Raw genomic sequence first — 54,252 nt, forward strand, 5'->3', positions numbered from 1 at the left:
AAGATGAAACACAAAAACATAAAACTTATGGGAGTAAAGAAGGAGTAAAGAAGGGAAAGTGGGGAAACGGACTTGGCCCAGTGGTTAGGGAGTCCGTTACCACAAGGGAGGTCCACGGTTCAAACCCGGGGCCTCCTTGACCCATGTGGAGCTGGCCCATGCACAGTGCTGATGTGCGCAAGGAGTGCCCTGCCACGCAGGGGTGTCCCCCGCATAGGGGAGCCCCATGCACAAGGAGTGCGCCCTGTAAGAAGAGCCGCCCAGCACGAAAGTGCAGCCTGCCCAGGAATGGCGCCGCCCACACTTCCTTGCTGCCGACAACAACAGAAGCGGACAAAGAAACAAGCTGCAGCAAATAGACAAAGAGAACAGACAACCGGGGGAGGGGGGGAATTAAATAAATAAATAAATCTTAAAAAAAAAAAAAGAAGGGAAAGGGGGCAGAAAGAGTATTTGAGGAAGTAATAGCTTTAAATTTCCCAACTTACATGTTCATTTGTGTACCACACCCCAATCAGAATAAGTCTGAATAGGCCTATTCCAAGACACATGCTACTCAGAATGTTAAATGTGAAAGATAAAGAGAAAATTCTAAGAGCATCAAGGGAGAAGCAAACCATAACATACAAGGGACGTCCAGGAAGACTTAGTGCAGATTTCTCTTCAGAAACCATGGAGGCAAGAAGGATACAATTAGGATACTGAAAGAGAAAAAGTGCCAGCCAAGAATTCTTTATTCAGCAAAATTGTCCTTCAAATATGAAGGTGAGTTTAAAAAATTCACAAACAGAAACTAAGAGAGTTTGCAAAAAAGAATCCACCTTTGCAGGAAATACTTAGAACCTGAAATAAAAAGACAGGAGAGAGAGGCCTGGAGGAGAGTATAGAAGAAAGAATAGAGAAAGCATAACCAAAAGAGTAAGAAGACAGACAAAAATATGATATGACATATGAAAATCAACTATAAAATGATGGAAGTAAATAATGCAATTATGGTAATATCATTGAATGGATTAAACTTCCCAATTAAAAGATACAGGCTAACAGAACAGATTTAAAAAATGAGCCATTCATATGCTACTTACATGTAACTCACCTTAGACTCAGGGATACAAATTGGCTGAAAATGAAAGGTTGAAAAAAGATACTCCATGTAAACAGTAGCCAAAAAAGAGCAGGGATAGCTATACTAATATTGGACAAAACAGACTTTAAATGCAAAAAAGTTATAAGAGGTATAGAAGGCCATTATATATTAATAAAAGGGACAATCCACCAGGAAGATAAAACATGCTGGAAACTGAGGCACTGTGGTCTCGCAGAGAGAGATTTGCTGTTTCCATGGCTATGCTTGCAACCTAAGGAATGAGGTAATTAAGAGTTCTGGGCAAACAGGATGAAGCTGTGAAAGGATGAAAGGAAAGATGAGCAGATAACATTTGTGTAGTAAATAAAACACTTAAACTTTGTACCTTGAGATAAGATTTTTTGAATTCCTTAGACTATGAGTAATATTGATGGTTAACAGCATGTTGCTGCTTCTACCCACATGAACTGGGGTATATAGAGAGCCCCTAGTGAACAATAAAGTTGTCTAATGCGTCTCTACTCCCAGACCCCCTGATCCCAGCTCTCTCATTCTTTTTCTTTCTTTCTTTTCTTTCATTCTCCTTTTTCTCTTTCTTTCATTCCCAATACTCTTCGGGTCCAACTCTCCAACAAAAACAGTCATAAATACCTGTGCACCTAACCAGAGTGCCCCAAAATACATGAAACAAACTCTGTCAAAACTGAAGGGAGAAAAAAAAAAAAAAAAAAAAAACTGAAGGGAGAAACAGACATCTCTACCATAATTGGAGACTTCAACACCCCACGCACATCATTAGATAGAACAACTAGACAGAAGATCAACAAGGAAACAGAGAACTTGAACAATATGATAAACAAGTTAGACCTAACAGACATATACAGAACCCTTCGTCCAAACTCAGCAGGTTATACATTCTTCTCAAGTGCCATGGATCTTTCCACAGGATAGACCACGTATTAGAGCACAATACAGCTCTCAATGAATATAAAAAGATTGAGGGAAACAGATGTGGCTCAAGTGATTGGGCTCCTGCCTACCACATGGGAGGTCTGTGGTTTGGTTCCCAATGCTTCCTAAAGAAGACAGTAAGCTGGCACAATGGGCAGGCATGGCCAGCTGACACAAGATAATGCAACAAGAGATGCAAGAAGAAAAAACATAATGAGAGACACAACAAAGCAGGGTGCAGAGGTTCCTGATGCCTCCTTTTTTTTTTTTTTAAGATTTATTTATTTATTTATTTCTCTCCCCTTCCCCACCACCCCGGTTGTCTGTTCTCTGTGTCTCTTTGCTGCATCTTCTTTGTCCGCTTCTGTTGTTGTCAGCGACACGGGAATCTGTTTCTTTTTGTTGTGTCATCTTGTTGTGTCAGCTCTCCATGTGTGCGGCACCATTCCTGGGCAGGCTGCACTTTCTTTCGCGCTGGGTGGCTCTCCTTACGGGGCACACTCCTTGCACATGGGGCTCCCCTACGCGGGGGACAACAATCTCCTTGCGCGCATCAGCACTGCACATGGGCCAGCTCCTCATGGATCAAGGAGGCCCGGGGTTTGAACTGCGGAACTCCCATGTGGTAGACGGACACCCTAACCACTAGGCCAAGTCTGCCGCCCCTCGTGCCTCCTAAAGAGGATAAGCAGGCTGATGAGCTGGCACAATGGGCAGGTACCAAGCTGACATGACAAGATGACATAACAAGAGACACAAGAGGAAAAACATAATGAAAGACACAACAAAGCAGGGAACAGAGCTCAAGTGATTAGGCACCTCCTTCCCACATCAGAGGTCTCCGGTCTAGTTTCCAGTACCTCTGAAAGAAACAAAGAAGACAAACAGACAAAGCAAGTACAAACAATGAGGGGGTGGAGAAAGGTAAATAAATAAAATAAATCTTTTTTAAAAATTGAAATTATACAAAGCACCTTCTCTGATCATAATGGAATGAAACTGGGAGTCAATAATAGACAGAAAAAAAGTAAATTTGCAAATGTGCGGAGGCTGAGCAACATTCTCCTAAATAATCAGTGGGTCAAAGAAGAAATTGCATTGAAATCAGTAAATATATTGAGACAAATGAAAATGAGAATACAACTGATCAAAACTTATGGGGATACAACAAAGGAAGTCTTCAGAGGGAAATGTAGAACCTAAATGCCTCTATTAAAAAAGAAGAAAGAGCTAAACTCAAAGATTTAACTGAACAACTAGAGAAACTAGAAAAAGAACAGCAAACCAAACCCAAAGCAAGCAGAAGGAAAGAAATAATAAAGATTAGAGCAGAAATAAATGCAGTTGAGGACAAAAATACAGTAGAGAAAATCAACAAAATCAAAAGTTGGTTCTTTGAGATGATCAATAAAATTGACAAACCCCTAGCTAGACTAAACAGAGAAAAAAAAAAGAGAGAGAAGATACAAATAAGTACAGCCAGAAATGAAAGGGGGAAAGTTATGACTGACCCCACAGAAATGAAAAGGATCATAAAAGTATATCATGAGAAACTGTGTGCCAAAAACATAGACAACCTAGACAACCTAGGTGAAATGGACAAATTCCTAGAAACACACAAACAACCTATACTGAGCTGCAAGAAATACAAGAACTTAACAAACCAATCACATTTAAAGAGATTAAATCCATCATCAAAAATGTCCCAACAGGGAAAACGGACTTTGGCCCAGTGGTTAGGGCGTCCGTCTACCACATGGGAGGTCCACGGTTCAAGCCCCGGGCCTCCTTGACCCATGTGGAGCTGGCCCATGTGCAGTGCTGATGCGCGCAAGGAGTGCCGTGCCACACAGGGGTGTCCCCCGCGTAGGGGAGCCCCACGCGCAAGGAGTGCACCCATAAGGAGAGCCGCCCAGGGCGAAGGAGGGAGCAGCCTGCCGAGGAATGGCGCCGCCCACACTTCCCGTGCCACTGACGACAGCAGAAGCGGACAAAGAAACAAGACGCAGCAAAAAGACACAGAAAAAACAGACAACCGGGGGAGGGGAGGGGAATTAAATAAATAAAAATAAATCTTAAAAAAAAAAAAAATGTCCCAACAAAGAAAAGTCCAGGACCAGATGATTCACAGGTGAATTCTACCAAGCATTTCAAAAAGAATTAATACCAATCCTGTTTAAACTATTCCAGAAAATTGAAGAGGAGGGAAAATTAACCAACACATTTTATGAAACCAACATCACCCTATTACCAAAGCTAGATAAAGAACCACAAGAAAAGAAAATTACAGAGTAATCTCTCTAATGAACATAGATACAAAAATTATCAACAAAATATTTGCAAATAAAATCCAACATCATATCTAAAGACTTATATCTCACAACCAAGTGATACTTATTCCTCTTATGCAAGACTGGTTCAACATAAGAAAACCAATCAATGTAATATACCACATTAACAAATTGAAGGAAAAAAAACACAGGATCATCTCAATCAATGCAGAGAAAGCATTTGGCAATATACAGCATCCTTTTCTTGATAAAAAAAAAAAACACACTTCAAAACATCAGAATAGAAGGAAAATTCTTCAAACTGAAAAAAAGGCATATGTGAAAAAACCACAGCCAACATCATACTCAATTTGGAAATGTGGAAAGCTTTCCTTCTAAGATTGGGAACAAGACAAGGATGCCCACTGTCAACATTGTTATTCCATATTGTACTAGAAGTTCTAGCTAGAGCAATTAGACAAGAAAAAAAAATTAAAGGCATCCAAATAGGATGACATGATCCTGTATTTAGAAAATTCTTAAGTATCCATGACAAAGCTACTTGTGCTAATAAATGAGTTCAGCAAAGTAGCAGGATACAAGATCAACACATACAAATCAGAAATATTTTTGACACTAATATTGAACAATTTGAGGAGGAAATAGGGGTAAATTTTCATTTACAATAGCAACAAAAATACTCAAATACCTAGGAATTAATTTAAGTAAGAAGTGCAGGGCCTATATGCAGAAAACTACAAAACAATGCTAAAAGAAATTTTACAAGACCTAAACAAATGGAGAGACATTCCATGTTCATGGATTGGAAGAATAAATATCCTGAAGATGTCAATCTTACCCAGACTGATTTATAGATTCAATGCAATACCAATTCCAATCAAAATTCCAAAAGCCTACTTTACAGAATTAGAAAGGAAATTACCAAATTCATTTGGAAGAGGGAAAATGTATCCACATATCCAAAAAGCGTTCTAAAAAGGAAGAGCAGGGAAGCGGATTTGGCTCAATGGATAGAGCACCCAGCTACCACATGGGAGATCCAGGGTTCAAACCCAGGGCCTCCTGACCCATATGATGAGCTGGCCCAATGCTGTGCAGATGTGCACAAGGAGTGCCGTGCCATGCAGGGGTGTCCCCCATGTAGGAGAGCCCTACACTCAAGGAGTGCAACCCATAAGGAGAGCCACCTAGGGCAAAAAAAAAGTGCAGCCTGCCCAGGGTGGCGCCACACACGGAGAGCTGACACAGCAAGATGACACAACAAAAAGAGACACAGATTCCCAGTGCCACTGACAAGAATTCAAGCGGACACAAAAGAACATACAGCAAATGGACACAGCAGACAACTGGGGGGGGGGGGAAGGGGAGAGAAATAAATTTAAAAATAAATTTTAAAAAAATTTTAAAAATTAAAAAATAAAATGGAAGAGAAACATGGGAGAAAATGCACTGCCTGATTTTGAAACATATTATAAAGCTACAGTAATCAAAACAGCATGGGAAAACCAGCAAGATGGCAATGGAGAAAGGCGCTCCTAAAGTCAGTTCCTGCTACAAGGCAGTTAGTAAACACCCAGAGCTCTCTGGAGTTAGCTGAAGCACCTGCTTGGGGGCTCCTGAGGCCAGAAGAGCATCCTGCAACATCCTTGAAGGAATGGAAGGAGGAGACTGCCCACCTGCAGAGAAGACTCATAAGTAGAGCACTCCATGCCACGGAGACCGGTGCCCATCCTCCACTGGAGGCACAAGCCACCTTGGGAGCTATTCTGCAGCTGGAATTGAAAGCTCCACTTCCCAAAATGAGGGAGGAAGAGGCGGTTGGGCACCAATTTCAGCTACTAATGAGTAAATTCAGCGGGCTAAAGTATAATCCTGAGAACAGCTAAAGTTTGAACCTGTCCAAGTAAGTAATAGGCCGGGAAGCTGCCATCTTAACTCTGCACCTGGCATGAGGGGAAGCAGGGCAAACTAAAAATCCCAATGTTCTTGGGGACTGGCTTCTTTCCATCCAGATCATATTGCAGCTCCAGCCTAGGCACAAGTGCCACCTCCAGTAGGGAAGAAGCTGCAGGGACCTGCGCCAGCCTCTCTGGGAAATTACTGGCCAAGCCATGGAGGCCAGTGATTATCCTACTCTGGCAGCACAAGCTGCCCCAGGAACTTTTCTGCGGCTGGAACTGGAAGCTCCATTTCCCAAAAACAGAGGAGGAAGAGACAGTTGGTCATTGATTTTGGCTACTAATTGGTAGACTCAGCTGGCTAAGATATAACTCTGGGAAGAGCTGGGATGTGAATCAGTCCAAGTCAGAAAGAGGCCAGTGGCCGCCATTTTGACTCCTCCCCCAGCCTGAGGGGGAGCCAGGTTGAGCAAAAATCACAGTGACTGTAGGAACCAGTTTCTTTCATCTAGATTGGCCTGCAGCCCTAGCCTAGACTTCAGCCCCTCCTCTGGCAGGGAGGAGGCTGGTGGGCCCTGCACCAGCCTATCCAGGTAACTACAGTCAACTTTGGCTAGCACAGATTGAAAAGTGGAAGTCTACCACGGCAACTGCAGTCATCTTGGACCCACACTGCATATATTGCTGCCCACACCTGCAGCTCCATCCCTGCCCCAGGCATGGAAGAAAGTGGTGTGAAGCTTCATCAGTCTCTCTGGGCACCTACAATCTAGGTCTGCACGATTTGGATTATATCACATAGCTGTGACTCTCTCCCTATCCATGGCAAAGGAGAAAGTTGGAAGAAGCTTCACTGGTCCCTGGCTCAATGAGGGAAGCTTGAGCCTCCACAGCTTACAGCACCAACTACATGCTTGGCTCCTACTGCACAACAAGCAAGGGAGAAAGGGCAAGAAGCGCTGAACTAAAGAGGGAAACTGCACCCAGTATAAATACTCTAGTAAGCCAGATGCGAACACACCAACAAAAAATTACAATCCACATCAAGAAACAGGAAGCTATGGCCCAGTTAAAGGAAAGAGATAAGCCTCCAGATCACATAAAGGAGTTGAGACGACTAATCATAGATGTTCAAACAAATCTCTTTAATGAATTCAATGAGATGGCTAAAGAGATTAAGGATATTAAGAAGACACTGGATGAGCACAAAGAAGAATTTGAAAGCATACATAGAAAAATAGCAGATCTTATGGGCATGGAAGGTGCAATAAATTAAATTAAATCAACATTGGAATTATATAATAGCAGATTTGAGAAGGCAGAAGAAAGGACTGGTGAACTTGAAGAAATGGCCTCTGAAAGTGAACATACAAAAGAACAGAAGAAGGGAATTGGATTTGGCCCAATGGATAGGGCATCCACCTACCACAAGGGAGGTCTAAGGTTCAAACCCAGGGTCTCCTGACCCATGTGATGAGCTGGCCCACATGCAGTGCTGATGCATGCAAGGAGTGCTGTGCCTCTCAAGGGTGTCCCCCACACAGGGGAGCCCCATGTGCAAGGAGTGTGACCTGTAAAGAGATTCACCTCACGCAAAAAAAGTGCAGTCTTCCCAGGAATGGTGCTGCACACACGGAGAGTTGATGCAGCAAGATGACGCAAATGAAAAGAGACACAGATGCTGGGTGCCACTGACAAGAATGCAAGTGGACACAGAAGAAAACACAGTGAATGGACACAGAGAGCAGACAACTGGGGGTGGGGAAGGGGAGAGAAATTAAGAAAATAAATCTTTAAAAAAAAGAACAGATAAAGGAAAGAATGGAAAAAATTGAACAAGGTCTCAGGGAACTAAATGACAGCAAAAGGCTTGCAAACATACATGTCATGGGTGTCCCAGAAGGAGAAAAGAAGGGGAAAAGGGCAGAAGGAATATTTGAAAAAATAATAGTAGAAAAGTTCCCAACCCTATTGAAGGACATAGATATCCATGTCCAAGAAGCACAACGTATTCTCATCAGAAAAAAATCTGAATAGACCAACTCCAAGACATATACTCATCAGAATGTCAAATGCCAAAGCAAAGAGAGAATTCTGAGAACAGCAAGAGAAAAGCAATGCATAACATATAAGGGATATCCAATAAGATTAAATGCTGATTTCTCACCAGAAACCATGGAGGCAAGGAGACAGTGGTCTGATATATTTAATTACTACAAGAGAAAATCTTCCAGCCAAGAGTCTTATATCCAGCAAGACTGTCTTTCAAAAATGAGGGGGAGATTAGAATATTCACAGAAAAACAGAAACTGAGAGAATTTCTAACCAAGAGACCAGATTTTCAGGAAATACTAAAGGATATGCTAGAGCCTGAAAAGAGAAGACAGGAGAGAGAGACCTGGGAGAGAGTCTAGAAATGAAGATTATATTAATAAAAGTAACTAAAATTGTCAAAAGTGGTATAAATAAAATAAGACAGATAAAACTCAACCAATGATGTAAAGCACTTGTATTCAGAAACCTGCAACTCAATGTTAAAAGAAATCATAAAAGGCCTAAATAACTGGAAGAATATTCCATGCTTATGGATTGGAAGACTAAATATCATTAAGATGTAAATTCTACTCAAATTGATATATAGATTCAATGCAATCCAGATAAAAATTCCACCAGCATTAAAGAAAAAGTTGAAAACAATGATCATCAAATTTATTTGGAAGGCTAAGTTGTCCTGAATAGCCAGAAACATCATAAAAAGGAAAAGCGAACCCTCATTTCCAGACTTTAAATCTTATTAACTAGCTATAGTGGTAAAAACAGCATGGTACTGGCCTAAATACAGACACAATAGACCATGGAACCAAACCGATGGTTCAGAAACAGACCCTCAAGTGATTTTTGACTAGCCTGTTAAACTCACACAGCTCGGGCAGAATAAACCATTCAACAAATGGTGCTGAAAGAATTGGATATCCATAGCCAAAAGAAGGAAAGAGGACCCCTATCTCACACCTTATCCAAAAATTAATTCAAAATGGATCAAAAACCTAAAAATAAAAGCAAGAACCATAAAACTTCTAGGAGAAATTTTAGGAAAATATCTTCAAGATCTGGTGGTAGGTGGTGGATTCTTAAAGGAGATAAGAGGAGGACTGAGTGGACTACTGATGTTTAATGTACGTAGAAGTTTTAATTAGCTTTACTGTAAAAGTGTGGAAATGTATAGAGTGGATGGTAACACACAGTGAGTAACAGCTAATTTATAAATGGGGATGTGACTGAAAATGGTAGTCTAGGTATGTAAATGCCAATTGACAGAATGCTAGAGAATAATCTAGGAACTGAATAGCACAGTAAACCAAGAGATGGATGAAAATTATGGTTGATGGTACAGATGCAAGGGTGTCCTTTGTGAGCTAGAGCAAATGTACATCACTACTGCAGGTGTTGGGAATGTGGAGAAGCATAGGAAAAATACAGCTGTAGTGACCTATGGACTGTGGTTAGTAGTAATAATATAATATTTTTGTATCTATGTGAAAGATGTACTGTGTTGGTAATGAGGCAGTATGGAAAATGTGAGTCAAGTGTACACTATGGACATGGTACAATCAGATTATATTATCTGTATCAACTGTTTCACTATAGTGTGGTGTGTTGGAGGGGTGTTGTTTGGGAATTCTGCATATGTGCATGATTGTTTTATAAGTTTACAACTTCTGTAATAAAAAATATATTTAAAAAATAATAATAGGGTGGGTTGGGGGGAAAACACACCAAATGTATGATGAGGACTATGATTAGTGTTAAGAATTTGACAATATTCTTTCATAATTTCTAACAAACGTCTCACGACAATGCAAGGTGTTGGTGGAGGGTTGATGTATGGGACCCCTGTATGATGTTATGCATGTTTGCTTTGTAAGTTCACAACTTTTACTGTACACTTAATTGTTTATGTATGTTCATATATAAATGATATAAAGATATAATAGGATTGGTTGGGGGAAAATACTTTGGTTAGTAGTAATATTTTGGCAATGCTCTTTAATCATTAGTTAAAAAGGTTTAACAACAATGCAAGTTATTGGTGGTAGGGTGAGTCATGAGAGTCCTGTATGATGTTATATATGTTTGTTTTGTAAGTTCACAACTATTATTATACACTTATTGTTTATGTATATTTATGTATGAGTGATATATTTCAGTAAACTAATTAAAAACAAAAAACACACAGCATGGTACTGGTATAAAGATAGACACACCGATCAGTCGAATAGAATTGAGAATCCAGAAATAAACCCTCACCTACATGGTCAACTGGTTTTTGACAAACCTACCAAAGTCCATGTTAATGGGACAAAACAGTCTCTTCAGCAATTGGTGCTGGGAGAACTGGATATCTATAACCAAAAAATTGTAAGAGGACCCCTATCTCACTCCCTATACATAAATCAACTCAAAGTGGATCAACAACCTAAATATAAAAGCCAGGACCATAAAACTACTAGAAGAAAATGTAGGGAAACATCTTAAAGACCTTGTGGTAGGTGGTGGTTTCTTGGACCTAACACCCAAAGCACACACAACAAAAGAAAAAATAGATAAATGGGATCTCCTCAAAATTAAACACCCTTATCAAAAGGGTGAGAAGGTAGCTGAATCAATGGGACAAAATATTTGGAAATCACATGTCAGATAAGAGTTTAATATCTAGGATATATAAAGAAATGTTACAACTTAACAATAAAAAGACAAATGACCCAATTAAAAATTGGCCAAAGACCTGAATAGATATTTGTCCAAAGAAGAAATAGAAATGGCAAAAAAAAACACATGAAAAAATGCTCAATATTACTAATAATTAGGGAAATGGAGATCAAAAGGACAACAAGATATCATTTCACGCCTATCAAATGGCCACTATTAAAAAGAGCGCTACAAGTGTTAGGATGTGGAGAGATAGGAACACTTATTCACTGTTGGTAGGAATGCAGAATGGTACAGCCACTGTGGAGGACTGTTCGGCAGATCCTAAAGAAGCTGAATTTGCCACATGACCCTGCAATATCCCTCCGGGGTATATACCCAGAAGAACTGAGAGCAGTGACATGAACAGACTTCTGCACACTGATGTTCATAGCGGCATTATTCATGATCGCAAAGTTGGAAACAACTCAGGTGTCCATCAATCGATGAATGGATAAGCAAACTGGGGTATATTCATATGATGGAAATGGAATATTATGCAGCTGTAAGAAGAAATGAAGTCATAAATTATATGACAACATGGATGAACCTGGAGGACATTATGTTGAGCAAAGCAAGCCAGACACAAAAGGACAAATACTGTATGATTTTGTTACCATGAACCAAATGTATTGTGTAACATATTGTGTGATTTTTAAAAAATTATATGTATCCAGTACATTTAATTGAGAAATATATGTTTTTATTATTTTTTAAATGAAAGTGAGTTCAAAGTCTTCACAGACAAACAAAAACTGATAGAATATATTACCAAAAGACCAGATTTGCAAGAGATACTAAAGGGGGTGCTGCAGCCAGAAAGGGATAAACAAGGGCAAGAGAAAATGGAGAAGAGTTTAGAAATGAAGATTATTAGGAAAGGTAAACTAAAGGTAAGAAGACAGACAATGGAACAATATGACAACAGAGAGTCAAAGGACAAAAAGGATGAAGCAATATGAAGTTTTCAAGTAGCCCTTCACATTTATCCAATGAACCTGAAATAAGGAAAGAAGACCTTTATTGGGCAAGAATACTCCAGGAACAGCAGAAAGTGGCACAGAGGATTAAAAGGAGTGAATCAGCAGCAGAAGTAACAGATTTCTCACCAAAGTCAATTCCTATGACTTTGAAAGTAATGAGATTGTTGCTGTTGGTGCAGCTATTGCTGAGAAACAGAAAACATCTTCAACAACAATCAAAAAATTGTTATTGTGTCTGCTTCTGGGACTGTAGAGACTGTAAGTGAGAAGGAAGATGGTGCTCCAACATCAGATGGACCTGTTTTTTATCAAAGCCCAATGAAGGAAAATGCATAGCATGAATTATTTGAATCTTTCTTGATTATCATTTAAAGTTTTAGACATAGGGACATTTATTCTGGAGAAACAGGGCAAAATTCCTGTTTGTAAGAGAAGTTTTTCAGATGAAGCATATAAATTTAAATGGTAGCACTATTGTATAGTGCTTGGAGCATGCTTTGATAAGTTATCGTTTATACTTAAGATTAGAATTCTGAGCACAATGCTTTGGATATATAAATTTAATTTAATCTAATTATGTAGATGGATACATTTTAAAGACACAACTTGAAAAGAAAATTCTTGAATAGTAAGTAACTTGATCAGTGTTATTAAAATGTCGACTCATGGATTTTTCTTTCATGATAAAGGAAATAAGTGATTGCTTTCTCTCCTAGACATATATTGCTGTTACTATTCACTGTTTTCCTTGCTTCTGTGGAGTAAGTTTGTCACAAGTCTTAAATGTTGTTGTTTTTTAACACAATGCACATCGCTAAATAACATATTTATTTATTTATTTCTCCCCACTCCCTTGTTGTTTGCATTTGCTGTGTCTGCTTGCTGTGTACTGGTTTTCTTTTCATGAGGCACTCAGGAACCGAACCCAGGACCACCATTGTGGGAGGGAGGCGCCTAATCACCTGACCCACCACCACTCCCTGCTTTGTTATGTCTCTCATTGTGTTTTCCTTATATCACTTGTTGCATCAGCTCACCGTCCCTGCCCATCATGTCAGCTCTTTGTCTTGTTCATCTTTTTTAGGAGGTACCTGGCACCGAACCTGGGACCTCCTGTGTGGTAGGCAGGAGCTCAATCACTTGAGCCACAACTGCTTCCCAAATGTTTTTTTTTAATATTTTATTTTTAAAAAGATTTATTTATTTATTATCTCCCCTTCCCCTCCCCGCCCCAGTTGTCTGTTCTCTGTGTCTATTTTGCTGCGTGTTCTTCTTTGTCCACTTCTGTTATTGTCAGCGGCATGGGAATCTGTGTTTCTTTTTGTTGCGTCATCTTGTGTCAGCTCTCTGTGTGTGCAGCGCCATTCCTGGGCAGGCTGCACTTTCTTTCACGCTAGGTGGCTCTCCTTACGGGATGCACTCCTTACACATGGGGCTCCCCTAGGGAGGGGACACCCCTGCATGGCAGGGCACTCATTGTGTGCATTGTCACTGCGCATGGGCCAGCTGCACATGGGTCAAGAAGGCCCAGGTTTTGAACCGCGGACCTCCCATGTGGTAGACAGATGCCCTAACCACTGAGCCAAGTCCGCTTCCCCCAAGTGTTTTTATATTCATTGTGATTCAAAGTTGTGCTTTTGTTATATGTGGAATGTTTGAAAATTCAGTAAAAAATGCATGCAAATGTGAACATTCTGAAGTTTCTTTTAATTCTGATTTGTGCTTAAGTTTTTGGCTTTAAAGAAGTTATAACAATTTTAGTTGCCTTCTTCAGTATTTGTTAGATGTACTGATAAATGTCACAATGATGGCTTTATTTTTTAGATTATTACTCTAAGTAGGTTAATCCTTACCACAAGTGAGTCATTTTTTAAATGCCTGGCTTTTACAGATACATCATAATAAATTGTACTGCTACATTTAAAAAAATAGGGGATGATGTGGGAGAGAGAGTGGGGTACATGGGAATCCCTCATACTTTCTATGTAACTTTTCTGTAATCTAAAACCTTTTTAAAAATGAAGTTTATTATATTAAAAAAACAACAGGGAAACGGACTTTGGCCCAGTGGTTAGGGCGTCCGTCTACCATATGGGAGGTCCGCGGTTCAAACCCCGGGCCTCCTTGACCCGTGTGGAGCTGGCCATGCGCAGTGCTGATGCGCGCAAGGAGTGCCGTGCCACGCAAGGGTGTCCCCCGCATGGGGGAGCCCCACGCGCAAGGAGTGCGCCCGTGAGGAAAGCCGCCCAGCGTGAAAAGAAAGAGCAGCCTGCCCAGGAATGGCGCCGCCCACACTTCCCGTGCCGCTGACGACCACAACAGAAGCGGACAAAGAAACAAGACGCAGCAAATAGACACCAAGAACAGACAACCAGGGGAGGGGGGGAAATTAAATAAATAAATAAATCTTAAAAACAAAAAAAACAAAAGAAAGCAAGTATATTACAGATGAACTCACATTAATATTTTATTTTGCTTAGGTCTTCCCAGAATACAAAGTTAGAGATAAGTGTAAGAGATAAGATACTTAGATATTTTCAGAATAAATTACTTAGTCATAAGAAATTATACATACTGCCTTTTTTTCCAATTGTCACAAAAACAATTTGACAATGGGACTATTTAAATGAAACATTCAACTCTAAAAAGGGTGGTGGTGTCAGTATTTTCCACTACAGAGTAACTACCTACTTCCCTATACAATTAACACTGCTATTCTTCCATGATTCAATTCAAGTAGAAAAACTTGTCAGGAGCTTTTGCCAGGGCCATGAGATGAAAACTAAAGCATGCTCTAGTTAACTAACTATAAGTTCAGTTAACGTTTTTGGGATGGACACATAAAATCTGGCCATAGTTTTGTTAAACATCTGCATGCTGCAGAATTCCTTAGCCCTTAGCCATAGTTTCTGCCCAATGCCTTAAAGCTGGGCTCAGTTCCATCTTTCACTCTCCTCTAGGCTGAGGTGGGTACTAATCATCAAAGTCAGGAATGTCATTGTAGGAGTAACCCCGGTAGCCTTTGGGTACATAGTAGACAATGTGCAGATGGTACAAACCTGGCAGGAACACCAGGATGCCAATAATGAATACTAGAACGGCCAGTCTGAGTCCCCTTTGCTGATGTAGCCTGCCAGCAAGAGGGAGCCTATGGTAATGAGAAAGGTGCCTATCAGAAGCAGCATGGTGACAAGCACAGTAGTCTTATAAGGAAACTTAGGAGGGTTTTTCTTACACTGAAGGTCAGTGTAGCCATTGTCAGTGCTGTAGAGCCTTGAGTATTTCACTTTAATACTGGGGATTCCAGTAGTCAGGTTGGTATGAGGCAACATCATAAGCTAACACAGCTACAGTGGGAATGCCGCAGCAGGCCACAGCGCGTGGAAAGCTCTCCCACAGTTGGCAAACTGTGTGGCATGCCCCACCTAATTCTCCCAATATCTATTTTTCATTTCTTTTATAGTTGTAATAGAACCCTGATTTTATTTATTTACTTATTTTAGGGCATAGCTACCAGAATAAAAACCAAAATTGTCAATATTCCTTAAAACTACAAGTGCCCACATGGGAACGTTCTGGTCAATGGAGAGTGAACAGAAGTAATATGCTTAACTCCATGTAAGACATCAAAGAGAATGGGCTTTTCTTTCAGAAGACATGGTGGTGAACCATCTTGGACCATGTCAATGCAATGTCCCGGGAATGACAAAAGAGTAAGGCAGAAGAAGCTGAACACCATGGAGTGACCATACCAGCTCCAAAAATATTATATGAGAGAGAAATAAACTTAGTATTTCCTTGAAAAACATATATATACATATGTGTGTGTATCCTAACAGTAAAGACTCAAAATAAGCAGCAACTAAAAGAATTGCAAAAGAAATAGAGATTAATCAGTAATTGCTGAAATTTTTAACACATGCCACTCAGAAATCATTAGATCAAGCAGACAAAAATATAATCAGGCTACTGAAGACATGATTCATAGTAGTAATATGGTCAAGGGATTATACTTATATAGAAATCTTATAGAAACCTATACCGAACAAACAGTAAATACACATATTCAAGTTCCATAGAACATTTATAAATTTGGACTACGTAATAGGCCACAAAGGAACTCTTAATAAATTCCGAAGAATCATTATCATCTAGACTCTGTTCTCCAAACATAAAACTTACTGCATTGCAAATTAGCTTTTATATGACGTATAATACAACAGACTTTGAGCTCAAAAATCTTGAGCAGCGTTATTCACATTTGCCAAAATGTGGAAGCACCCCAGCATCCATCAACAGATGAATGGCTAAACAAAATGTGGTATGTATTAAAATGGAATACTATTGGGTCACGAAAAGGAATGAAGTTCTGATACATGCTATTACATCATGTTGAATGAAATAAGCCAGACACAAAAGGACAGTTACAGTATGATTTCACTTACATGAAAGACTAGATTACAGTAGATTACAGGTTTCTACGGTCAGAGGGTAGGAAATGGGGAGGAATAGTTAATGGATATAGAATTTCTGTTTGGATCATAGAAAAGTTTTGGTAATGAGTGGTGGTGATAGTAGCACAACATTGTGAATGTAATTAATGTCACTGAATTGTATTTAGAGTGGTTAAAATGGGAAATTTAATGTATATATTTTACTATAATAAAAAATAATGGGGAAGTGGACTTGGCTCAATGGATAGGGCATCCACCTACGACATGAGAGGTCCGCAGCTCAAATTTTGACCCTTGTGGAGCTGGCCCATGTGCAGTGCTGATGCACGCAAGGAGTGCCCTGCCACACAGGGGTGTCCCCTGCGTAGGGGAGCCCCATGCACAAGGAGTGTGCTCCGTAAGGAGAGACACCCAGCACGAAAGAAAGTGCAGCCTGCCCAAGAATGGCACTGCATACATAGAGAGCTGACACAACAAGATGATGCAAGAAAAAGAAACACAAATTCCTGGTACCTCTGATAAGGACAGAAGTGGTCACAGAAGAACACACGGTGAATGGACACAGACAGCAGACAACTGGGCGGGGGGAGGGGAGAAATAAATAAAAAGTAAATCTTAAAAAAAAAATAATGGGGAAGCAGATTTGGCTCAATTGATAGAGCGTCCGCCTACCACATGGTAGATCCAGGGTTCAAACCCAGGGCCTCCTGACCCATGTGGTGAGCTCAGTACTGATGTGCGCAAGGAGTGCTGTGCCATGGAGGGGTGTTTCCCGCATAGGGGAGCCCCACATGCAAGGAGTGTGCCCTGTAAGGAGAGCCGCCCTGCACAATAAAAGTGCAGCCTGCCTAGGAATGGCGCCACACGCACAGAAAGCTGAAGCAGCAAGATAACACAACAAAAAGAGACACAGATTCCCAGTGCCACTGACAAGAATACAAGTGGACACAGAAGAACACACAGTGAATGGACACAGAGAGCAGACAACTGGGTGGGGGGAGAGGGGAGAGAAATAAATAAAAAATAAATCTTTTTTAAAAATGAAGGAAGTTAAATAATTAGAAGTGAATAATAATGAAAATACTGTATGTCAAAATTCATAGGGGGAAACGGACTTGGCCCAGTGGTTAGGGCATCCGTCTACCACATGGGAGGTCCATGGTTCAAACCCTGGGCCTCCTTGACCCATGTGGAGCTGGCCCAAGCACAGTGCTGATGTGCGCAAGGAGTGCCGTGCCACTCAGGTGTGTCCCCCGCGTAGGGGAGCCCCACACACAAGGAGTGCGCTCCATAAGGAGAGCTGCCCAGCACAAAAGAAAGTGCAGTCTGCCTAAGAATGGCACCGCCCACACGGAGAACTGACACAACAAGATGACACAACAAAAAAAAGAAACACAGATTCCCTTGCCACTGACAACAACAGAAGCAGACAAAGAAGAAAGATACAGCAAAAAGACACAGAGAACAGACAACTGGGGCGGGGGGAGACAAATAAATAAATAAATAAATAAATCTTTAAAAAGTCATAGGATAGATAAAGCTGCCTTTAGAGGACGATTTATAGCTTAAAATAAATTTACCAGGAATCAAGAAAGTTAAAAAAAAAAAACAAGCCTGACTTAAGAATTCAATTCATAAAGTTAGAAAAAGAGCACTAGAGACATGTCAGAGAACCAGGAGGGAAAGAAATAAGAAAGATATGGGCAAAAATAAAAGAGGGGTAAATCAAAACTAGAAACTGGTTCTTTGAAAAGAAAAAAATATAGATTAAAAATAGATGTAGATATTAATGAAAAAAAGAAAATACAATTTAAATAACTATAGACAATTGTGTTAGTCAAAGGGGTGCTGATGCAAAATATCAGAAATTAGTTGTTTTTTATGAAGGGTATTTGAGGTGGGAGCTTACAGATACCAGGCCATAAAGAATAAATTACTTCCCTCACAAAAGTCTATTTGGAGCAAGATGGCTGCTGACGTCTGTGAGGATTCAGGCCTCCTGGGTTCCTATGTTCCTGCAGCTTGCCCTTCTCTGGGTTCAAGGTTCCTTCCTTCCTGGTGCTGGCTTCTCTTTCCTCTGGGTGCTGATTTCCCGGGTCTTCAGCATCAAACTCTAATCCCCAACTCTGTTCTTCACCATGCCTTTTATCTGTGAGTACCCACCCACCAAGTGGTGGGAATGCAAAGCCCTAATCATAACTCAATCATGCCCAGGTACAGATCAGATTATAAACATAATCCAATATTTCTTTTTTGCCTTCATCAATTATATCAAACTTTACAACAATTCTTTTGGGGAAGTGGACTTGGCCCAATGGATAGGGCATCTGCCTACCACATGGGAGGTCTGCAACTCAAACCCCAGGCCTACTTGACCCGTGTGGAGCTGGCCCATGTGCAGTGCTGATGCACGCAAGGAGTGCCGTGCCACACAGGGGTGTCCACCACATAAGGGAGCCCCATGCACAAGGAGTGCACCCCGTAAGGAGAGCTGCCCAGCACAAAAGAAAGTGCAGCCTGCCCAAGAATGGCACCGCACACACAGAGAGCTGACGCAACAGGATGATGCAACAAAAAGAAACACAGATTCCCGGTGCCAGTGATAAGGATAGAAGCAGTCACAGAAGAACACACAGTGAATGGACACAGAGAGCAGATAACTGGGTGGGGGGCGGGGGAGGTGGAGAAGGGGAGAAAAAATAAATAAATTCTTTTGAATTTTTATTTTGAAATACTTTCAAATGTACACAACACTTAGAAAAATAATACATACCCATACAGAGAAACACAAGAAATTTTCATTAAGGAAAGATGGGTTAACTGTATTTGATCTTTTACAAAAAATTATTGCAAATGATTGGTAACAGAATTTCTTTTTTACTTTCTTAAGTCTAATTCTCTTGAAAACTAAACCAAGGAGTTTCCACTCTCTCAAGCTAAAGTTCAACCATGGTCACCTTAGGAAATACCCCTGTTTATTTGTTAATCAGAAATACAAATCGAGTGGTGCATATTTCCATTTTCTTCTTAAGTCGAAGGTTTAAGCTTCATTATATTTTACAAGAAAACAGAAGACTTGCAGTAGACCTGTAAAGTCTTTCACGTCACAGCTAAGGTTTAATGACGGCAGTGGAGGAAAGCAGTGGTGATACAAAGTAAGACCAGCTGGATTGCCTGTATCTGACATGGAATCTTTCTCCTGCTGGGCTTGTAGCTCAGAAATATTTCTGGTCAGAATGCCTCCACCAAACCTGAATGAAGCAGAAGGGTGACATGCTTTGGTAAATTCTGTTTAAGGGTGATTCCATTCAGGCAAATAGTTTTGATCTTTCAACCTTTTGGTTGTGGGATGATACTAAAATGAAGAAAACTACCTGGGTAGCTCAGGTGTTCACTCAGCCACTGCAAAGGTGTCTCCATCATTGGCTCAATTCCATGAATCATTACTTGATTCTTTTTTCCCCCACCTTCAGGAGCAATTGCTGAAGGACAAGCTTCTCTGAGGAGATTTCCTGATGTATGCAACTGTCCATCTGCAGCCACAGGATGAAACAGCTTCTGAATGAAAGGTCATTCAATTGTTGTTTTATATATTCTAAAAGGGATGTAATAAAATCCACTTTCCTCCGCAGAATATTTCATGCATTTCTGATTGATAGCCCAAAACTGGTCAAACCTGTCATTTTATAATCCCATCCAGAGCTGCTTATGATCTTTTTTCCACATTTCATTGATTACTTGACTTATGCTTTAAAGCATCAGCTTCTTTCACACAATACATAAAATGAGCTTCAGTTGCATCCTTAGATGGACAATGCAAAAGATCCTTTTCTGGAAAAAAAATTTTTTTTTAAGATTTATTTATTTATTTCTCCCCCTCCCGCCCGCCCCCCCCCCCAGCTGTCTGCTTTCTGTGTCCATTCGCTGTGTGTTCTTCTGTGACCGCTTCTATCCTTATCAGAGGCACCGGGAATCTGTTTCTTTTTGTTGCATCATCTTGTTGCATCAACTCTGTGTGTGCGGTGCCATTCTTGGGCAGGCTGCACATTCTTTCGTGCTGGGCGGCTCTCCTTACAGGGTGCATTCCTTGTGCGTGGGGCTTCCCTACGTGGGGGACACCCCTGTGTGGCACGGCACTCCTTGCATGGATCAGCACTGCATATGGGCCAGCTCCACAAGGGTCAAGTAGGCCTGGGGTTTGAACCTTGGACCTCCCATGTGGTAGGCAGATGCCCTATCCATTGGTCCAAGTCCACTTCCCTTCTTTTTTTCTTTTTTAGGAGGCACTGGGAACCAAACCCAGGACCTTCCATGTGGGAGGGAGGCACCTAATCACTTGCGCCACCTCCACTCCCTGAGTGTTGGGTCTCATTGTGTTTCATTGTATCATCTTGTTTCAGCTTGCCACACCAGCCTGTCAGGTCTGTTCACTGTCTTGCTAGTCTTCTTTAGAAGGCACCAGGAACCAAACCTGGGACATCCCATGGGGTAGGTGGGCACCCAACTGCTTGAGCCATATCCACTTCCCTCCCTCACCTTTTGTTTATATGGGAATGTCTTAATTTCTCCCACATTTTTGAAAGATAGCTTTGCCAGATAGAGAATTCTTGATTGGCAGTTTTTTCCTTTCAGCACTTTATTTATTTTTAAAAGGTTTATTTATTTCTCCTCACCCCCTTGTTATTTTTCACTTGCTGTGTCTGTTTCTCTTTCTTGTTTCTTTAGGAGGCACCAGGAGCCATACCCGGGGCCTCTGATGTGGGAGGGAGATGCCTAACCACTTGAGTCACATCTGCTCCCTGCTTTTGTTGTGTCTCTCATTGTGTTTTTCCTCCCTGCATCTCTTATTGCATCATCTTGTTGCATCAGCTCACCACACCTGCCTGTTGTGTCATCTCACTGTCTTCTTTAGGAGGCACCAGGAACCTCTGCTCCCTGCTTCATTGTGTCTCTCATGTTTTTTCTTCTTGTATCTCTTGTGTCACCTTGCCAGGCCTGCCTGTTGGGCCAGCTCACTGTCTTCTTTAGGAGGCATTGCTACCCAAACCAGTGACCTCCCATATGGTAGGCAGGAGTCCAGTTATTTGAGCCACATCTGCTTCCCTTTCAGCACTTTAAATATATCATCCCACTGCCTTCTTACCTTCATGGTCTCTGATGAGAAATCAACACTTAATCTTACTGAGGCTCTTTTGTACATGATACATTGCATCTCTCTTGTAGCTTTCAGAAGTCTCTATTTTTGGCATTTAACAATTTGATTACAATACGCTGCCACATGGGTCTATTTAGGCTTATCTTGTTTGGTGTATACATTGGATATATATATTCATGTCTTTCATTAAATTTGGGAACTTATCAGTCATTATTTCCTTGAATATTTTCTCTAACCCTTTCTCTCTTCTCCTGGGACTCCCACATTTTGTATATTGGAACACTTTATGGTATCCCACAGGTTCCTCAAGCTCTGTTCACTTTTTTTCATTCTTTCTTCTGCTTCTCAGATTGGATGATTTCAATAGTCTTATCTTCCAGTTCACTGATTCTTTCTTCTGTCAGCTCCAATCCCTCTAGGGATTTTTATTTGTTACTGTGGTCTTCAGCTCTGTTTGGCTTCTTTTCATAATTTCCATCTCTCTATTGATATTCTCTTTGTGTTCATTTATTGTTTTTGTGTAGCTCTTTGTCGATGTATTCCTTTAGCTCTTTGAGCATAATTAGAACCATTTTTTAAAAGTCTGATATGTCCCAGATCTGGTCCTCCTCATTGATGGTTTCTAATGTTTTAATTTTCTCCTTTGCCTGGGGCATTGCTTCCTGTTTCTTTATATATCTTGTAACCTTTTGTTGAAACCTGGACATTTTGATATTTTATTAATGTGGTATTGCTGTGATTTAGACTTTGAGGCTTCTGTTCTTTAAGCTTGTATCCAGCATCCAGCTAGTATTATAACAGGGCTTTCCTTGATTGATAAAATTTAACAATAAAAAAAGAAAGAAAGAAAAGCAAATGCAACACTGTTCTCAGTCCTTGCAGATCAACACGTAGGATGCTCTTCTTCGGTGCTTATTCATACAGTAAGTTTAAAGAATAGCTCATAGGAGCCTCCCTGGTCCTTTCTGCACATGTGTCTTGTCTTAAGCATGGGTGTGTGGTCCTAGTACCCTTGCTTAAATGGGATACAAATTTCCCCTCTTCCCTAGGAAACAGTTTCCTTGTGATCCCAGGAACTGCATTGTATGTCCTATAGCCAGCAATCCCGTGCCCCAGGTGGCATTACTTAACTGCTGTCCCACAGCATTCTGTGGGAGGGTGCTATAAGCCACCTTCTACAAGTCCTAAGACAAGTCTCTCAGGCCATCACCAGACAAATTAGGCCAGATAAATGTACTCTCATTATGTGCAAGAGGGTCACTCTGCCCCCTCTGGAACTAGGATTGAAGATCCACACTGGGAGCATGGTGAGGGGTAGAAAAGTTAGGGGTAGAGAGATCAGCCAGGGCAGATCCTACCACTTTTAAGTAATCTTTTTTTATTAATTCAGTGCTGGCCCTGTTTTTGCAGTCCTCTAACTGTTTTCTGGAGCTTTGAGAAATATGTTTCTGCTAGTTCTTGCTAGATGTTCAATGCTCCTGCTGTGGGGGAATGGAGACCTAAAACATCTCACTTCACTTTGATAAAGATGGGGTTCATTATAGACACAATTTTAAAATAAAAATATTAGAATAATTATCTGCTAATACATTTGAAATCCTAAGGGAATTGTTCTAGAAAAAAAATAAAATGCCAAAATTGGCACAAGAAGTAGTAAGAGAACTTAAATACATCAATGAATAAAACAATTGAAAATAGTAAAGACCTCCCACCATCCAAAAAAAAAAATATGCCTGTTGGTTTTTAAGATGAGGTTAACACGTTTTTCAAGAAATGTTTCCAGATATAGAAAAAAAGCAAAAGATTTACAGCTAATATAATCTTGATTCCAAAATAAGAAAATATGAATTAAATTACAGGCCCCTTCCCCTTATGAATGCCATTGCATACATCCAAAATAAAATATTAGGTAAGTGTATTAGGATAGATTAAGTTTTGCTTCAGGACAAGTAACCCACAATTTCAGTGGCTTCATACAACAAAGTTCAGTTTTCGGTCATACTACATTTTCATCTCAGGTCAGCTGGGGGCTTTGCTCTGTCACTCTTACTCTGGGACTCAGGCTGATGGAAGAGTAACCAAATAGAATATAGAGCATTTCTTGTTGCTATTTCAGAGAAAAAGAGAGACTGCATCAAAACTCATACTTGCTCTTAAAGCTTTAACCTGGAACAACACGTATCACTATTTCTCTTTTCGTTAGCTAAAACAAGTCATGTAGGCACTTCAAACTCCAAGAGAAGGAAGTACAAATGTACCATAAAGGAAAATGACAAATATTTGATGGGCAACACTGATGACTACCATCTGTGTCCAACAGTATATATTTTTAAAAAGTCATAATCAAGTGGAATTTATCCTAGGAATGCAAGTATGGTTCAAAATTAGAAATCCTATTAATGTAATTTAATACACTAAAAAGTAAAATGAGATAAATATCTCCATCAATGCCAGGGGAAAAAGTTTATGATTAAAAAAAAAAAAAACCCTCAAACTTGCATAGAAGGAAACTAAGTTATTTGTAAAAGTTAGATGCAAAAATCTACTGTAAACTTTATACTTAATGGAGAAATTCTCCTTTAAGATCAAGAATAAAACTAGGTTACCAGATAGGTTACCTAAATTTCTGTTTAGGTTTTTCCTGGGATGTGTTAGGGTTCTCCAGAAAAACAGAACTGACGAGATATATATTTGTATATATATAAATGTTAAAAGATTTATTATAGGAATTAGCTTGTGACTGTGGGGATTGGCAAGTTCAAATTCCATAGGGTAGCTGCAAGATGGAAACTCCAACGAAGATGAGGTTGAATTCCCTAGGAAAAGCTGGCTAGCTGATGTAGAGGCAGGAATTCTTTGTGACTTCTGAAATCTTCAGGTTTGGCTTTAAGACCTTCAACTGAGAGCTGACGCCCACGTGCTGAGGAAAGCTGGCTCGGCAAGATAATGCAACAAAGGGAGACAAGCAGATACAGAAAAAACACAAATGGACACAGAAAAGAGACAGCAAAAAATGGAACAAGCCGCAAGTGGGAGGGAGGGAGGAAGGAAGGATATGGGGACCTGAATAGGCAAAACCATCTTGGGAAAGAACAAAATTGGAGGACTCATCCTTCCCCATTTCAAACTTACTACAAAGCTACAGTAATCAAAACAGAGTGATAGTGGCAAAAAGATGTAGACATATATAGATCAACTGAATGGAATTGAGAGTTCAGAAATAAATCCTCCTATCTATGGTCAATTGATTTTTCAGAAAGGTGCCATGTCCATTCAATGGGGAAAGAATAGTCTCTTCAATAAACAGTGGTTGGGTAAACTGGATATCCACACACAAAAGAAAGTGGATCCCTCTTTCATACCATATACAAAAATTAAATAAAAATAGGTCAATGATCTAAACAAAACAGCTAAAACTTTAAAACTCTTAAAAGAAAACAGACTTTTTCTTCAGGACTTTGTTTTAGGCAATGAATTCCTAGGCTTTACACCAAAGCACAAGCAACAAGAAAAATATAGATTGATTGTACTTCATCAAAAGTAAAAGTTTTTGTGCATCAAGGAACATTAAGAAGAAAATAGTGGTGGGCTGGAGCTATATGTACACAGAAAATATATTTAAAAACCATTTCTCTAATAAGAGTTTAATCTCCAGAATATATAAAGAACTCCTACAACTCAACAACAAAAAAACAACCCAACTTAAAAATGTTTTGAATGGACATTTCTCCAATGAAGATACACAAATGGCCAATAAGTACATGAAAAGATGCTCAACGTCATAAGCCATTAAGGAAATGCAAATTAAAAACACAATTCGGGAAGTGGATGTGGCTCAGTTAGTCACCTGCTTCCCACATGGGAGGTCCCAGGTTCGATCCCTGGTGCCTCCTAAAAAACAACAAACAGGGAAACGGACTTTGGCCCAGTGGTTAGGGCGTCCGTCTACCACATGGGAGGCCCGCGGTTCAAAGCCCGGGCCTCCTTGACCCGTGTGGAGCTGGCCATGCGCAGCGCTGATGCGCGCAAGGAGTGCTGTGCCACGCAAGGGAGTCCCCCGCGTGGGGCACGCGCAAGGAGTGCGCCCGTGAGGAAAGCCGCCCAGCGTGAAAAGAAAGAGCAGCCTGCCCAGGAATGGCGCCGCCCACACTTCCCGTGCCGCTGACGACAACAGAAGCGGACAAAGAAACAAGACGCAGCAAATAGACACCAAGAACAGACAACCGGGGGCGGGGGGGGGGGGGGGGGGGGGGGGAAGGGAATTAAATAAATAAATAAATCTTTAAAAAAAAACAAAAAAACAAAACAACAAACAAGCAAACAAATGAAAAATGTGATATATATAACAATGGAATATAACCTGGCCAAAAAAAGGTGAAATTCTGATACACCATGGATGAACCTTAAAGACATGTTGAGTGAAATACACCAGACACAAAAGGACATATATTGTATGGTGCCACTTACATGAAATACTAGAATATGCAAATGTATAGATGGCTACCAGAGGCAGGGGTGGGGAATGGGGAGTTAATACTTAATGGGTATAGAGTTTCTGTTTGGGGTGATGGAAAAGTTTTGGTAGTGAATGGTGGTGATGGTAGCACTACATTGTGAATGTAACATGACTTAATTATATATTTGAATGTAGTTAAAATAGGAAAGTTCACATTGTATATATACGTTACACAGTAAAAACTTTTTCTTTTAAAAGTTTTCTTTTTAATTTATTTCTTTCTCCTTCCCTGCCTCTCCAGTTGTCTGCTCTCTGTGTCCATTCGCTGTGTGTTCTTCTGTGTCCACTTGTATTCTTGTCAGCGGCACCTGGAACCTATGTCTTGTTCCACTGCATCATCTTGCTGCGTCAGCTCTCCATGTGTGCTGCGCCATTCCTGAGCAGGCTGCACTTTTTTCGCGCTGGGCGGCTCTTCTTACGGGGTGCACTCCTTGCACGTGGGGCTCCCCTACGCGGGGGACACCCCTGTGTGGCACGGCACTCCTTGCATGCATCAGCACTGCATGTGGGCCAGCTCATCACAAGGGTCAGGAAGCCCTGGGTTTAAACCTTGGACCTCCCACGTGGTAGACGGATGCCTTATCCGTTGGGTCAAATCCACTTCCCACAATAAAAACTTTGAACACAAAACAAAACAGAAATGTTTTTTCATGCCTTCCCATTGCATAAAGGAGTAAAAACCAAAATCTTAACATGGTCTCCTAGACCCTGTATCTTCAGCCCCCTGCCCAATTCTAGAATAATTTCATGCTATTCTGCCCCCCTCACTTACAGTTTCTGTATTGCAGGTCTTTCGTTTGCCCAACAGCTTCTTCTAAGCTTCTTCCCAAATTGTTCAATTTTCATGGAATGCTATTCCCATTTTCACCTCCTTTAACTAATTAATCCCTATTCATCCTTTCGATCTCAGTTAATTAAATCACTAGGCTTTTCACTCTTACTTCTTCATAGCACTTCTTCCAACTGTAATTAAACTACTTATACAATTACTTAAATTCTGCCTCCTCAAGGAGACTGTAGGGACCCTGTGTCTTGGTTATAGTTATATCCCCAGGGTCTAGCACTGTGCCTAACCCATAGGTACCTAATAAATATTTGCTGTCTGAAGCACAATGCTTCAACTGGGAAATTAAAATGGATTTGTGTTACAGGAGCTTCCAGGGATTTGCCAAGAGCCACTGGTGAAACTGTAAAGTGCCTAAGATAGGGTGCTGGGTGTGGAATGATAAGCTTTGGATTCGACTCTGCCTCCTTCACAGTCTATACAAACAGAGAAAAAAGTCCCTGTCCACCCCTTTTAAGATTTTGCAAGTTGGGACCCACCCTCAACTTCAGAATATTTAATCAGTTTTTTGAAGTTCACATTCCTAACCCTAGGCACTGACCAGCACAGTGGGATGGGGACCCAAGGCCCAGGCCCAGCACTGCCATGAAATCACACACTCCCTTCCCTGTTCGCATCCAAGTTCGCAGTCCTCTGAGGTGACCAGTTTTTGGCATTCTCAGTAAAATATCTCTATGGCTACATGTAGTGTTCAGAGATGCCACTAGATGGTAATGTTTCCCTAACATGCCTAATGCGAAAATAACAGGCTGCCCAGCATGTTCCTCCAGAACCAAGATCAGGAAGCTGACACTTCCCACCACCACCAACCCAGGTCCAAAATTCTCCATTCCCACCAAGACAGGTCACACTCAGCAGCCCTAGGTCTGGCAGCCTTGAGGTAAATAGCTTCTGACAGATAAGACACACAAGCAGTGTGGATCCTCCAATGGCTTTATTAACTCTCTGGTTCTGGGTATGGTAGGATTTTGTGGCTTGAGAGCTGAAAGGGATGCCAGGAAGGTGCATCCTCAGTATGGGTCATTAAAGGGGTACAGAGGGTGCCCAGCATCTCTTGGGACCTGCTTCCCATTCACCTGCAAAAAGAGAGAGATGACTCCATTGGCAGGAGTTGATATTCCAAAGATGTAGGGCACCTTCCCCAAAGCTTCCTGAAGAACTTCACCTATGTACAGCACAATTCAAATGGCAATAGCCACAGTATCAACAGCATTCCAGCACCAAATCCACATCCTCGTACATAGCTGACCTTGTTTCAAAGTTTGCAGTCTCAGCTGGGATCAAGTGCTAGGGAACTATTTATTTCCCTATTTGCAGTAGACTTCAATCCCTCCTACCCACAAAATCTCCCCTGGCCCCAACAAAGTCAAGAAAACTCCAGGGGATTCCCCTACTGATAAAAGAACCTACTATGCCTCAGGAACTGGATTTGTTTTACAGACAGGAAGCTGAGGTTTGGAGAAGTTAATGAAACTTGTTCTAGGTTACAAGATATCTAAGAGGCAGGACTGGGACTCACAGATTATGCTCCTAATCACTAAGCATACACTGAGAAATGAAACCAGTTTCCTGGATAGCAAATAACCCCACCACCACTATCCTGCCCCCACCCTGACCAGCCAGCCTAAGGCCAGACTTGGGCCAGAATTCTAACCCAAACTTAAATTCCCTGACGCAAGGTTGGGGTAGGGGGTTGACAATATGTCCTCACCGTAATCATGGGCACGATGTAGCGCCAATTTTTGTTCAGGGAATCTAGCTGCTTCATCTCTTCTGGGGTGAGAGTGAAGTCAAATACCTGGGGAAAAGGGAAAGGGGGAAGGATCAGGAAAGTCAGCCTTGGGAGTGGAAGCTGGGGTTCCAGGAAATGGCCTAATTAGCCAAGCAGAGTTGAGGCCAGACTGTGTCCTAGTGGGCTAAGGAAGACAAGACCCATCACCTAAGTACCTGGATGTTCTGAAGGATACGGGAAGAAGTGGTACTCTTGGGGATACAGATCACTTTCCGCTGGACCTGCCACCTAAGATGGGGGATTGAGGTAGATAAGGAAGGAGTCAGTGCTCATAAGCATTGTTTTGTCCCCCATGCAGCCTTCCCTTAGCTCCTGCAGCCCCTGTGCCCCACTGGAATGGGGAACATGCCTCAAGAACAGCCTCTCCCCAAATCACATGGCAAGCTCCTCAGCCTCACCCAGGCACTCAGACTTCTCCTTGCCTCCCAACCTTTCCCCTTTTCCCCAAGACTTCCCGCACCTCAGCAAGACTTGAGCTGGAGACCGGCCATACTTTTCAGCCAGTGCCAGGACAACTGGATCCTCGAGCAGGACAGGCTCATCAGGATGGTGCCAAGCACGATCAGGGGAGCCCAGAGGGCTATAAGCAGTCACTTGCAGGCCGTGTCCTTGGCAATGGGCAATCAGCTCATTCTGAGCCAGGTATGGGTGGCACTCAACCTGAGCCAGAGAACAATTCATCACCATGGCAGGAGGCCCACCCAACTTTGCCTGACCCCACCCAACCCTGCATTGCTGACCCCACTTTTCTTCTTCCCTCTCTGCCCCCTTCTCTTACGCTTTGTTTTTCATTAGCAATTTCATTCTCTCCCAGGGCTTAATGCCCAGCTTTATGCAGAGGACTTCCATTCCACTTCTGACAACTTGTTAGCCATCTCCATTAAGCAGTCCCATCACTAGCCACTCTTGCTCTTAAGCACACACACTCCAAACCAGCTGGTCAGCCTGCTGTGCTCACCTGAAGGACGGCTGGGCGCACAGAGGCCACACTAAGGACATCATCAATCTGCCGGCTGCTGAAGTTGGACAAGCCCAGTGCCCGCACCAGCCCTTTGGCCACCAGTGCCTCCAGAGCCTTCCAGGTCTCCTTGTAGTGGGTGGAGTCATAACGGATAGTATCATCAGCGTTCTTAGGGAAGGGGTTGTCTCCCCGCCTGAGTGAGGAAGAACCCCCAAAATGTGGGCACAAATGCAAGGCTTCTGCCCTACCTGCCCATCCAGCCACTCTATGTCCCATTCTCCAAGAATGAGAAACAGCCAGACTTTTTACCCTTCCACAATACACCCAACTGTTAACTCTACATGGAATGCCCATAGCCCCTTTTCTTCCTAGACCCAGATTATGTATCTTCTCTGCTAAGAAGTCTTCTTCAACTCTTTCCTCCTCAGGGAATTGCGTGTACGTCCAGCCTTCTTCCAGTACAGGGTACATCCTGTTAGGCTCCTCTCATACCTTCTGCTGACCCTTATTCGTTACTGCAACCCCAGGGCCTAGCTTAGCAGAAGAGTCAGTATATGTTTCCTGAAAGAATAAGGGGAGAAGGGACCACCCATGTACACCTTGGAATATACACCATATGAAGTAGCACTCTTTTTTCTGTAGCTTAATTCCTGGCTTCTATAGCAGAAAAGGCTCAGAGATTCCATGGCAGTTCCTTAGCTTGCCAAACAGATGAGTGTTCCTATCCCCTGTGAATTGGAATAAGCTACCAAACTGACCTAACCTGACACCCCCTCACCTCCCCAGAAGACGACCCTGGCAATTGCTCACTCAAAAGCATAAGGCCAGTGCATGAGGTACAGATCCAAATACTCTAGCTGGAGGTCAGCCAGAGTCTTCCGAAGGGCAGGCTCTACATCCTCAGGGTGGTGCTTGGTGTTCCACAGCTTAGATGTCACGAACAGTTCCTCCCGAGGTACTGCCTGGTGCAGGGGGTAGGGTTCATAGTGAGAAGGGCCATGGGCACCCAGTGTCACCCACCCTCACCTCTGGGAAAACTAGAAGGAAGCTGATCCCTCCACCAAGGCTCCAACCCAAGCCCCTGAGCTCTCCCACCCCACTCCTCTCTGTAGCCATCCTTACCTTGCCTGGTCCTATGTTCTCCTTCAGGGCGTCCCCGATCTCAGGCTCATTGCCATAGATAGCAGCACAGTCAATGTGGCGATAGCCAACACTGAGGGCATACTTAACAGCTGCTTTTACCTGCCAGGTGAGAGGAGCAGAGGTTTAGTACTATTGATCTTGGCCAAAAACTGTCTCCAAGGGTCACTGATCAGGAAGCAGAAACAGACCGGGGCCATCCAGGCAGGAAGAGCGAAAAGATGGAAGATGGTTCTAGTCTAGGGAACCAAAAGCCTCTTCAGAGGCCTCAAACCCTTTGTCCTGCTCTCACCCCACCAGCCCAAGTCATCTCAGCAAGGTCTAGCAAAAAACTAACAATGCATTCCTAGCACCTAGAGAAAAGAAGGCTTTAGTAAAGACTTTTTGGATCAGGAAATGGATAGATAAGTAGATAGAGGACTGAGGTATAGGTTATGGAGACAGGTCCCTGGCCCTGAGGAATGGGTTGGGGAAACACGGTCTGTAGATGAAAAATTCCTGGGTCAAGGCCAAATATCAAAAGATCCTCAGTGAGCCATGTAGACAGAGTGAGCTCTAGGAGCTCAGGGTCAGCAGAAGAGGTGAGAAGGGACAAAATTAAGGAAGGCAGATCACTGAAATGGAAGCTGGGCCCAGAGCTCCCTGATGAGAGGCATCAAGTAGAAGGATGGGTCAATTAATTTGCTGAAAACCAGACTGGAAACTTGGCCAGAAGCAGGACCCAGGGTGCCAGGCTCTGGCCACAAAGTACCCAAACCTTTGCTGTGAGTACCTGGCTTGACATCAAGGATCTCCAGATAAGCCCTGACTCAATCCCTGATATTCCTTGCCTCTGCCTTGGCCCTGGCTCTGGATTTGGCTCCTGGACTTGTCCCCAAGCTGTATCAATTGCCTGTGTGGAGCACCAGGACCCCAGCTCTAGGATCTTAGGCAGTTGTAGGAAGAAAAGCAAAAGGAAAAAGGCAGATATCATCCAACCGTACCACAAATACCAGCCTAAATTCAGATAGAAGAGGCTGTGCTCCTGCTGGAGCCACTCTCAAACCTGATCCCTAAACTGCTCTTAACTGACTCAGTTTTGCAAGGAACAAAGAAAAATCCCTGGGAGATACTTCACCCCAGAAATCCCAAAGCTCTGTTAACCCTAGGAAAGCAGGTCTCCATTTCTAGGCTCCCCTTGGCTAGGAGGGTCTATACTAGTGGTTGGTAAACAACAGTTGCCTATTACTACATTACTTTTTTCTTTTTTTCACAGCCCAAGAGCTAAGAATTGTTTGACATTTTTAAATGGTTCGTTACTTATTTATTTTTATTTCTCTCCCCTTCCCCCTGTTGTCTGCTCTGTGTCCATTTGCTGTGTGTTCTTCTGCATCCGCTTGCATTGTCAGGAGGCACTGGGAAACTGTGTCTCTTTTTGTTGCATCATCTTGCTGCGTCAGCTCTCCATGTGAGTGACACCACTCCTGCCTTGCATGGCAGGGCATTCCTTACACACGGCAATACTGTGCATTAGACCCTCGATATGGTAGGTGGACACCCTATCAGTTGAGCCACGTACAGCTTCCCATTGTTCCTTATTAAATAGTTATGTATGTATCTACATAACAGCCTTCATTTTGCCATTTGTTTAGCACAGCCCAAAATATTAACCATCTGGTCCTTTAAGAAAGTTTGCTGACCTTTGGTCTACCTGGTTAAACTAGTTATTCTTCAAACCTGACACCTGCTGTGTGCCAAACTCTGGGCTGAGGACTAGGGACAGGCCCAGTCCTCAAGAAGCCCAGTCAAGGAAAGGAGTCATGATCACGGCAGAGGGTGATAAGTGCCATGATAGGGATCAACACAAGACTAAGCACAGGGGGCCCACATCTGCCATAGCCCTCAGTGCAGTTCCCATTAGAGAAAGGTCTCCTTCCTATGCCCTTGGCCCTCCTGGGCCCCTCAGGCTGGGGAATTAGCTGCGGAAGGTGAGACAACAGGGAGAACCAGGGACTCACAGCTGGTCCCATTTTCCTTTACCTCTTTCCACTGCCTTCCAGGCTCAACCCCACCTGAAGTGAAGCATAAGGGTGGGATTGCTAGGTAAAAGGTGGGGCCCCTCTCCCAAATATTGACTTTTCCCTCAGAGACTCAAGAAGCACGTCTCTTACACCCCTATCCCTCACCTGGCCAGGCTCACTCTTCCAGGTGCCCAGTCCAATCAGGGGCATCTTCTGCCCAGTGTGCAGGAGAACACAGGAGGCTGCCATTGCTCCCTGAAACACAGATGAGAAGAAAATAGGGGGGAGGGGGTCAGTGCTGCTTGGGCCTCAGCCACCCACTGGCCAGGGCCCCTACAAAACATAGGCCAGGGACAGATGGGGAAAGGGGGAGTGGAGGTAGGAGAAGAACAAACATGGTTGCATGTGAGCAGAGGCAACTGAGACAGGGTACCTGGAACCAACAAAAGGCAGCAGCAGCTCTTAGAGAAACACTAACGACCAGCCTGACTGCCCTTCCTTTTACCAGCTAAAGATCTGTGTTAAGGAGCTCCAGTACCTTAAAGCAAAGGTGGGGTAGCTATCCAGAAATACCCAGCCTTAACCAAATTAAGTCTCAAGACAGTATAAGACAGGCAAGGTCATTCTGAGACAAAGAGAGACCAGGTAACCAAATAGGCCTAGAAAGGGGCCACTTTTCTGAGGATGAAATGAACATTCCCAGGAGGTTGTCAGAATTATAGAGTTACTAATCCCTCTTACAGAGATCTGATCACCTCTACTAGTAGGCCTGAGTGGGTTTCTATAAGGGAAGCTTATTTTTTAGATGAGAAGACTGAGGCTCAGAGATGTGAAGTTATTTGCCCCAAATCACTGGTCCATGGCAGAATCAAAGATCCAAAGAGGAGCTAATATAGTGGCAGGAAAAAGACCTATAAAAATACATGTGCTAGGTAGGCCTCACAACAGATTCATGTACAATGTGCTACAGAAAAGGATATGAATTGTGTAGGGTGAGGACCAGGAAATACTGACATTGGTTTTTAAGAATGAGTTGAATATTCCTAAGAGTAAAGGGAGAAAAGTGTTTCTAGGAAGGGGAAACTAGACACAGGACTGCAGTGCAGCAGAAAAGTAGTGAATTACACATACAAGAAAATGTCCAACCGAACAAAGCAGGTGGGTGACTGAGGCATGCCCCTTTGGAGAGCTTTCAAAGTTAGAAATCCCCAAATGGTCCAAAAATACTCATTCATTGAGCAAATGGATTTGTGCTCAACTTTAGAGACACACATACTGGAATAAGCTTCCTGCCCTCCTAGAGATTATGGGGGTGGGGGGTGGGGGAGAAACAGGACAGATGATGTTAATACAATGTGATAAGAGCTAAGACCAAACTCTGTACAAGTGCTACACAAGGACCGTAGGATAACGAATAACCCAGCTAGGATGGTTTCTGGGAGGTGATACCTGAGTCAAGTCTTAGAGAATGAATGAACAGGAGTTATCCAAGTGAAAGGGAAAGGAGAGAGAATGCTCACTCCAAGAGCCAATAGGAGAGAAATAAGCTATTCCCTTCAGCTTATCAGTACTGTAATTACTATCCTCTCCTCTCTCAGAATCTGTTTTATTGCCAACAATAACTCCATAAATACAAACTTTGTTTCAAAGTTCTGAAAGGAAATCAAGATTATGATAGATATATATGTTACCACAATAAAAATATATGTTTTTTGTCTTTATTTTTTAATATTACATTCAAAAAATGAGATCCCCATATACTCCCCACCCCCCTGACCCCACCCCTCCCCCCATAGCAACAATCTCCTCCATCATCATGAGACATTCATTGCATTTGGTGAAAAATATATATATTAAAGAGTATTATGGTACAGTAAGTAGTAAGACTAGTTGTGAGTGTGATCAATATACTAAAATCGTTTTTCTTAACATTTCTTAATTTTATAATCTAGTATAATCCAATTATGGAGACCACAGTTTTCCTGCCTAAAAAAAAGAAAAACTGATCAACTGGGCAGCAATTAACTCAGAATAATATTCTTTATAACCAAACTTCCCAGAGATCAGGCAAACACACCTGGCTTCACAGGAGGAACTAGCACTCCTGGTTTCTTGGGCTTGATTACCAATACAAATGACCTGTTGACCTCCCCCAGATTTCCCAGCACACACTGGAGGACTCTGAAATTACACCCGAAGGGTGAGCTGGAACAAAAAGTAGGCCAAAGCGGGGAAAAAAAGAAGAAACCTGATGCTTGCTTCCCCCTTTCTTTTGCAGGTGAAACTTAAAACCAAAAGGGTTGGAGGTTGGGGGATGGGATCACAGAGGTAGGAAAATCTAACAAATATCTGCCAAGACGGGAATAGAGGGGCTCGCAAGCAGAAGACAGATGTTTCTGTCTGGGACAGGAAGTCATCTTCTGCCAGTTCTTGACTTCCTCTTCCTTTGTCTGAGGCAACAGCTTTCCAGCCTAGGTCTGTAATAACACACTCCAGGCCCTGAGTTTGTCAGGAAATGCTTGGCTAGAGCTCTGACAGCTCTCAGAAACCTTCAGGTTATCTTGAGATAATCCATACACTGCAAGGAGAAGCCAAAGTGCACCTTTTGCACTTAGTTTAGGAATCTACTCAGCTAAATAGCTAGTTCATTGCTTAGAAATCCCACATTCAATACATCAGAACACAAGTTCTCCGCCACTTTAAAACAAGGTTCGCCTTTCTTCCAATTTCTAGTAACACATTCACTCTTTTCTTCTAAAGCTTCATTAGAAGTATCTTTAATGTCCATATTTCTACCCATAGTCTCTTCAAAGCAATCTAGAATTCTTCTATCAAGCGCCCCACAATTCTACTATTCTAGCCTCTATCCATTACCCAGTTCCAAAGCCGTTTCCACACTTTTAGGTATTTGTCATAGTAGCACCTACTCTCAAGAACCAAAAACTGTTTTCATTTCCCAGCTGCTAAAACAAATACCTTGCAATGGGTTGACTTAACAACAGGAATTTATCGGCTTGTGGTTTCAGAGGCTAGAAGTCTTGCTTCCTCCTGGAGTCTGTATCTTCTGGATTGGAGAGGGTGTAGCTCAGTGGTTCAAACACCTAGAATAAGCAAATTCACATAAATGGAAAGTGGATTGGAGGTTATCAGGGGCCAAGGGTGGAGGAATGGGGAGTTACTGCTAAGTAGGTGCAGACTGAGTTTGTGGTGATAAAAAGGGTTTTGGTGAGGGATGGTAGTAATGGTAGTATAACATTGTGAATGTAGTTAATCCCACTGAACCGTACACTTCAAAATAGTTAAAATAGGAACTTTTGTGTTTTATTTGCTATCATAATAAAAATTATACATATATTTTTATGTTTTCTAAATCTTTCTTTCTCCAATCCATCTATATTTGTTTCCACTGTCACTGCCCTTGCTCTGACCACCATTATTCCATTACCTGGACCTTGGTAACAGCCTGTTCACAGATCTCTCTGCTTCCAGTCTGACTCCTTTCCCTACATCCATTCACCAAATCTGACCATGTTACTCCCAGGCTCAAACACCTCCACCAGCTCTCCTCTACCCCAGGATAAAGTCCAGACTCTTGAGCACACGGGTTCTTAAAACTTTTTTGTTCCATGGACCCCTTTGCCAGTCAGGTGAAAACCATGGACCCCTTATTAAATCCACAATATACTGTATATTATTTAATAAGTATTAGGTTGGTGCAAAAGTAACTGCAATTTTGCACTGCTGAAATTTGCCGTTTAATATTGGCATACATTCTTAAATGTGATTATGTTATACATCATTTTAATGTGCATTTCTCACTTCATGTTTTTTGCTAATGACTTATTACTTGCTGTTTATTTTGTATTTATTTTAGCCTATGGAAATAATGTTAGACAAAAAGCTAATTTGAGTGATTTTCTTATTTGAGTTCAAAATGAGCTGTAAAGCAGCGGAGTCAACTTGCAACATAAACAGCGCATTTGGCACAGAACTGCTAATGAATGTATAGCACAGTGGTGGGTCAAGAAGTTTTGCAAAGGAGATGAAGAGTCTTGAAGATGAGGAACATAGTGTCCAGCCATCAGAAGTTGACAACAATCAATTGAGAGCAATCATTGAAGCTGATCCTCTTTACAACTATACAATAAGTTGCCAAAGAACTCAACATCGACCATTCTATGATAGTTGGTAATTTGAAGCAAATTGGAAAGGTGAAGAAGCTCAATAAGTGGGTGCTTCATGAGCTGACCAGAAATTTAAAAAATTGTTGTTTTGAAGTGTCTTCCCTTATTCTACACAACACCATTGAACCATTCCTCAATCAGATTGTGACGTGAGATGAAAAGTGGATCTTAAATGACAACTGGCAGCGACCAGCTCAGTGGCTGGACTGAGAAGAAGCTTCAAAGCACTTCCCAAAGCCAAACTTGCACCAAAAAAAGGTCATGGTCACTGTTTGGTGACCTGCTGCCGGTCTGACCCACTACAGCTTTCGAATCCCAGCGAGACCATTACATCTGAGAAGTATGTTCAGCAAATTGATGATACGCACCGAAAACTGCAATGCCTGCAGCTGGCATTGGTAAACAGAAAGGGCCCAATTCTTCTCCAAGAAACGTCCAACTGCATGTTGCCCAACCAACACTTCAAAAGTTGAACAAACTGGGCTACAAAGTTCTGCCATATTCATCTGACTTCTGGCCAACCAACTACCACTTCTTCAAGCATCTTGGCAACTTTTTGCAGGGAAAATGCTTCCACAATCAGCACAGGAATAAACAAACTTATTTCTCATTGGCAAAAAATGTGTTGATTGTAATGGTGCCTATTTTGATTAATAAAGATGTGTTTGAGCCTAGTAAAAATGATTTAAACTCATGATCTGAAACCACAATTCCTTTTGCACCAGCCTAACATATCACACATGCACCAACACATCATCACAGGAATGACGTTTTTTTGGATTTCAATTCAAGCTCACAGCCCTTGTTAAGAGCCCCTGCTTTAGTAAGACCCTTCATAACCTGGCCCCTGCCTTCCTCCTTTCTCCACCTCCTCACTTCACACTCCATGTTCTAGACAATGTAGTGTCAACCAACACTTGACCCCAAGACTCTGCTCAATTTCCTTCCCCAGCCTCTACCCTTGCTTGACTAACTTCTGCTCATGCTTCAACTAGCACTTTAAATTTCTGGCTCCTCCTATGTACTGAAATTTTGTGCACACCGTTGCATTTTTCTGTTTATATAAAAGTTTTCCACAAGAACTTGGGTACTCCTTGGTCAGAGCCTGTGTGTCATCTGTCTGAACTCCTCCTTTTGACAGTGTCAGCCTCATTCACACAAACACAATGAAATGGAGGAGATCCTGACAGTTGTAGTTTGCAGCTGGAGGGTTTTTTGAGGAAGTCGCTGCCTTCATTTTCTTCCTTTGCTTCTTGGGTAATCTGTAAAGAATCATTTCTGGAGAATCTCAAAGCACTTTACCATCTCTGGCAAAAAAATCCCAGAGGTCCCAGACAACATCATACTGAGACTGCTCCTGTATTACAATGAAGAAACTGAAATGGGGGGGGGGGGGGGGGGATCGTGGGAAATCATCAGAAATCGTGGGAAATCATCAAAACTTTTTGGAGAGGTCCTTCAGCCCTCTATACCGACAGGCTAAAAGGAGAGTTAACAGAAGCCTCAACCACTGACGGTTCAGATTCGGGGTCTCACTTTAACAGGGCGCTGAGGCAAAGGAGGGGAAACAGAAAACCGAGTCCCGGATTTTCCCATACCCAAGACAGGTGCCTGAACAAGCGAGTATTCCCCCTCCTGCCACTTCTGAGAAGCATCTCTGCACCCCCGCTAGAAAGCCGGAGCTCCTGGAAAAAAATCTTTTAAGTGAGCAAACAAAAAGATGATGGCAACTAAAACTTACTGGGCCCCTAATGATGTGCCGGTCTCTTTAAAGGCTTTAACTCATTTAATTCACGCTACAGCTTTGATGCAGGAACTCATTTTAGCGCTGAGGAAACAGGCCCGGAGAAGCTGAGAATTTATCCAAGATCACACAGCCAGGAAATGGTGGAGCTCAAATCCGAAACCAAATCAGGCCTCTCTACGCTCTATCCCCGTGGCGGGCACTTCTGTAGTGAACGACAGAGGCCATCTCCTCGGGTTGAAAGATGGGATAGCAGCTGGAGAAACTCACCTCGGTAGAAGCACAGAGCCTAAACAGGGTGGTGTGTTCACTGCTCAGCGGTATCCAGCTGGAGACCCAATGGGACTCGGCTTCTGTATCGCCACGCCGCTAGGGAAATCTGCGTGAGGGCGGAGGCAAAGAGTCTCTTAAGTCTGGCGGTGCTGAAGAAGCTCCTCCCAGAGGAAGAGGCGGGGACTCAGGCTCCAATCTCGCTCGAAGGACCCCGGAGCCCGTTTCCGCCCCGGGGGTGGAGCTGAGGGAATGGACCCTGGACTGGAAGGCTGCATGCATCACCTCGTTCCTGGACGCTGGGGACTGCTTGGCCGGTAGTGGGCGGCACTGGCTAGAGTGAGGCGCGCGCCGCGACCACGCAGCTGGACCCTGCACCTCTTGCTGGCCCACCTTGCACCGCGCGCCGCGAAGAAGCCTCTCTAGCCCGCACGAGCTTGTTTGAGGAATCCGGATCCCAAGTGCAGCACTGGTTTCTTCGTTTGTCAGCCGTAGTTCTGTATTCGCACCCTTCCCCTCTTACCGTTGAGTTAGCTGGGTTCCCAGAGTTTGCCTAAACTAGCACCATTATTTGGTCAGGCAAAATGAGGCCCAGAGATTAGTCGCCATCCAAAAGTTGACCAGACAGGAGACATACCTTACCCCAGCAAAGATTTACCATCACGGAGACACACTCGCTATCTATCCCGTTCCACTTCTCCCATCGACTTCTGCTGGGTCTGATAGACACACACTCCGACCCTTCCCCCCCCCTTTTTTTTTTTTCCCTACTGAGTCTGACTTCTTAAACGTCTAAAGGTCAACAGTCAGGTGTTGACCTTGCCAACTGATAATTGCCGTCACCTTTTTGTCTCAGTTCTGGCTACAGGGATGTTACATACAAGGCACACCCTAGCCTTCCAAGAGTTTTCAGAGCATACACAGAGCTATGTATGTTGGTGGATGTACATAAATACTCCAAAGGGTACTGAGGATAAATAGTGTTAAGAGACTAAACTTTCTTTTCCTCAACTTTCATATATTGTGCATATTTTAATAAAACTGGTCTTAAGAAAACACCACGGCTTTCTCAATCTTCCTCCCATTTTACAAAAGGCACACCCCTCACTCAGCTTCAGTCTTTAGGGTACGTTGCTCCAGAATGTAAAAACTTTGAGGGCATTATAAAGGGACTCTAATGACTAAATGACTAATCCCTATGCAATTCAAACTATTCCCAATTCTTTGCTTTCAAAACTATAGGCAAAGGCTAATAGATCATTAAAAATAAGTTTGGATTTGGATATTGTAAATTTTTTTTGCAAAAAAAAACTAGGAAATAATTAAAACAATTAACTTTGCAATTGCTTTGATAAGATTTCTATTTTCATCCACTTAATTATGTGAAAAAGACTTACCAGTACTTATATCCATAAAAATAAAAAATAAGAATGGAATTGATGTTGACATCCTCAAGTATAAGAATTAAGTGTAAAAAAGGAAGGAGTCTCTGCCCCCATCAAGATTGTTGAGTGAGATGCTTCAGGGCTCTATCCCCTCATAAAAGCTTTGAACATTGAGCAAGAACCAAGAACCAGCAGAGACATCTTTCTCAAAGCTCTAGAAAACAGTTAAAGGTCTACAGTAACAAAGTGAGTGCCAAGTCAAGAAATAGGCTACTTAAAAGTGGTACTCCTGTTTCCCTGGCTTGCCTATCCCCCACCTCTTATCAGCTTGGCATGGAGCCAGCCTGCATTTCCAGAGGAGATCCCTGATCCATTTTCATAAGGAGCAGAGAAACCCTTGTGAACATACTGGGAGCATGTATATCTGGCCAAATTTGTCCAGTGATGGCTGGAGGGACTCACAGTCCCAGAACTGTGCTGTTTGTAGACAGTGACTTACAGAGTTCTCCTAGAGAAGGCTGTGGAAAGCAGGCAAGTGGCAGAATGGGGCAAGGAATTGCTGGCTTTGGACATAAAAGGCAGTGCAAGAAACTTTCCTAACGAGAGGGGACATTTGTACTCATGTAAATAGGGGAATTCCTAGGGCCAAACACAAATGCCTAAGACAAGATGCATGCACAGAAAGGACCAGGGAAGTAATGAAATAATTCTCTAATTTTTTGTGATGATGAATGCACAGATTGTGATTACACTAAAATCCATTGATTATACACTTAAGATAGATCATATTGTATGTGAATATATCTCAATAAAACTGCTTAATAAATAAGTAAATAATTGTTTTAGAATATCCAGAAATAGCAGCTATGTACAGCAGGGAAAACATAGAGAAATTGAGAGGTGAAAAACTTTCTTGTTTCTTCATCTGTTTTGTGTTTATTATTATTATTGAAATAATGAAAATGTTCTAATAATGATTGAAGTGTTAAATGCACAACTATGTGTTTATGCCAGATACCACTGAGTGTACACTTAGGGTGAATTGTATGCTTAATTAATATGTATCAATAAAATTGATCTGTTAAATACATTTTTTAAAAACCAGGGAAGCCCCTATAGTTTGCTCTTAACTCATTGTATACATAAGCCCTGAAAGTGAGCACTTGCACAGGGAAATCTGCAAAGAATGGGAAAGGATTTTCTTTTTCTTTTTTTCTCTCCCCCCTCCACCTTCTTCTTCTTCTTCTTTTCCATTTTTATTTTTTTAATTTATTTTTTGTTAGCTCCCGGCATTCAAGGAAAGCTCTGTCATAACATTAGGTGGATACAAGCTTAAGGAACAGATACCTCAAGTCTAAATACCAGCAATAGCACATTAAAATACCAAAACGTTCAGGTGTCAATAAAAGATTATAAAACATACGAAGAATGGCCTAGGCAAAGTAGAAAATTGAAGCATTAGAGGGAAGCAGACTTGGCCCAGTGGATAGGGTGTCCACCTACCACATGGAAGGTCCGCGGTTCAAACCCTGGGCCTCCTTGACCCGTGTGGAGCTGGCCCATGCTCAGTGCTGATGCACGCAAGGAGTGCCGTGCCACGCAGGGGTGCCCCCCATGCCCGCAGGGGTGACCCTGTGCCACGCAGGGGTGCCCCCCGCATAGGCGAGCCCCACGTGCAAGGGGTGTGCCCTGTAAGGAGAGCCACCCAGTGCAAAGGAAAGTGCGGCGTGCCCAGGAATGGCACCGCACACACGGAGAGTTGATGCAGCAAGATGACACAACAAAAAAAAACACAGATTTCCATGCCGCTGACAACAACAGAAGCAAACAAAAAGAACATGCAGCAAATGGACAAAGAGAACAGACAACTGGGGTGGGGCAGGGGGAAAGGGAGAGAAATGAATAAAATAAATCTTAAAAAAAAATAATAAAGCATTAGAAACCATCAATGAAGAGGATCAGACCTGGGACATTCCAGACAAAGGCTTTTAAAAAATGGTCTTAATGTGCTCAAAAAGGCAAAGAAAACATGGTCAAAGAGCAAAAGGAAGTCAGAAAAATGATAAATGAAACACAAAGAAAATATCAATAAGAGATGGAAATTCTGAAAAGGAACCAAACAGCTGAGACTACAGAACTAGAAATTAAAAATCCCTAGAGGGATTCAACAGTAGATTGGAGCTGGCAGAAGAAGGGATCAGTGAACTTGAAGGTAAGACAATTGACATCACTCAGTCTGAGCAGCAGAAAGAAGAAAGAATGAAGAAAAGTTAACAGAGCCTAAGGAACCTGCAAGACATCATCAAGTGCTCCAATATATGCATTGTGGGAGCCGCATAAGGAGAAGAAAGAGAGAGAGGTGGTCAGAAAGAATATTCAAGGGAAGCAGATGTGGCTCAAGCTTTGGGCTCCCATCTATCATACGGGAGGTCCCAGGTTCAGTTCCTAGGGTCTTCTGGTGAAGACGAAGCTGGACCACACCATGGAGAGCTGGCCCATGCTGTGAACTGATGCAAAAAGATGACACAACAAAAAAGAGACACAGAGGAAAGAAAATGAGAGACACAATAAATCAGGAGCTGAGGTGGTTCAAGCGATTGGGTGCCTTTCTCCCATGTCAGAGGGCCCAGGATCAGTTCCTGGTGCCTCCTAATGAGAAGAAAAGAAGAGAAGGCAAGCAGACACTGAAGAACATGTAGCAAATGGACACAGAGAGCAGACAGCAAGCACAGGCAGCGGTGGGAGGGTGGGATAAATAAAATAAAAAATAAGTCTTTTTTAAAAAAAGCAATATTCAAGGAAATAATGGCTGACAACTTCTCAAAAATTTTTTTTTAATTTTTAAAATCTATTTCTCTCCCCTTCCCACCCCATGTCCATTCTCTGTGTGTTCTTCTATGTCCACTTGCATTATCCGGCGGCACTAGGAAACTCTGTCCCCTTTTTTTGTTGCGTCATCTTGCTGTGTCAGCTCTCTGTGTGTGCAGCACCACCCCTGGGCTACACTCCTTTCGCACTCTTTGTACCTAGGGCTCCCCTACATGGGGATGCCTCTGCATGGCAGGGCACTCCTTGAATGCGACAGCAGTACACATGGGCCAGCTTACCACACGGTTCAGGAGGCCCTGGGGAACGAACCCTGGACCCTCCATATGGTAGGCAGATGCTCCATCAGTTGAGCCACGTCTGCCTCCCAACTTCTCAAATTTAATGAAGGACTTAAGACACTCAGTGAATTTCCAACAGGATAAACCCAAATAAACCATGCTACAGTATATTATAATCAAATTTTTAAGTGCCAAAGTTTAAGAAAGACATTGAAAGTCACAAAGGAGAAGGAATGTGTCATATATAAGGGAGCCTCAATAAGATTAAGTATTGTTTTCTCTTTGGAAACCACTGAGTCAAGAAGGCAGTTGGAAGACATATTTAAAATGCTGACAGCAAAAAATTGTCAACTAAGAATTCTATATCTGACAAAACTGTCTTTCAAAAATAAGGGTAGGGGAAGCGGACTTGGCCCAATGGATAGGGCATCCACCTACCACATGGGAGGTCCGTGGTTCAAACCCCGGGCCTCCATGACCCATGTGGAGCTGGCCCATGCACAGTGCTGATGCGCGCAAGGAGTGCCGTGCCACGCAAGGGTGTTCCCTGCGTAGGGGAGCCCCACACACAAAAAATGTGCCCCATAAGGAGAGCCACCCAGGGCAAAAGAAAGTGCAACCTGTCCGAGAATGGTGCTGCACACATGGAGAGCTGACACACAACAAGATGATGCAACAAAAAGAAACACAGATTCCTGGTGCTGCTGATAAGGGTAGAAGCAGTCACAGAAGAACACACAGCGAATGGACACAGAGAGCATACAACTGGGGGGAGGGGGAAGGGGAGGGAAATATATAAAAATAAATAAATCTTTAAAAAAATAAAAAATGAGGGTGGCATTAAGACATTCCCAGATAAACAAAAGCTGAGGGACTTCATCACCATTAGACTGGCTCTATGAGAAATGCTAAAGGGTGTTCTGCAGGTTGGAAGAAAAGAACACTAGACATTTGACTGAAGCTGCATGAAGAAATAAAGATCTCTGTAAAGATAATAGCATAGGTAAATAAAAATACAAGCACTGTTGTATTGGATTTCTAATTTTATTAACAACTGTTAAGAAGAGTCTATTTTTTAGATGGATGATGGTGAGAATTGATATGTTCTCAATACACACTTATGATGAAAAATATGCGATGTGGTTCACAGTTTTCAAAATTATTTTAAGGAATAGTACAGCAAAAAGTTTGAAGATCATCATTCCAGAGAGTCAAAATATTCTGACTAGACGGTATTGGAAATCTCAGACTACAGAGAAGGAAAGCATTGGATTCTGAGAAAGATTGAGGCATTCTCAGTTAATTCTCAATATAGGCCTTACTTTTACTAGTCAGGTCTGTGCCCAGGCCCATACTTCAAGGAGAACACTAATATTTAGGAAGTGGGAGGAAGAAAATAAGTCCAAAAATGAGGCAGAGAAGAAACAACCTAAAAGGTAGGTGGAGAGCAAATAAATTTGGCATTGCAGAATCTGAGTGAAAAGGGTGGCTTAAGAAGTAGTGGGAATTTATTTTTGGTAGCCCAGTGTCCATTTGTTCCTCTTTTGGAGAATTTCTTCAAATTAATTACTTATATCTGATCCACTGGATCAGGCGCCTGCCCTCCTAATGACCCAGGAAATGCCAATTGAATGCTCCCTTCCTAGAGTTTGAATTGTTGATATAGCTACCAAAAGTCCAAAACAACTGAACTTTATGCATTCCATCACCAGCACCCTACCAACACTGTCTAAGCAATCCCTGCTAATAGGACCTCCTGAAGCTGCCTGGTTCCTGCCTATTCTAAGTCTTGCCTTACCTTCGATCTTGCAAGTTCTCCTATATCCTTCCAAATTCCTCTATTTTTCTTTGAGCAGGTAGAGCCAGCTTTTGTTACTTGAAACCAAAGTATCCTAACAGACACAAAGGAATGAAAATAGTTTCAGATGCTGCAGAAAGAATAAGAGAAGGTAAATCACAGGGAGTTCTAAAAAATAGGTTGTAGAAAGAGGAAAGTCCAATTAGGATTGTATACTAAAATGTGAATATGTTTCTTCAGATCTCTCTGAGATGATTTATTGTTATTGCGTAAAATGCAAGCGGGATGATTTGAGTTAGATATAAATAAAATTGTCAAATCTGAATATGACCTCAGAACTGCTGCAGCCATCTTGTCACCAGAATGAAGATGAAACCAGTACAAGAAGGAGGAGAGAGCCAAGAGAATGTCAAGAAAGTATAGAAACCAAGCCTTGATTGTCACACTGTGTCTGGAATTTTCCCTATCCCTGGACTTAATTAAGATAAAATTTCCTTTTTGTTTGAGGCTCTGAACTGAGAATTTCTGATATCTGTAGCTGAAAGCACTCTGAATTTATCCTGAGGAAAATAAGGAGACATTCTAAGCAGGTGCATACCATGATCAGATATGGATTTTATGTGTTTGTTTGTTGTTGTTGTTTTTTAGGAGGCACTGGGAACCGAACCCGGGACCTCCCATGTGGGAAGCAGGTACATAACTGCTTGAGTGACATCCGCTCCCTAGATATGGATTTCATAAAGGTCACAGTAGTGAAGGGAGTGACTGGCGAAAATGCTGCAAAACTGGAAACAGGGATGCTTATTAGGAGGCAATCATCTAAGTGAGAGATGACGAGGGTCCATTGAAGGACAGCAGCTCACATTCATTGTGGAGTGCAGTGGGCAACTTCGAGAAACATTTAGGAACAGAATTGGCAGTGCTTGCTGATCCACTAGATGTGGGAGGTGAAAAAAAGAAACAGTCAGGAATGACTCATAGATTTATGGCTTGAGAACCTGAGAGAATAGTGGATGGTTTCCTAAGCACAGTGTTCTCTCTCACCTCTGAGTCCTTTCATGTACTATTTCCTCTACCTAGAATAATCTTTCTTCAAATATCCCCTACTCCCCAAATATTTCTTCTGAGAAGGCTTACCTGACTGGTTTGGACTGAGTTAGGTGTGGCTCTTCTGTATTCCCACAGCCCCTTGTATTTATCCATGGATAAGTTAGGAGGGAGTCTGTATTGCCCCTAATAGCCCAATTTAATCTGACTTCAACAATGAAGAAAATGTATGCTCAATAGGCATTCTTGGTTTGATTCAGTACCTAACCATATCACCAAAATCCCATTTTCCATTTCTTCTCTCTGTATTCCATTTTGTCATCTTCACAATGAAGTTGACCTCCTCATGGTGGCAAAAGTGCTGTGGCACTTCCAGCCTTAATATCAGCATATCACACTCTCCCAATCGTTAACTTCTGGGAGCACTCCCAAAAGGCTGAGGAACATTCTTTCCCCAAAGCCATCAGAAACTGCATCTTGCATCAAAGAAAAAGAGCAGGTTTTGAAAAGGAGACAAATAGAAATTCTAGAAGTAGAATACTATCCAGCAGTGAAAAGGAACTAACTACTACATTCAACAAAATGGATAAATCTCTCAAACTTAATGAGAGTGAAAGAAAGCAAACACAAAAGACTACATACTGTATAATTCCACTGATATAAAGTACAAAAACAAGAAAAACTAATCTATGCTGTTAGAAGTCAGGATGGTGGTTACTCTTAGAGATGTAGTAACTGGAAGCAAGCAAAAGGGGGAGACTTCTAGGATGACAATAAAGGTCTACTTCTTGATTTAATTTACGAGGGTGTATTGAATTTGTGAAAATGTAACAAGCTATGTACTTAAAACAAATGCTCTTTTCCATATCATGTTATACTTCAGTTAAAAAATTAGAAAAAGTTTTCAAATAAAAAAAAATCTCTTTGTATAAGGAAAGAGATGGATGAAAATCCACTAAATTAATAACAACAGTTGCATTTTACTGGTAGAAGTATAGGTTATTTTGTTTTATCTATCAAATTTTTGAAACATAGCTGTTGTACTGGACCTAGTTCAGTTCTATAGATTCACTTGGAGCCATCTGCTCCCAGGCCTCTGCCACTTGCTCTGTGGAGAGCCCCAGTTGCCACAGTTGCCCCATCTCCTGATACAGTTGTCTGTCTCAGCCTCCCTAAGTATGTGGACCAGACTTTTATACCTTCTCTATTGCACCTGCTGTAGCAGGAACTGTAGCAGCTCTGGCACTCAGGTCTGACATAACCAGATCAACAGAGAATCTGGCCTCCTCCCACCATTCTCCAAGTAAGCTGAAGCACTTTCTGTGGGAAGCCAGGTAACACAGCCGGGAAATGGAGGGGAAGTAAAGCCTCCTGAGATGTAAGGAAATTGATCAATGAGAGAGCGTTTGCCCTTCCTCCCCTCTCTGAAGTTGTCCTATATAAATGAGCAACTACCTGTGTTATTTGCAAAACTATAGCTAGCTCTGAAGCACACCATCTTTTATTTTCTTTCCCTTCTTCCCTGCCTCGTTTCTCCCCCTCACTCTTGTTGCGCTGAGATTGTACCAGCCAATAAAGCCTTAACATGTAAGAGTTCCCCTGCGTTCTGGTTTTCTAGGTAAACCAGGCTAAAATAACTATGTGACCTTTATAATGAGAGGTAGAAAAAATAAGAATGTTTAAAAAGAAGAACCACATGTGTTGTCGGAAACTGGCTTACCAGTTCCTTATTGTAAATGTTACACCTGTTCTATTGTAGATGTTGCAGTTGTTCCCTATTATTGTAGATGATGTTGCAGTTCTGATAGAAAATAGCTGCTCGGTAGTTTCCAATAAATATGAGGTAGAAACTAGGGTCGAGGCTCTCAGTTCCAGAAACTGTGAGTCCCCTGGTCACAGCTTTATTTCCTCTCTTGTGTCTTTCTCTTTGTCCTTTTATTTTGTTATGTTCTGCGTTGCCTTCCCTTTGAGTCAACCTATTGTTGATTGCAATATGTGCTGATTGTAGCACATATGTGAGTATTATGTTAGGGAAACTAAGGGAAATAAGGAAAACTACCATTATCTTGAGCATCCACTATCTGACATATGCTTTATTTTATTTTATTTATTTAAGACTTATTTTACTTATTCTCCCCCCTCCCCCCATTCCCTTTTTGCCTGCTCTCTGTGTCCATTCCCTGTCTGTTCTTTTGTGTCTGCTTGTATTCTCATTAGGTGGCTCTGGGAACTGATCCTGGAGCCTTCCAGAGTGGGTGAGAGGCAATTACCCTCTTGCACCCACTCAATGCCCTGTTCTGCTATGTCTTCTTCTTTTCTCTCCTCTGTGTCTCTTGTTGTGTCATCTTGCAGTGTCAGCCGGCAGAGTGCAGGGCAGCTTTCCCATACTGGGTGGCATACCCATGCAGGGGGGCACTCCTGTGTGGGCCGGCATTCCAGCATGGGCCTGCACTCTGTCTGCATGGACCACCTTGCCCTCACCAGGAGGCCCTAGGCTTTGAACCCTGGACCTCCTGTATGGTAGACAGGAGCTCAATTGGTTGAGCCACATCTGTTTCCCCTGACATATGCTTTATGTGCATGCTCTTTAATCTCCAGAGCAACCCTTTGAGAAATTCTTTTTTTCCCTCCCTCTCCCCTCCACCTTGCTGTTTTTTTCTGTGTCCATTTGCTGTGTGGTCTTCTGTATCTATTTCTCTCTTTTTGTCTTCTCTTCTCTGTTCTCCTCTAGGATTCACCGGGATTCAATCCTGGGGACCTCTGATGTGGAGAGGGGTTCCCTGTCACTTGTGCCACCCCAGTTCCTGGTTTCTGTTGCACCTAACCTTGACTCTCCCCTTCATCTCTCTTTCGTTGTGTCATCATCTTGGTGTGTGACTCACTTGTGCAGACACTGACTTGCTGCATGAGCACTCGACTTGCCACATGGGCACTTGGCTCACCACACAGGCAGGCACTGGCTTGCTGCATGGGCATTCGCGGGTGCACTCAGCTCGCTGCACAGGAACACTTTTTTTTTTTTCTAACCAGGTGGCCCCAGGGATTGAACCCAGGTCCTCCCATATGGTAGGCAGAAGCCCAATCACTTGAGCCATATCCGCTTCCCCCTATGAGAAAATTAAGGGACAGATCAATTAAATAACTTTTCCAATGTCACCCAGATAATACATATCTGGGATAAAAAAATTGTATAAGTTATCTATTTTTGTGTTACAAAATACCCCCAATCCTAGCAGCTTAAAACAACTAACATTTGTTATTTCACAGTGTCTGTGGGTCAAGAATGTGGATACAGCTTAACTGGATGATTGGCTAAAGGTCTCTCAGGAGGTTGCAGTCAGGCTCTTGGCTGGGGTTGTAGTCTTGTCTGAAGTTTTACTGGTAGAGGATCCACTTCTAAGCTCCTTCATGTGGTTGTTGCCAGGATTTAGTTCCTCACAGCCTATTGGCCTGAGGGCCTCAGTTCCTCACTGGCTGTTGCCTGGAGATCTCCTTCAGTTCCTCGCTACATGATTCCTTGCTGTGTAATTCTCTCCAAAGGGCAGCTCACAACCTGACAACTGACCTCACTCAAAGCAAGCAAGCAAGTAAGAGAACAAGACAGGACACCCAAGATGGAAGTGACAGTTTTTTTGAAACCTAATACTAGAAGTGACATCCCTTCCCTTCTGCCATATTCTTTTCATTGTAAGGGTGTCAATAAGTCCAGCCATTACACAAGAGGAGGAGATACTACAAGGGCTTGCATACCAGAAGGCAGTGTCACTGGGAACCATTTTTAGAGGTTGCCTATGTCAGGAGTCAGGTTGCCTGGATCCTGTGCAGATAAGTTAAAAAGGTAAGACAAAAGAGAATTTGGATGACATGGAGGTCAATGGTGACTTGTGGAGAGCTGTTCAGTGAAATGGTGAAGCCTGGGCCACAGAGCCTGGATTTAGGACTGAATGGAAGATGAGGATATGGAGAATCAGAGGGCATACCGCTCAAGAATTTATTTATTTATTTACCTCTCTTTTATTTTGAGTTACTGGGGATTGAACTGGGGATCTAGTATGTGGGAGGCAGGTGCTCAACCACTGAGCTATACCTACTCCCCTCTCAAGAATTTAGTAAGAAGAAGGCAAGAGATGGGTTAGACTCTTGAGAAGAAAGCAGAGCAGAAGGGAAATTTGAACATGATCACATGCTAAGCAGAAGGATGAAATAAAAGAGATTGGAGATATGAAAGGGGAGAGACTAATAGAGGAAATCATGCATTTGGCTAACATTTGTTGGGTATTTGCTAAGCCCTAGACTTTTGCTTGGTGCTAAGGACACAAAAATAGATTAGCCCTATCCTCCGGCTTCAAGGTACATAGCCCAGAAGGGCAAATATAGAACAGCCAGAATGCAGACCTAAAGGTACATGCCTAGAGGCAGCTTTATGGGATGCAAAGGAAGAGGCTGAAACAGATGAAGAGCTAGAAGGTAAGGGGGGCGGGGGCAGCTTTGGAAGGAGGAATGGCACATTCCCCTCTGATCACTGAGTGGAGGAAAAGGAGAGACAAGTTCTCAGCATTTCAGCATTTGGCAGAAGTTTCTAGAATCTGAGAGGAATGGGGCCAGGTCAGAGGAATGAGGAAATGCCCTCTGCCCAAGTCCCTTGAGCCTATCTTGGGACTATCCCAGTTGGCACTTCCTGCATACTCTAGGCTGTCCTGTTTGAGCAGGAACCAAGAACTGAGCTCAGTTTCCCAGAGAACCCATATCTAGAACAGAGCCATATGGGGGCCACCCCAGAAACTCACAGAGGATGCAGGGAACAGACCTATGTACCTTACCTAGATGAAAGGAACCTGAGGAAAGGTAGTGAGGCAAGGTGCTGGTTCATCTACTCTCAGACGTCAAGATCCAGATCCCTCATAAGCAGTTGGTCAGACTCACCACAAGAGTTCAAGGCTATCTTTTTTTTTTTTTTCCATGCGATATTATCTTTAACCACAAAGAGCTCTCCATTCAGGTCACCTAAAGAGCTAAAGATCATTTCACTCACTGTTGTCTTTGGCTGCCAGTCTCTTCCTCTCTTCACCAGTTTTGATGCTGATACCTTTTCCTAGGGGATGAGAAATCCATGGTTTGTTCCCTTTGCCAATAAAAAAATGTTGGAAAGTCAGGTGGCACAGCTGTTGCTGTTAGCATCTTTCACATGAACCACATCAAAAGAGCCAGGATGTCTCTCTCTGTTGGTGATCACACCTATTCATCTCAGGTTAGCACCTCCAGTCACCATACACATATTATCAGTGTTGAACTTCATGAAATCGGTAATCTTGCCTGTCTCCAAATCAATCTGAATGGTGTTGTTCACCTTGATGAAGGGATCAGGATAGTGGATGATATGATGAGGGATTCCATTTGTGCCCACAAAGAGCTTCCTCACTTTGTACAACCTGTTCTTGGCTTCCTCAGGCATAATGCAAAGAACAGCAAAGCAATTCTTGGTATCAAGATCAGGTGGAGGGGGAAGAGGACGTGGCCCAGTGGTTAGGGCATCCGTCTACCACATGGGAGGTCCGCGGTTCAAACCCCGGGCCTCCTTGACCCATGTGGAGCTGGCCCATGCACAGTGCTGATGCGCGCAAGGAGTGCTGTGCCACACAGGGGTGTCCCCTGTGTAGGGGAGCCCCACGCGCGAGGAGTGTGCCCTGTAAGGAAAGCCAGCCAGCGTGAAAGTGCAGCCTGCCTAAGAATGGCGCCACCCACACAGAGAGCTGACACAAGATGATGCAGCAAAAAGAAACATAGATTCCCGTGCTGCTGACAACAACAGAAGCGGACGTCTAGACACAGAGAACAGACAACCGGGGCGGGGAGAAGGGGAGAGAAAGAAATAAATAAATCTTAAAAAAAAAAAAAAATCAGGTGGAGGGAAACAGATGTGACTCAAGCAGTTGGGCACCCATTTACCACATGGGAGGTTCCAAGATCGGTTCCTGGTGCCTCCTAAAGAAAATGAATAAAACAGTGAACTGACACAATGGGCTGGCATGGCAAGCTGATGCACCAAGATGATGCCACAAGATGACGCAATAAAGAGACACAACAAGGAAACACAGTGAGAGAGATCCAACAAGCAGGAGTGAAGGTGTCTTAAGCTATTGGGCACCTCCATCCTACATGAAAAGGTCCAGGTTCAATTCCTTGTGCCTCCTAAAAAGAAGACCAGCACACAACAAACAGACTCAGAGAGCAGACAGCAAGTGCAAACAGCAAAGGCAGGAGGTGGAAATAAATAAATAAAATAATTCTTAAAAAAAAAAAGGTGAGATGGAAATTCTCTCCAGTCTTCTTAATGCCGATGTCCTCCATAAAACCAGCAGGATATTATAGCAGTTTGGACCCTACCATCAGTCTTCATGAATCACTGCATTACAGATCTTACTTCATCTCCTATCAGGGCATACTCAAGTGTGTTCCTTAAGAAAATGATGAGTGGGGATGAGTGTGAAGACATTCTCTCAGCTTGTGGGGACAAGTGGATGGACGAGGAGCAAACACACCAGTGAGTTTGCCCACCATCCATTTCTTTGGAGTTGCTACATGCTTCAAATGCTTCTCAGGACCACAAACCATGGATGCGCTAAGCACGGAAACAGTATGGCTGAGTGTCTTTTGATCCGGGAGTGTGTCATTCATTCAACTAATATTTATTGAGCTCCTACTATGTGCTAGGTATTCTGCTAGGCTGCTAGGATACTTTGAACAAGATCTTGCCATCATTAGCTGAACTTCTGGAGACATTCATGGAGAGAAGCAGCATATTTAAAGAGAGCCTGATTTTCTTCCAATCTATGAATGTTTCTGAAGAGTAGGATCAATTCTAAACCTTGGCCAGCACTGAAACCAGCCCATAGGGACGTTGCAGGACTTTGACTTTTCTGTATTGAAAGGATGATGCCAACTTAACAAGACCTAATAGCTTCCTTTAAAAAAAATGAGAGTAATTGCTTGGGTAGCTGATGAGTGTGGCCCTGGGTGTGCGCCTGAGCCAGAGGGTGCACCTGTGCACTGTGGCATGCCTCTCTTTTAGGCCTCTTGGATATTGTGGTCTAATGCAAGGGCCTGCTAAAGGCCAGCAAGGCTGGTATCAGGCCCTGGGGACTGCACCATGTAAACAACTTTCTCATCCTGCCAGATCAGAGTTCCAATCCCCTTCTCCTCCAGAGGACCAATGTACATGTATATGTTTCCTCTGTACCACAACACACAATAGACTGTGCTCCTCTATCCTGTCCTACCAATAGAACTTGTGGGCCAGCCATGGGTAAAGACTGATTTAAGAAAAAATGTGATACTGTTTTTGATAGCAAACAAATAGCTAATATCTATTGAGCACTTACTATATGTGCATCAGACACTGTACTGTTTGATAGCAATTATCTCTTTTAATCATCACAACCCTACCAAGTAGGGACCATTACTATTTCCTTTTATAGATGAGAGAAGCAATTAAATGAGTTGCCCAGGGCAAGTTGGTCTCTGACTCCAAAGTCCATGCTTTATCCAGGATACCACTTGTCCTCTCCTAGTGAGTTATTGATCTCTGTAACTCTGGTGCCAAGTATGATGCTTGGCTAATATTAAAGACTTAGTGAATGAATGAGAATTGTATTTATATGTGGTTCAAGCACTCAAAAGAGTAACAAACTAGTAGGAGAGATGTGGTGACTAGTGTCAGGCCTTAGTAGGTCAGTGGTTCTTATGAGTAACCCATATGGCGGTATACTCCTAGGCACTCGTACAGGTACCACATACTATAAATAAAAGTAAGCTATGTTGAGCACAGAATTTCACAATTCTTTTTTTATTTAAGATTTATTTTATTTCTCTCTTCCTATCCCCTTATTGATTGTGCAC

General features: G+C 42.5%; 1 protein-coding gene and 2 pseudogenes across 2 annotated transcripts; all 3 read right to left on the bottom strand.

The window, feature by feature from the left end:
* Positions 1-19,132: 19,132 nt before the first annotated feature.
* On the bottom strand, positions 19,133-20,251 carry LOC101447891 (autophagy protein 5 pseudogene; annotated as a pseudogene).
* A 7,592-nt stretch (positions 20,252-27,843) lies between these two features.
* Positions 27,844-39,164, bottom strand: AKR1A1 (aldo-keto reductase family 1 member A1). Of its 2 annotated transcripts, XM_004448053.5 has the most exons (10): positions 39,020-39,156; positions 35,798-35,922; positions 32,987-33,076; positions 30,804-30,923; positions 30,492-30,643; positions 29,679-29,874; positions 29,181-29,380; positions 28,876-28,948; positions 28,640-28,726; positions 27,844-28,004 (listed from the first exon to the last, which is right to left on the bottom strand). In XM_004448053.5, exons 3-10 carry the CDS (start codon positions 33,068-33,070, stop codon positions 27,939-27,941), a joined length of 978 nt encoding a protein of 325 aa, XP_004448110.2. In that variant the 5' UTR covers positions 33,071-33,076; positions 35,798-35,922; positions 39,020-39,156; the 3' UTR covers positions 27,844-27,938. The 2 variants fall into 2 exon arrangements, with proteins under 2 accessions (XP_004448110.2, XP_004448111.2); XM_004448054.5 differs by lacking the exon at positions 35,798-35,922 and having other exon boundaries at positions 39,020-39,164.
* Positions 39,165-51,380: 12,216 nt separating this feature from the next.
* Positions 51,381-52,968, bottom strand: LOC101447462 (small ribosomal subunit protein eS4, X isoform-like; annotated as a pseudogene).
* Positions 52,969-54,252: the final 1,284 nt, after the last annotated feature.

The sequence above is a fragment of the Dasypus novemcinctus genome, chromosome 9 (genome assembly GCF_030445035.2).
Source record: "Dasypus novemcinctus isolate mDasNov1 chromosome 9, mDasNov1.1.hap2, whole genome shotgun sequence".
Taxonomy (NCBI): domain Eukaryota; kingdom Metazoa; phylum Chordata; class Mammalia; order Cingulata; family Dasypodidae; genus Dasypus; species Dasypus novemcinctus.

What these genes read in the sequence shown, in the direction of transcription:
- AKR1A1 (XM_004448054.5), bottom strand. Translation starts at nt 33,070, where the DNA reads ATGGCAGCCTCCTGTGTTCTCCTGCACACTGGGCAGAAGATGCCCCTG. An exon ending in GGAAGAGTGAGCCTGGCCAG is followed by an intron (nt 30,924 to 32,986) that starts GTGAGGGATAGG and finishes CTCACCTGGCAG; the next exon opens with GTAAAAGCAGCTGTTAAGTA. An exon ending in AGAACATAGGACCAGGCAAG is followed by an intron (nt 30,644 to 30,803) that starts GTAAGGATGGCT and finishes CCCCTGCACCAG; the next exon opens with GCAGTACCTCGGGAGGAACT.